The sequence below is a fragment of the Cucurbita moschata genome, unplaced genomic scaffold (assembly GCF_002738365.1).
Source record: "Cucurbita moschata cultivar Rifu unplaced genomic scaffold, Cmos_1.0 Cmo_Scf00073, whole genome shotgun sequence".
Taxonomy (NCBI): Eukaryota; Viridiplantae; Streptophyta; class Magnoliopsida; order Cucurbitales; family Cucurbitaceae; genus Cucurbita; species Cucurbita moschata.
In genome coordinates this window covers 90,605-162,693 of record NW_019268589.1, presented here as the reverse complement: position 1 = coordinate 162,693, position 72,089 = coordinate 90,605, and the positions used below count along the sequence as shown (strand labels likewise).

The following is a 72,089-nucleotide window of genomic DNA, read 5'->3' as shown; positions in this document are numbered from 1 at the left end:
TTTTAAATAAATGTTTCCATGCATATTAGACATGTCGTGCATGTAGTGGCAACCTTGTCTTTAATTAGAAAATAGGGTGTTACAAAGCCGCAATATTTTCTAACGACTCTAGCTCGGCTTCTAAGAATCTTTGCTACGATTTTCAATTCTTCTTTAGGCATTTTTGACACTTTGGGAGGGGTTCTAAGGTTAGTATAGCTACTTTTTAGCTTATTTAAATTGTTTGGAGCCAAGTTTAGATTATTTTATGCAAATTAGGATAGCCAATTTTTATGGTAGAATTTCTAAGTTATGATTGTGGGACTCCTTAGGTAGAATTAGATTTCGAGGAATAGCCTTGAGCTAGCATCAAGGAAGCATAGTGACTTTGGCTTAGACCGACCAAGTAAGTAGCTTCATTGTTGGCTTGGTTGGATGACTTGTTTGTTTTATGAACTATGTTAGTGAAAGAGAGATTGATTGAATGATTGATGAGATAATTGAATTTTGAAGAGCAAGAATGCTCTATATATACATATATATATATATACACAGAGAATAGAAAGAGATATCTAGAAAATCTACCTAGAAATCAGAAAATTTGGTAACAAACCAGTAAACAAATCAAAACAAAATCTAATCAAATCAAGAGTAAATCAAATAAAAAACAAATCGACTCCTAACCATCAGAAGATTTAATCAAATACAGGAATCTAAACACGTAGTCTTTAACACTCCTCCTGGTTTAAATGCTACAAACTCCAAGTTTTTTTTCTGAAATCTTCAAACTTGCTAAGTGGCAGAGGTTTGGTAAGGACATCTACAATTTGATCTTCAGATTTGCAATAGCAAAGAGTCACATCACCGCTCTTTTGAACTTCTCGAACAAAGAATAACTTGATGTTGAAATGCTTAGTCTTTCCATGAAAAACTGGATTATTGGAGATTGCAATAAATAATAGCTTGGTTATCAACTAGTATCTTAGTGCTGTGTTTTTGCTCCAAGTTTAGATCCACGAGAATTTTCCTTAACCAGAGAGCTTGATTTACTGTGGCTGTTGCAGCTATCAATTCTGCCTCAGCAGTGGATTGAGCTATAGTTTCTTGCTTTCTTGAGCACCAAGAGAACATGCCTGATCCGAGGCAAAAACAGTAACCAGATGTACTCTTCATGTCATCGATTGAGCCACCCCAATCACTGTCAGAGAAACCAATTAGCTTCATTTCCTTGTGCTTTAAGAACTTCACTCCATAATTCCAGGTCCCCTTGATGTATCTGATAACTCTCTTTGCAGCTTTCATGTGAGTCTCATTGGGACAATGCATAAATCTGGAGAGAATGCATTTACGATCAGGTCTGGTTGTTGTTAAGTACGTCAGGCACCCTATCAAGCTCCGGAACTCAGCTTCAATAACTTTGGCAGAACCATCATCTTTGACCAGCTTCTCCTTTTGATTCATAGGAGTATTCATTGCTTTGCAATCCTCCATATGAAATTTTTTTAGTATCTCCTTTACATACTTTCTTTGACGAATGAACACTTCATCTTGGGTTTGCTTGATCTCAATGCCAAGGAAATATGACATCAAACCAAGATCTGTCATTTCGAAGATCTTTTTCATTTCCAGTTTCAACTTGTTAATTTGCTTAGGATTGCTTCCTGTAATTAACAAGTCATCTACATAAAGAGAAATGACTAAAGTATTTGTACCTTCATGCTTGACATACAGTGTGAGTTCAGATTGACTTTTCTGAAAGCCAAGACCAACCAAATGATCATCAATTTTACTGTACCATGCTCGCGGAGCCTGTTTAAGACCGTATAAAGCCCTTCTCAGCAAGTAGACTTTATCTTCATTGCCTCTACTCACAAAACCTTCAGGTTGCTCGACAAAAATTTCTTCTTGCAAGACTCCATTTAAGAATGCAGATTTAAAATCTAACTGGAATACTTTCCAACTCTTTTGAGCAGCAAGAGCAAGCAACAATCTTACTGTATCAAGCCTGGCAACAGGTGCAAATGTTTCTGAATAGTCAACTCCAAAAACTTGTGCATATCCCTTCACAACAAGTCTTGCTTTGTATTTGTTAACTGAACCACAGGATTTAGTTTTGTTCTGAATACCCATCTTACTCCAATTATCTTTCTGTTTAGAGGTCGATCAACCAACTTCCATGTTTTATTTTTCTCGATCATCGAAAGCTCCTCCTGCATTGCAGCCATCCAATGTTGGCTGTTTTTTGCATCATGGAACCCTACAGGCTCACAAATAGCTACATTACACCTTTGATAAATATCAGACAGTAACCTTGTACCTCTCACAGGTGCATCATCAACTAAATCATCTTGTTGTTCATCTTCAGACTCTTCTTGTCGTTCATCTTCAGATTCTTCTAACATGTTACCAAAGGTTAAATTGTTTGGTGCATTAGAAATCTGATTCACCTTTGTCAGTTCTTCCCAATTCCATTGCTCATTTTCAGCAAAATGAACATCTCAGCTCATAATAACCCGACTAGTGTGCGGTTGAAAAACGCTGTAAGCTTTGGATATAGTGCTATACCCAACAAATATGCCAACTTCTGCCTTTTTGTCAAGCTTATCACGCTTGACCTGTGGAATGTAAGTGAAGCAAAGACACCCAAATACTTTAAGGAACTTTAAAGAAGGTTTGTAACCATACCAAGCTTCAAATGGTGTCAGGTCCTTCACAGCTCTTGTTGAAATTCAATTTTGCAAGTACACAGCAGTGTTTGCTACTTCTCCCTAAAAACGTTTTGGAAGATCCTTCTCATGAAGCATGCATCTCGTCATCTCCATTATGAATCTATTCCACCTTTCACTGACGCCATTCTGTTGAGGAGTGTATGGTGCTGTCAACTGATGTCCAATTCCAGCCTCTTCACAAAACCTGTTAAAAGTTTCTGAAATGTACTCCTTGCCATTATCTGATCTTATAGTCTGAATCAAGCATGCACTTTCATTCTCGACTCTGGCCTTGAATTTCCAAAATACACCTGCAATCTCTGACTTTTGCTTCATAAAGAAGATCCAACACATTCTTGTTAGATCATCAATAAAAATAATGTAATAAAGATTACCATTTAATGATGGTGTTCGCTGAGGACCACAAAGATCAGTATGAACCAGCTGCAGTTTTTTCGAGGCTCTCCATGCCTGTTTAGGAAAGGGTTGCCTATGTTGCTTCCCAAAATTACAAGCACGGCAAGGAGGCATGTCATCATTAATGTCAGCGAGTTCTTCTACCGGCTTCTTTGACTGCATCTGAAGCAAACCTCAATGATGAAAGTGCCCAAGTCTTTTGTGCCAAATCTCAGTGACACTAGCTTTGGATATAAAGGCCATCTGCTCTTTCATTTTGACATTGAACAAGTCTTTGCCACTAGCATCTTTGATCAAACACTGCTTATTCTCAAACAACACTTTATAGTCTTTATCAAGTAACTGACCAACACTTAAGAGATTTTGATCAATTTTAGGTACAAATAAAACATCTGAAATAAATTTTGTACCTCCATAACCTGTTATAGCTACTGTGCCTTTTCCTTTGACTTCCAAGTGTTCTCCGTTCCCAATCCTCACTCTCTTGACTTAAATGTCTCTTAATTCCTTAAAAAACTCCTTGACATATGTCATATGATTTGTGCACCCACTGTCAATCAACTAACTCTCACTTGATTCTTTGCCTGTGAAACAAGTAGCCACAAACAATTGATCTTCTTCTTCCTCTTTTTGATCAACTAACTGTGCATCTACTTCTTTCACTTGATCTTTGGCTTTGCAGATCACAGCTTCATGTCCAAGTTGATTGCATTTGGAGCAGAAGACATCAGGTCTTCTCCAACACTTGTATGGTGGATGACCTTTCTTCTCACAATGGCGGCAAGGTGGATAGGATTTTTTGAAACCTCCTCCTTTTTTCTTCTGATAATTTGCAGATGGATTTCCATATGTCGATTGATTTTTGAAAATTTTCTTGTTTTTATACCTGCTGTTGTCTTGATGCTTAACAAGTAAGGCATCTTCAATCACCCCTTCTTGCCTCATAGACCTCCTTTGCTCTTGTGCTTATAAAGCATTCAAGAGCTTTGTAAGAGAGATCTTTGACAAGTCTTTGGTGTTCTCCAGAGTAGTAATGGTGGCTTCAAACTTCTCTGGAACGGTGACTAGCAGCTTTTCAACGATCCTTGAATCATTTAAAACATAACCAAGCAATCTCACCTTGTTGGCAATGCTGAGAATTCTGTCAGAGTACTCTTTCACCGACTCCAACTCCTTCATCTTCTGCAACTCGAAATCCCTAATCAAATTTAGGGCTTTCATTCCACGAATCTTCTCATCTCCTTCATATTCGGCCTTGAGATAATCCCAAATTTTCTTTGCTGTTTTGAGGGACATTATCCGGATGAAGATCATTTGAGATACAGCGGCAAATAGGCAAGCTTTCGCCTTTGATTTCCTTGTCTTTTTTTCCTTCCGTAATTTGATTTGTGCTACAGTAGGATTTGCTGGGAGCGGAGGGACTTCGTAATCCTCTTCTATTGCTTCCCAAAGATCCAAGGCCTCCAAATAAGTTTCCGTACGAACTACCCACATTTGATAATTATCTCCATCGAAGATTGGTGGTGCAACAGCGGAAAAACTGGATTCTCCTTCCATCTTGATCTCACAGATCCCTTAAGAAGATAGCTCTGATACCAATTGTTAGTGAAAGAGGGATTGATTGAATGAGTGAAAGAGGGATTGATTGAATGATTGATGAGATAATTGAATTTTGAAGAGCAAGAATGCTCTATATATACACAGAGAATAGAAAGAGATATCTAGAAAATCTCCCTAGAAATCATAAAATCTAGTAACAAACCAGTAAACAAATCAAAACAAAATCTAGTCAAATCAGGAGTAAATCAAATAAAAAACAAATCAACTCCTAACTATGAGAAGATTTAATCAAATACAGGAATCTAAACACGTAATCTTTAACAAACTACATGTGCCTGTGGCCCCTACACATATTGTGTTTTATGATTGTATGATGCTATGTTATGTATATGTTATGAAATATGTTAGGTTGTGTACAAGTTATGTTATGAAATCAGATATTCAATGCTAGGAATATGATATGACATGGAACTATGTCATGTTATCGATGTTATTTGATGCATGAATCTCCATGTACTGCACCATGTAAACTATGCTAATATGTATGCCCTTTGCTTATGAGACATTATAAAATAATGTATTGCTAATTATAAATAATAGGACAAGAATCAAGAATGAATGTCTTATAGGAATGTCATGAATATATGTCATGTTTTAATGTTATAGGATCTCATACATTTTGTATGACATGTGCAACGGGATACTTCCCCGTTATATTTAATACGGACACATACCTTACGATATCTATGTTCATCATCATATTATGCGGGTCCTTTTCCTCTGTGGCATTCGACAATGTGAGTGTGTGCTAGCCTGGGAAGCAAGCCGAAGGAGGTACGTATACGAGCCCTTCTGGTGGATCTATGTGTGTGTATCGACCGTGTACAAGAAACCATTACACATTCAACCCTGCTCAGACTAGAAAGTAGAGCTCACGGCCATGCATTGATATTTTTTTTGAAAAGATAGGTCCTGACGTAATTGATTGTGTTTGCATTTTCTAACCCAACAATGAGACTACATACTGAGTATTTTCAAATACTCAAACCCTATGTTATTTATTTTTATGTAAGGGTAAGACACTCATGTATAGATGATGATGACGTTTATGTTAAGGCCAAAGAACTGAAACTACGTTAGTTGCATTTATGTTTAAATTGTAGTCTTTAAGTTATATCCAAGTTTTGTATTCTTTTATTTTAATTCATGTTATCGATTTTTTCTGCTATGTTGTTGATAACAATATTGTTTTAAATGAATTTATTAAGAACATTTAAGTTTATGACATCATTTATAAAATATTTTTTATATACCTTTCTGCACATAAGAGGCATGTCATGCATGTAGTGACGTTTCTATTTTATTAGAAAAAATAGGTTCATTACATAGTTGAACTTTAAACTAAAAGATTTGGTGAACGTGGAGGTTATTACACCTACAAAGACTCATGTCAATGACTACGTGTATGCTGAGGAGAGGTTTCAAGTAACTTTACCAAAATGTGGAGATAAATCTCCGAAGTAGCTTTTATATACTTACGAAAAACAATAAATGGATTAAAAAAAATGGGTCAGTCGGAAGTCGAAAATGTCGTGGGATTTTCAAATCAGAGACAAAAGTTCTAATTATGCTTAGATCAAAATAGCTTTAGTTCCAAAATATTAAGAATTATCGACGGGGTAGAAATATTATGGGCCAATTAAAGTCATTGAGAAAGCGGAAAAGATGTCATACAAGATACAAGTTCAATTGTTTTAATGGATGTAGACTAACTTTGTTGTCCATGTAAGTAACTTGAAACCCTACAATTTCGTTCACCAAGATACCAGGCATAATGAAGTGACATGACTTCCTACCACAATGAAAAATTCTATTGAGAAGAACGTAGAAGAGATCTTGGTTGAGAAGACATAGTGCATAGAAAACTTGAGAGAAAATGTACAAGAATTCCTTTTAAACTAGACTATATGATGTTGTGTTTTGTTAGAAATGCATCGAAATGCCTGAAGTCAGCTGCAATCCACGTTTATGTTTTTGTGCAATGTCGTTTGACTGTAACGTCAATAAATTAATAGGAAAATATGTCACGGTTATGATTATCTAGAATATGTTGCCTCTCGTTATATGCCTATTCCAAACCTTTTGACCATGCTATGTATCGTAGTAGATCACTCGTAAGTAGATCACTATTTGTAATGTCCAAGTTGGAAAAGAATTTAGGAAAAAATAAAAGATGATGATCAAGGAAAAGGAACTGAAATGATGACTTGCCGTTTCAAAGTTTTGAACAAACGAAAGGAGGCTTGCTTATGGTAGTATTGTGTGCTTACCAAGGTGGCAAAGATGAACTTATTGTGGTGTTACGAATCAGAGTCCATTTTGAGCATAAGCTCTCATAGCTTTACTTTTGGTTTCTCCAAAAGACCCCATACCAATAGAGATAGTATTCTTTCCTTATAAACCCATGATTAACCCTTTAATTAGCCGATTTAGGACTCCTCTCCCAAGAATTCTCAACAATCCTCCCCTTAAATAAAGTACACCAAAGAGACTTACTCCTCTCCCAAGAATTCTCAACAATCCTCCCCTTAAATAAAGTACACCAAAGAGACTTCCTTGAGGCCTATGCAGCCCTTGAATATCCTCCCCTTAATCGAGCCTCGATTCCTTCTGTGGAGCTCTTGAATAAAGTACACTCTTTGTTCGACACTTGAGTCACTTTTGACTACACCTGAGAGGTTCACAACTTCTTTGTTTTGACATTTGAGGATTCTATTGACATGGTTAAGTTAAGGGCATGATTCTAATACCATGTTAGGAATTACGAATCTCCATAATGGTATGATATTGTCCACTTTGAGCATAATCTCTCATGATTTTGCTTTTAGTTTTCCCAAAAGGCCTCGTACCAATGGAGATAGTATTTATTACTTATAAATTTATAATCAACCTCTTAATTAGCCAATGTGGGACTCTTCTCCCAACAATTCTCAGCTAATCTTTGAAAGATCTTTAGCGTTGGCTTCGAGAATAGATGAGAGGTCAACTAATGTTCCTTCAAAGAAAGGCAACCAGCAAGTTTACTGCAAATTGTTAGTTCTCCTTCAAAGCCAGAGTGACCTCTTAAGAGGAAACGGGAGGAGTTGCTTAGGAGAAGAAAAGAAAAGGGAAGTTTCTTAACCCAGAGTACTTGATTCCATGCCCAACTGCAGTCATGGATTTGCCATTCTCTACGCCATGCTATCCATAATGCTGCAAGGTACCATGAATGAGTTTCCACTATCCATAAAGCTGCAAGGTACCATGAATGAGTTTCGTTGATGGAAACGATCATGTTGAAGCTAACATCTAGTTCCACGTAAGGGATAAAACCTGTGAGATCCCACATCAGTTAACGAAGAGAACGAAACATTCTTTATAAGGGTGTGGAAACCTCTCCCTCTCAGACGCGTTTTAAAAACATTGAAGTGAAGCCCAAAAGAAAAAGTCCAAAGAAGACAAAATCTGCTAGCAGTGAACTTAAGCCGTTACAAATGGTATCAAAGCCATACACGGGGCGATGTGCCGACAAGGAGGCTGAGCCCCGAAGGGGAATGGACACGAGGTAGTATGCCAGTAAAGACGCTGGATCCCGACGGGGGTGGATGGTGTGAAATCACAACCTGGAAGAATGAGTACAAGGATCATGAGAAAATTTGAGAGTTTGTAGTGTAGAAGTAATATAAGTACGAATGTACGACCTTTGAGAGCTTTGATGTAAATTGGAGCTTATAGAAGCATGATTGACGAGGTTTTAAATATGTTTGAACAGGTAAGTAGTCACGTTGGGTTCTCTTTAAGTATTACTGATTAGAATCATCATCGATTACTCTAAAACTTCAAATATTCATTTTACGATAGAATTGAGCATGTTTTTTAGACAAGAATCATGTAAACAAGAACCCAAGAAGAATGATCGGCCCCATTAAGATAAAATCAACCTTGAGCATGTTTTATATATTATGGAATAGCTAGTTACTTCCATTTGGCACGTTATTTATGCATATGATATTATGTTATTGTGCATTATGTTCAACTTAAGCCTAACGAAGCATGAGTACAAACCCCTTAAAAGAAAATTAGGGCATGTTCATTTAAATGAACTCCTGTCTCCATGGATATAATTTTGCTAGCTTGTTAGCTCGTGATATGAAATTATGCTCAAATTAAGTACTTTACAAGATGTTCTCCATAGAATAATACTGTATAGCATGTGTTAGCCTCAGTTAAGACATGTTGAGGACCTCACGAATGTCGTACAAGTTAAGCTAACTACCACCCACTCCACGAGCACCTGTGAGTAGGCCAAAAATTCTTATGCCTTGTTAGTTCAGTGGTTAGAGACAATGCTCCTTTTCTATTTTTTCAGTTTTTTATGGGATCTATGGAGAGTTAGCCAATTAACCTTAGTAGTGAATTTATTTAGAAGGTAGACGTCTACATATATACTGATGGATAGACCTAAGTTAGTTTGGATAGGATTTTGCCTTGAGTTTAGAACTCAATGAATTTCGAGTGTGTCAATATCATATGTAGAATAAAATTGGGGCCTTCCAACAAGGTTTCTATTTCATACCAACCCTCGTGACGAGTTTAGAAACCACATAGGTATCTAGTAGATAGCTAACACGAGGATCAAACTCTCCTAGACCTTAGCATGACATTATGGTCCTACTTAAGATTTTCCATCTAATCATTTGTAAATGAAAATATGGTACGATCGACTTAAGAAACCGTAATGTCCCTTCATTCCTTCAATGTTGTTGGAACCAGGACGAGGTCATGTCTTGTCATGAACCACAACTTCAGTATAAGTATAAGAGCATGGCCAAGTTAGTATACCTTAGAATCCATCTTGAGACCGATGGTGCATATACCCTAGGAGATGAGTCACACCTTCGAATGGGATGCGTGTCGAAATCGATGTCATAATCAAATTGGAAAAGAAAATCTTTGATTGAAGCTTTCAGGGTGGTGTTTGGTTTCTGAGGTTTCTGTCAGCCCGGATGACTTATCTTGACTATTTTGAATTGTCTCAAAATCATTTCTAATAATTAACACAGCTTAAGACTTGTTTTAAGACCTTTAAGTTAGGTTGGCTTCATGAACAACTTTATGTCTGATATTTTTTTTTTTTTTGAACGATTGTAATGTCATGGATGAACCTAAATTTTAGTTGAGTTGACTTAAGAACAATCAACTAGGATGAGCTTAGGAGCACCATGTTGAATCTGAAACGGTAAGTGAACTTACTATTGGAGTGCCTACAAACTAGGTTGGACGATATTGTATGATGCATGAATACCTTATACCATGTGGCCTTATTTATATGTTATTATTTATGTCATGCTATTCAAATGAACAATGTGATGCATGTACTTTCTTTATGAAAGCATTATGTGCCTGTAAATCATGATTTTATTATGCAACCTCAGGCATGTCATATAATCATAGATTACTTTTTCAGTATGCTATGTATTACTTTTTCAGTATGTTATTTTCGAATGCGTACACCACAATATTATTCATGTTTCATGGCTTACAGTTGGTTTTCGACAGCATGAGTGAGCGCTAGTCCATAGTCAAACCTAAGGGTATGTTAACGAACCTACTAGTGGATTTGTATATAGCTTGTGGGTAGAGAAACAGTAATGCTTCCCACCCTACCCAAAATAGAAAGTAAATTCAATGAATAGTCATGAAAAATTAGGTCCCATTAATTTCCTAACCTCCACATGGGTCACTCATGAAGTATTTTTAAATACTCATCCTACGTTTAGCCATATGTAGAGGTAAAGTGACCCAAGTTCGGTTGACGATGTTTTCTGTGGAGACATTCATAAATAGTTATTTTGCATTTTAGTGCATTTTCATTCCTAGGTTTTGGCCTCTTGTTGCTAAATCTTATTTTTGAACATATGTTTGCATTATTTAGGAAGTATTATTTTTTTTTTTAAATGATATAAATTTGTTGTTTAATTGGGTTGAATTTTTTAAAATCCAAAAATTCGGTTGGATCTGCGGGTTCATATATATATATCCAATTGGTTGAGAATAATATAATGTTTGTAATTAATTAGAGTGATGCATTATGACTTGTAAATGTTTTATATTTGAATTCTACAAGATTTTAGTTATTAATACAACATGTATTATGTTGGATTAGATTATGAAATTTATTTGGGTTGATCTAAAAAAACGTTATTCAAGAATTTTTAAATAATTAAAAAATAATAACCTGACAATACAGTTCAATCTGAAAATAGAGAGTTGGGTCGAATTGTGAGGTTTATTCAAGTTATTCGAGTCATTAACCTTATTGAACGTGATATATATTGCTAACACGTGAACGTGATATATATTGCTAACACGTGGCCAATAATGATAGTTGAAAACCCACTAACATGTATGGCCCCAATTGTAAGTGGAAAAATAATGGAAAAAAAGTATCATTTATGGGCGATGCATCAAGTGTATCCTCACTTTAAATGTGACCATAAATAAATGAAAATTTTTAATCTTTTTAAAATAAATAGAGCTTATCAAATATATTTATAAATTATAAAAAAATAAAACAACATATATTTTTTATAGACTTAAAAACAAGAGGTTTTCACACCCTTATAAAGAATGTTTTGTTCCTTTCTCCAATAGATGTGGGATCTCAAAATCCACCCACCGTAGGGGCCAACGTTACTTTGTTCCCCTCTCCAACTGATGTGGGATCTCAAAATTTACCCCCTTCGAGGCCTAGTGTTCAGTCTGGCATTCGTTATCTCACAATCCACCTCCTTCAAGTCCCAACGTCCCTTGCTGACACACCGCTCGATGTCCACCCCATTCGGGGTTAAGCGTTCACGTTGGTATATCGTCCGGTGTCTGGCTCTGATACTATTTGTAACAGCCCAAACCCACCACTAGCAGATATTGTTCTCTTCGAGTTCTCTCTTTCGAACTTTCTCTCAATATTTTTAAAACGTGTGTGCTAGGGAGAAGTATCTACACCCATATAAACAATGTTTCGTTCTCCTCCCCAACTGATGTGGGAATTCACAATCCACTTCTCTTCGATCAAATTTCTATAGAAGATGTGAATTTAAGCAGCTATATTTGAGTGTCATCATTATTCAATCATTATTCAATCATTTTTCAAATTGGGTAACTTGAATAATGTGTATATATATAAAAAGACACTGAAAAAAATAAATAGGTTTTTGAGAAATTTAAAGAGTTGAATTCTTAAACGTCAGTATCTAATGGAATAAATGGAAGAAAATTAGTGTTGTTTGTCGTATTGAAATTTCCCATCAGATTCCGTGTGTCCATCAGCTTCCCCCATTTCTTTATATCCAAATTCTAAATCTTTCAATTTTCATTTTTATAAAATATATAAATTTTAGGTTTAAAATATTTTGAGTACTAAAATTAATTTTTAAATGTTATAATGATTTAGCTAGTGTAAAATAAAATAAAAATCTGCATAATTTAAAATTAATAAAGCTACCAAAATATAACACGTACAGTTTTCGTTCAAGTTTTATTGTGAACAGAAAATGGGTTTGGGGTACAAGTTCAAATAAGTGTAGAAAGACTTAAAATACACAAACAAGAGTAACATCCCAAGACAACTCACTCTATGATCGTGCTTGTAGGCTTTCATTGTATTCTTATCCTAGTTGATTACCACGAACTTTTCTTTTGGCTCTAGGAAATATGGGCCTAACTCATGGCTATCTGAGCATTTGCAGGTTGCTCAATCTTTTTGTACTTCGACATAGGTAGCTTGCTTTAACTAGGCAGTGAATGTCTTGCATCTAAGTTAAGGCACTAGGACAGTATGACATCTACTGCTACTGATATGTGTTGGATGATGGAAGTCCCACCTCGGCTAATTTAGGGAATGATAATGGGTTTATAAGTGAGAAATACTAACTCCATTGGTATGAGGTCTTTTGGGGAAGCCCAAAGCAAAGCCATGAGAGCTTATGCTCAAAGTGGACAATATCATACCATTGTGGAGAGTCGTGTTCGTCTAACATGGTATCAGAGCTATGCCCTAAACTTAGATTCTCAAATATCGAACAAAGAACTCTAAAAGAAAAGGAGCCAAGCCTCCTCGAAGGCATAAAAAATGACTAAGATTTCAAAAGAGTCGAGCCTCGATTAAGGGAGGCGCACTTTGTTCGAGGGGAGGTGTTGTTGGATGATGAAAGTCCCACATCGGCTAAATTAGGGAATGATCATGGATAGGAAAATGGGAGCAACCTCATGTGCCAGTCAATATGCATGATGTCTCATCTACAAGGATAGAACCTTTGGGAGGTTATTGGTGGAACGCCACAAGAAGAGGATTCTAATGGCACCCTGGATCATGAGACATGTTCTGACGTTTTTATCAAACAAGAACGATACGAGGCTATAACTTCTTGAGAATGAGATGTTATTAACCTCCCTATGCAACATGACGATTGCTAAAAGATTACTAAACTAGATTCGAATTCCGACATTAGAGAAGATTGGATGAGGAGGATACATTAGAGAAGATTGAATGAGGAGGATCCATGGATTACGACCAGAACATAGAATTGAATGAGGAGGATCCATGGATTACGACCAGAATATAGAAGTTTCATTATTGTTGTACAAGAAGGGTCTGCTCAACCAGAATATAGAATTGAATGAGGAGGATCCATGGATTACGACCAGAATATAGAAGTTTCATTATTGTTGTACAAGAAGGGTCTGCTCAACCAGAATATAGAAGTGAGGATCCATGGATTACGACCAGAATATAGAAGTGAGGATCCATGGATTACGACCAGAATATAGAATTGAATGAGGAGGATCCATGTATTACGACCATAATATAGAATATAGAAGTTTCATTATTGTTGTACAAGAAGGGTCTGCTCAACCATCACTTATAGAGTTCAAAAATTGAAGCACTCTACACAAATGAAAGTTGGAGTAACAACAAAAAATGTCATCAAAGGAAAAAGTCATCAAGGAACCGGATAATCTGGGATAAGTACTACAACAAAATGTCATCAAAGGAAAAAGTCATCAAGGAACCGGATAATCTGGGATAAGTACTACAACAAGAGTTCACAAGGGGAAGAGATTTGGAGGCATTTGCTACAATCATGGAAAGAAGGATCACATGTCCAAAGATTGTTCGTCCAAAAAAAAGTTTGTCAAAAGCAATGTGACAACTTCCTAAATGAGATAGAGGATGAACAAGATGTAAAGGTACTATATGCCTTGGAAGAACATGAGCTAGTGATCATGAGGATGATGGGAGAACACATTAATTATGAGAATGACCAAATCAATGATGCAAGATGCTCAAACCACATAAATGGCAATCAAAGTGGCACAGCAGAAGCATGGTGGTCCTCAAGGAAGAAAGTCTTACCAAACTCAAGCAACACTGAAGAAATTCTACAACAGAAGACGGGGAGCAAACTGCATACATTTGGTCAATTGTTGATGTGCCTAAAAAACTAAGTGGCACTAATGTTAGTGAGCACGAAGTGGTTCAACCAATCGAAGTCGATGAAAAGAAGATGACACCCTAAAAACTTAAACAGTTTGAAAGAATTCGAAAACCAAATCCAAGGATGTTAGTGTAGCTATTATAGAAGATGAAGCTAAAAATTCTGAGTCGTATGATGAAGCATCACAAAACTCATCTTGCAAAAAGGCGATGGAGGAAGAAATTATAGTCTTGGAGCAAAATCAAACCTAGGAGAACTAGTGCCAAGACGAGGAGATGTTAAACTCATATCTTGCAAGTAAGTTTACAAAATAAAGTGTCCCTTGGATGGGTCAATCGAGAGATACAAGGCTTGAATTGTAGTTTGAGGGATCTCTCAACAATATGGACTAGACTATGATGAAATACAGCGGTGAAGATCACTACCGTATGAGTTATGCTAGCACTTGTGGTAAGTAGAGATTCAAAATTAAGACAGATGGATGTGAAGAATGCTTTCTTGCATAGAGAGTTGGATTGGGAGATCTACTTAACCAACTAAAAGGATTGGAAAATGCGGCTAAATGGAACTTGAGGTATGTCAAAGTTACAATCGACTATGATACTTTGAACAAAAGAAACAAAGACTACAAGCTAGTTGGATATTGTTTTGCGAACTGTGTAGGAGACCACGATACTTGAAGATCAACCATTGAGTATTTGTTCAAGCTCGGTTCAAAAACAATTTCTTGGTGAAGCAAAAGATAACTAATATTATCATTATCAACTATAGAAGCAGAACACAAAGCAGCGGCTAAAGTAACTTTAAAAAGTACATGGCTAAACTCTTAGTGGAGGACTTGCACCAAAAAGTTGACTATTTGATACCACTTCAGTATAACAATCAACTTGTCATTCGCCTAGTAGAAAATTTGATGTTTCATGCTAAAACAAAGCAGGTGGAGTCCCACTAAAATTTTGTTAGAGAGAAAAGTCCGGAAGGAAAAAAAGGATGGCCAAGTGACAAATTTATTTACAAAATGCTTATATACAAGCAAATATGACGATTTTCGTTGTCAGCGCAATATGGTGCGATAAATGAAGACTAGTGTTGAGGATAAGTATTAAAAGATCATCACCAATCTAGTAGAGTCAAGTCCAATAATTATATAAATATGTTGTCTGGCGAAATCAAAGCTTGTTCAGGTACACACATTGTTTGTGCATGCATGTTCAATCGTTTGCGACTCTAATCAACTTGCCTCTATACTTGGCCAAAGTCATTCGAATTGACCTTGCCTCTACTTGGGGCCATGGTCTCTCATATGCAACATTGCATCTCAATATGTTATCTTGATTCCCAATTAACATGACCCACATGTCTTGATACTATCCCACGTCCCAGGATGCCATTGCTCATCATAGCTCATTCAGTCATGCTCATCAAGAACGGACACATGTGTCGTTCATATCATCGAGACATCTCAAACATCCATCTATCTAGGTTATATCAAGGCATTGGACCCTCCTATGTCCATGCTATCTAGCCCTCTCCAATTTTTGAGGTTATGGCCTTGTGACCTATTTGCCCCTCTCTGAACTTGACATCAATATTCATGTCGCCTCGTTCTCTCCAACATTGTCTATGCCTCAGCTTGGCTTTAATGCACACTGTTCTCGGTATGTTGGATGATGCATCGTCCTCCCCGGTCGCATCATAGCACTTGTCTTGTTTCGCTCCTCATGTGGTCGGATGGGCACCACTTGAGGGTCGCCACCTTGTCTGTCTGCGTTTGGGGGATCACAACTTACTATTTTCATAGTGAGGTTGTGACACTATTCTCCACTTAAACTAGTCATCGTCCTCAATAACTTACTTGGAGGTAGAATCACATTGTGGATTGTGACACTCTCTCCCACTTAATCTCGGCATCGTCCTGATGATGATCCGAACATTAGGCTAACTGCTAACTTTATCCACTGAACTTGATCGTGCAATAGAGTGAATATGGAAACTTACACACTACTTATGGCCACTAACAAACCTTCTCTCAGACTCCGAGACTCGTAGCATAAGCATAAGAAAACACAACTTACCTAATTGTTGTGGGCTATTCGACTAGGGAACTAACTCACCCACTTCTCGGACTCAACTCGGTTCTCACCAGAAAAACCATAGAAAAACTATCATTGGCATTCCTCACTTGAGCTAGGTGAAGCGCACTCCAAACATAGCCACTTTGGCCTCATCAATCGGATTCTCTAAGCTGCATAGAGATCTGTATCACGACATTCTCTTGTCATGGTCACATCACTTTACAACAGCAAAGTGGGCTTGTGTATCACGATATTTTTTCGTCATGGCCACAACCCTTATCGGAAGCAAGGTTTAGATGCTTATAACACAGTCTCGTGTTGGCACTACACTTTAGACATCTTCTCAACTAGGCCACCTTCATGTGGCAAATGTTGTAGTGACGCTTCTATGGTCTTGCCTCAACTACCTTCTTTGTGTTGCTCATGTTCATCTTGATGCTCTCTCTTGACGGAATACTAGTCTCCACAACTCTTGTGAAGTCACTCACTTTAGGCACGAGGTAATAGCTCGAAGAACATGTGTGCTCACTCTTGGGGCACTTCTTTAGAGTAAGCAACCCATTTTCTTGGGTGAGCTATCCCACTAACCAGTTACACACTTGTCTTAAATTACTTACACAAGTAAAACTATCTCCACAAACCAACACAATTTCTTTTAGCATACATTGTCCTCATTCACAACTTTCGTATGAAAATTAGTAAGAGGTCATCTAATATAAGATTAGAATATTATTTTGTAACTCCTAAACTCTAACATGTACAAAATTTTTCAACTTTTCTGTTAAATCCCAAACTTGCTGAGATAAGGTTGAAGAGAAAATGTTCAGAAAAATTTTCCGAACTCAAAATTTAAAAAGAAAATTACGAAAAAAATAGAAAAATTAGTCAAAATCAACCCCGAAAGGGTAAAATGGTCTTTTTTACCCCTCATTAATAAATGTTAGGACAAAGGAGAGTGTCCAAAATCTAATGAAAAACTATTGTGAGTGTAACTCGAGCTGATCAACTGGCCGACAAGATTGTGTTCAAAGATCATTTTCTTCCTTTTTTTTAATATAAATTATTGTTTTTGAATTCTTATGTATATTGCTCTTTCATCTGTCCTTTTGTTGCTTCGAGTCTCAATCTCTCTTTCTCTCTCCTCTCTCTCTCTCCTCTCTCTCTCTCCCTCTCTTCCAATATCTTTTGGCCAAACTTACCTAATCTTGAGGGAACATTAAAGCTAAAATATTCTTGACTTTCCCTTTTGACATTGACATTAAAATAAAAAATTGGGTGTAAAAAAAAAAAAAAGTCTTCCCCGAGCTCGATTGAGTTGGATAAATCTTTCGGATCATCCCAAACAACACAAATAGAGTTCACAATCCAACCCGATCCAGATTGGATTGGATGGTCAGGTTGTTCTCTCTTTTTTTAATTATTCAAAAAAAAAACTTACAAATAATCACAAATGTCAAGTATTCTTAATCTTCGTAATAATCACAAAAGTATGGAAAAGTAGGGTTGAGTTGTAACCCTATCTTTCAGGTTCGTCGGAAAAAAAAAACGTCAATCTGTGAACCAATTCGAACTTTTTTGAATTTAAAAAACTTTTAATACAATCTGAACCGAAAAAAATCTAATCCAATGCAACCTTTTGTTTGAATTGAATTGTTCAAATTGATCGGATTCTCAGATCATTTGAACATCGTTAGAATTGTCTAATTTGATTTTTATTTTTTTAAGATTTAAATGGATGATTTTGTAGGATTGATATTAATCTATGATTTGAACAAATGTCTCAATCCATTTAAAAGCTGTTCCACGCTAATATTTAAAGTAAGGTTGAAATAAATCCAATATTCTCATTTGGGTTTTAATATTTTATTTTATTTTTTATATTTTAGTCCTCACCCTTTTAAATTTGATTTATGCTGCAAATATTATTTGCTTTTAACCCAATCCAACATTTTGTTAACGGTTTGGGACTCTGTTCAAATAATTGGAGAATCCGATCAATCTGGACTATCCAATTCAAACAAAATGTTGGATTGGGTTAGATTTTTTTTTGTTCAGATTGTGATAAAAAAATTTAAAATTAAAAAAGGTTCGAATTAGTCCCCGGGAAGATAATGATGGGGTGGGGTCAGGGTTGGAAACGGGGATAGAGAATATAATCTTCGTCCCCAATCTCGCTTAGCTAACGAAGAGAAATATTTTCTTGGTTCCTCCCCCATTGCCCATTGAAATGAGAATTTTGCCGCCCCATTTAGGACAGGTCTCCATGGAGCCCTCGTTTTGCGGGTTAAATGGGCATCTCTAATCTAACCCACTACCCACTTACGGAATCTATATAGATTAGCTTCAAAACGCCTTCATGCTAGCATGCTTGTGTATTTTAGTTCAATAATTGCAACAGTGATCTATTTCTAAGATGGTAATTGATGTCTTATCTACTAAGATATACTAAAATTCGTTCATCCTAATAACGAATACACACGATTTCAAATCATATGTTCAATCTATTCAATCGAAAAAAGAAAAACAAACATTTTTTAAAAGTTCAAAATTCAAAATAAAATGAATCTAATGATCGTTCGAGGACCACAACAAGACTTACCCCTAAAGAAACAATACAATGAATAGCTTCTATCAACACAAACCTCAATTTTTTTCCCTTAGAAAGTCATACAAAACAAGTAGATAAGGAATAATAGACTAAACTTTGGGTAGTGAGGTGGGGGAGGTTTGGTAGAGTCCAAAGTCAAAGGTGATGGAATTAATTTGCCCATCAAATAAATAGGGTGGGTGTGTATGCATTTAATCTTAAACGATACCCTAAAATAACACATTGTTCAAAAAAACGATATCAAATGACGTTCGTTTAGTAACGTTTCTGTTCATTGATTCAAAAATTTCTTATTAAAAAAGTATTAATCACGTTTTTTCATTCATTAGTCTTTTAAATCATAAATAGTTTATGTCGACCATTTCATTATATTAATATAAACAGACATTTGTTTGAATAAAATATTATATTCGATCAACTGTGTTCATCATCATTGTCGTCCATCTTTGACCATTATTTAAACAAGATCACCTCGGTAGAATTTGGATTATTTTAGGAAGACTAAATTGCATCCATCTGATTTACACCTTGAAATTTATCGCTTATATAAAATTTTAAATATCATACACGGTAACAGTCGAAGTTCACTGCTAGTAGATATTGTCCAATATATCGTCGTTTGCCTCACGGTTTTAAAAACACGTCTATTAAGAAGAGGTTTCTTCACCCTAATAAGGGACGTTTTATTCTTCTCTCCCATCGATGTGGGATCTCACACATACTTTTTATAAGATTTTAGGTTAAATTTCAAACTCCGTCTCTACTTATTAAAAAAAAATTAAAATTAGATAGATAAAAATAATAATAATAAGGGGATAATTCACAAAAAAGGCAATTTACAGGGTGTTTCTATTTATTATTTATTAAAATACATTGACTTCCTTTTTCTAACACTTTACGTGAACAAATAAACTTTGGCTTCTTTGCTACAAAAAGGTTGTTCATGTGTGATGGAATGTCACGATGAAGAAAAAACTATGGATTCTAAGTGGATTACTTCAATGATTTTCCCCATTTAATATGCCTTCTAGACGGACCAAAAATAAATTATATCGAATTTTTGGAAAAATAAAAAAACTTGAGTCGGTTTACGGGTTGACATTTACTTGGTCTCGTAACCAATGTTAACGATATATTTTGGATAAGGGTAAGAGCTCAAACTCACCGCTAGCAAATATTGTCCTCTGTGGGCTTTCTGTTTCAAGTTTCCCCTTAAGGTTTTTAAAATGCGTATGTTACGGACAAGTTTCCACACCCTTATAAAGAATGTTTCGTTCTCCGTCCCAACCATATGAGATCTCACAATCCACCTCTTTAGGGCCCAGCGTCCCCGCTGACACTCATCTCACAATAAGTATGATTTTTTAAATAATTAAAGAAAAACAACTCGACAACCTAACCCAATATAAAAAAAAAAAAAAAAAAAGTTAGAGTTTTCATACTCAAAACTCCCTCTTTCTTATAGATCAAGAAAATTTCCGTGGGATCCCACATCAGTTAGAGAGGAGAACGAAACATTTTTTATAAGAGTGCATGAACCTCTCCCTAATAGACGCATTTTAAAATTAAGAGGCTAATGACGATACGTAACGGACCAAAACGAACAATATTTATTAGTAGTGGACTCGAGATACCTGTCAAAACTCTCTCCCTCTCATGGAATAAGAACATTTCTTGGTCAAATCTCTCTCTCTCTCTAGGCCACTTTTTCTTATTAAGAGGGTTGATTCAAACTTCAAAGGCAATAACTATTATTGATCCATGGTGGGTCAGTTTGACTGAATTCTATATCATAACACAGGAAATGGGGACCAATTTTTATTACACTTCTTCCTCATATCATTACTTGCAAGAACACTCATCGGATAGCCTCTCTTTCTGATCTCTGTCACTCTGCACACCACAATCTCTGATCAATATCAGTACTTCCCCATGAAAGAAGCAGCAGCTCATGAGACCATCCCTCACTTGTTTAGATGTCCAATAAGTCTGGATTTGTTCAAGGATCCTGTGACCCTTTGCACAGGACAGACCTATGAAAGATCCAGCATTCAGAAATGGCTGGCATCTGGGAACCTCACATGTCCTGTTACAATGCAGAAGCTTCATGATACTTCCTTTGTGCCTAATAATACTCTTCGCCATTTGATTAGCCAGTGGCTTCAAATGGGTGACCAAATAAGCCCTCACTGCGTTTCTGCTATTGATTCCATGGCTGCTTTGAGAACCAAACTTGAATCTCATGAGTTTTCTTATGAATACAAGCTTCAAGTTCTTCAAAGAGTTAGGATTTTATGTGAACAGTTTCCTTCTCGTAATTCTTGTTTCGTCCAATTTGGGTTCTTGTCAGTGCTTTTGGAGTTGGTTTTTGGAGAAGAAGAAGCTAAACTATCACAAGAGTATCAGGAATTTGTAGAGCAAGCGCTTAGTTTCGTGGTTTCTATGGTTTCTCTTGATCAGATACAGTCCCTAAATATGCTAATGGAGGAGCCTAAACTATCAAGGTTCATGGTTTTGTTTAGTCATGGCACTGCCACCATCAAGATCAGTTTATGTCAGCTGGTTGAGGCAATTTCATCTTCAGTTCAGACTAAAGATCTTGGTGTTTTACTCGGAAACGCTACCGAGCTTTTACGTGAAGTCGTGCAACTTCTACGCCATAACTCGGAGGTATCCGATGCTGCAACCAAAGCCATATGTTCACTAAGTAACATGGAACAACACATCAATAATTTGGTTGTGGAAGGTGCAGTTACAGGGCTTATTACGTACATTTCTAATGCTCAACAAAGAGAAAGAAGCTCTGCAAGAGTGGCAATGGCAGCAATTGAGAAACTTTTAGCCATGAGAAGTGCAAAAGTGGAAGTGGTAAATAATCCAAATGGTGTGAATGCTATTGTGAAGATGGTTTTTAGAGTATCAGATCTTGGAGGCAGTGAAAGTGCTGTTGGATCACTTATAATATTGTGTTATGATTCAGTGGAAGCAAGGGAAGAGGCCATTAGAGGTGGAGTGTTGAGTCAATTGCTTCTGCTATTGCAGAGTCAGTGCTGTGCAAAGACCAAAACAAAGGCGAGAATTCTGCTAAAGCTTCTTAGATCCAAGTGGGTTGAGGACAAAAGGAATATGTAAGGTGTGATAATAATATTCTATGCCCCTCAGCCTTTTTTTTTCCCTTTCAAATGTGAATCTATACATTATAGCCTGCAAATTTGATTGGCTATAGAAGAAATATCTAATAGGGTACATCATCAGGTATAGAAACATTCAGTCATTGGAGATTTATAGTCACATGCAAATGCATTTCAGTATCATTATGTGCATCTGAAAACACTTATAATATACCTGCCTTTCTCGTCAATCAACCGCCCAAGCTCACTGATAACCGATGTTGTTTTCTTTGGGTTTTTTCTTTCGGGCTTGCCCTCGATGTTTTTAAAACACATTTTCTAGGGAGAGGTTTCCACACCCTTGTAAAGAATGCTTCGTTCTTCTCTCCAACGATGCGGGATCTCACAATCCACCCTCTGTCTGGGCCTAGCATCCTCGTTGACACTCGTTCCCTTCTCCAATTGATATGGGACCCCTCCAATTCCCCCCACCCCGGCCAGCATACTGCCTCGTGTCCACTCCAAAGAGATGTGGGATCTCACAATCCACCCTCCGTCTGGGCCTAGCGTCCTCGTTAGCACTTGTTCCCTTCTCCAATTGATGTGGGACCCTCCAATTTCTCGGCCAGCATACTGCCTCGTGTCCACCCCCTTAGCCCCACCTCCGCACTAGCACATTGCCTGGTGTCTTGTTCTAATTCGAAAGGGGGTGGATTGGGGATCCTACATCAATTGGAGAAGGGAACGAGTGTCAGCTAGGATGCTGAGTCTTGAAGAATGGTGAATTGTGAGATCCCACATCAGTTGGAGTGGGGAACGAAGCATTATTTATAAGGGTGTGAAAACCTCTCCCTAGAAAACACGTCTTAAAAACCTCCAAAAAGATCCTGAAAGAGAAAGCCCAAAAAAAGACAATATCTGCTAGCGATGGGCATTAGCGGTTACATTCACAATCCAAAATTTGGTATAATTTGATTTGATACAAGAGAATCAATAAAGCAGATTAGATTAAGTGAACCTGAGGCAGAATCACAGCCATTGATGATGTGTGGATCAAGTCTGCCATGTCCAATAGGAGGTTCAGAATTGAAAGCCTGTAAATATCACGATACACCTTATTAATAAATCATGACAAGTGTCCAATACTTCCAACTTAATAATAGTATCAGCAACCGAAGAGATTTACATGTGGTTTAGAAAGGCAGAGGCAGGGCACATGCTTGAATGGCCCACTCAATTTGCTGGAAGCACTTCTTCCAGCTTGCCTGTCAACGATGGCATTTTTCCTGAATTCTGAACCCCTGCATCTTTCTGATGGGACTTTTCCTTCCCAAAAAGCACATCACAACTACAAATAATTGAACAATGAGAAAGAGAATGCAATATCTTCTGTGAACTTTCTTGAAGAAGTGAGAAGAAATTTGTTTGTGAAAGCATGTTATGAACACTAAAATGGCCGTAAAAGAGAGAGTTCTTTATTAATACGAGGACCCACAAGAGATCTTAAAGAACTCGAGGACAAAGCATTGTGGCCTAGTCATTTCAAAAGTTAATATCAAAGCATTAGCAAAGACTTTTCAGCGTGAAAGAAAAGCTTTCCTAAATGGTGACCTCCATTTTCTAGTAGGGGTCAATCAACCTTAAATAACTGACAGCAATTTTGCTATCTCCATTATCCATCTCTATCCACCTCAACTTTCCATTCAACTTCATGGATTAGGCCAATAACATGAAAAAAATTGAAGCCTTCCACTGTAATGTTCCTAATAGATTCAACAATTATGTTCCTAATAGATTCAACAATCATATAATAGTGGCTAGGAATCACGAACCTCCATAATGGTTTGATATTGTTCACTTTGAACATAAGCGCTCATGGCTTTGCTTTTGAGCTTCCCCACAAGACCTCATACCAATGGAAATAGTATTCCTCACTTATAAACTCATGATCATTCCCTAAATTAGCCGATGTGGGACTCCCTCCTCAACAATTCTCCCCTCGAACAAAGTACACCATAGAGACTTCCCTGAGACCTATGGGGCCCTCGAACAGCCTCTCCTTAATCGAGGCTCGACTCCTTCTCTGGAGTCCTCGAACAAAGTACACTCTTTGTTCGACACTAGAGTCACTTTTGACTACACCTTCGACATTCAATGGTAGATCCACAAGAAAGTAAACTGAATAGCTGACGAACAAACGTGAATGAGGATAAGCAATGGGCAAGATCAAATGAAAGAAAATCAATTCATATTACAATTTGAAGGGATAAGAGACGTAAAATAAACTATTTTTCTACTACTTGCATGGGTTTGTAGAGTTATCTATAGACTATGATACATTTTGTACACTTAGAAAACAAGGAATTGAGTTGTATGTATTATACATTATTACAAATGTCTAAGAAAGTGTTAAGAAATTCTTCAAAGAACTAATTAAACTAGGAGGCCAGTGCTTTGTTTCTTTCACATACGAGATATCCACATAATGAGGATCAAGCAAAGTTGCTATGGTGAATTGGTTTTCAGCCAGCAATGGAGCATGTTTATCCACGTATAAGGCTGCAGCCAGTGCCGCATGCACTTCTGCAAAATAATATACTGATACATCAATGCTAGTATTACAAGAGAAGAGACACCAAGGAATATTTCTCATCAAGTATTACTGTATGATTCTTTAAGTTCTAGATGGCTTACCATATAATTGGCCTCTCGAGAGCATTCCGAATTTCACTCGATATTTTGAGAGTGAAATACATCAAACTCGTTTTAAATATATGAATGAATGTATAAACTATTGATTTTTTTTATAATCGAGCTTTGAAGTTTTTCTCCCCTATACCCGGGGCTCCGGGGTGAGCCTCATGGCTCGGACCTGAGAGACATTATTTAAAAATGATATAAGAATGTAATACTAATAAACGTGATTGTTCCATGTCCACGCCCTTGATTTTCTAAGAACAACATTCATAGTCTCTGTGTCAGGTAAGTATCCATGTCTCATAATCGTACACCTCAATCATGACAACTAACTTTGAGATGTGTATCCTTTTTTTACCTCGAACTCTCAAATTCATCCTATTTGACCTTAAACTTAGTTGCAATTGTGGCCTCAAAATTTCATAAATTTGATGCAACTTTTGTGTGAAGAATCATTAAATAACATATTCTCATAATGTTCAATCACTTGTTCATTGTATGAGAAAGTTCATTTCTCTAGCTAAAACTGTTGTGGAAAATCTATTCAAGTTACCTGGATATCCCTTCAGTGATATGGAAACATCCTCCATCTCTGCAATTGCTTCTTCTCGGTCACCAATTTCATACAGGGCGAATGCTCGGCCTACTCGAGCATAGTCCGAGAAGGCAAAATCTTTATATTTATCAATTACCTGAAATTACACAAGAACAAAGACTAATTAACTCTCTCTCAACAAAACAAGGGATGTAGATTGAAAATGAGCTTCAAAACGAAAGAATTCTAAAGCCTTCTAGTAATAGCTCAAGCCCACCGCTAACAGATATCGTCCTCTTTGGACTTTTCCTTTCGGATTTTCCCTCAAAATTTTTAAAACACATCTATCGACGTGAGATCTCACAGTTCTATCTGGATAATCAAAAATCTCTGATGTTCAGTTAAGTCCTCGTTTCAAGTCATGAATGACTTGTTATACATAGTGGAAGCACAATCCATAGTTAGAAATTCTCAATTGCAATTAAGAGAGGAGTTTCAAAACAAGGCATATCGGTTCTTAGAGCGTAGAGGTGGGCAGGTTCTTCATTTCTCGTTTACAGCAAACCCGATCAAATTCTGATCATGCCCACTTGAATGCATGTTAAGTGTCACGGCCAAGATTGTCCAAGTCATGTTGCCCATGGCCACATACCGTGGCATGCCTAAACCTTTGTTTTTTTATCACTTTATTGTTTTACTTTACTGCTTTCATGATGTATAATTTCCTTATTCAATTTTCTAAATGTAGGACAGTTCGGTAGAATCATGTCTATGCTTGATAGACATAAAATGCCCCAAAATGTACTATAGGGGGACGCAACTAGTCGTCAGCTCCTCTCACCTAGATTTTGTACGACCGTTCGGCGAAATCACATCTAGGCCTACTAGACCTGAATCACCTTAAAATGTAATATAGGGGGATGCAACTAGTTGTCAAATTCTCCCTACCTGAAAAGTTATATGTTATTTAAGCCGTTGTGTTTCCTTTTGCTTGTAGTCATGTAACATTGTTTTCAATTTCTCTCAATATTGCTTTCAAACTCTCTTTCAAAATCTCTCTGTCTCGGTTTTCTAAAACCTTCTTCTCAAAATGGGGCCAAAGGCTTGAGCATATGTTACCTGGCCGTAGGCGACGCGATCTTAAGTTGACTTGACTCACTCAGTGTTGGGAGTGAGTGCGGCACAATCGTCAAATCCGTTGCCAAGAAAAGTGCGACTGTGACACTAAGCCTCAGCCCGAGCATATTAATTTTTCTTAATACTTAAATTTTTCACGATGTCTAAACTGCAGCTGAACAATGTTTATATAGGTTAGGCCAATCAAGACTTAACGGTTAGGAATCATATACCTCTACAGTGGTATGATATTATCCACTTTGAGCATAAATTTTCATGGTTTTGCTTCTAGTTTCCCCAAAACACCTCGTACCAATGGAGATAATATTCTACTTATAATAAACCCATGATCTTTCTCTTAATTAGCCAATGTGGGACTTCTCTTCCAAGAATCCTCAACAATCTTCTCCTCCTACGAAGTACACCATAGAGCCTCCCTAGAAGCCTATGGAGTCCTCGAACAGCCTTCCTTTAAACAAAGCTCAACTCCTTTTGGAGCCCTTGAACAAAGTACACCCTTTGTTCGACACTTGAGTCACTTTTGACTACACCTTCGAGGCTTACTTTTTTGTTCGACACTTGAGGATGCTATTGACATGGCTAAGTTAACGCATGACTCTCATACCGTGATAGGAATCACGACTCTCCAAAATGATATGATATTGTCCACTTTGAGCATAAGCTCCGTGACCTTATTTTTTTTGTTTCCCCAAACGGCCTCATGTAAGTGGAGATAGTATTCCTTACTTATAAACTCATTATCTTCCCAATTTGGGAATTCAAAGTCCTCAAACAGAGTAATGGAAACCGAATCAATGAGCACAACTATGAAAACACATTTGCACGAAAACTAAAATCATATGATAAAAGTCGCAAAAGTAGTGGAAACCTGAGTGAAGTAGAGAAGAGCTTGATTGAAATCACCAAGAGCTTGCAACTCCCTGCCTTTATCAAGAAGCTCCACAGCTTCAGATACTCTTCGGGAAATAGCGGCACTCGCTTCTCGCTCAGAACGGCTGACAGGGTCAAATCTTTCCAGAGCGTCGCAAGAACTGGGCTGAATTGGATTGCTCGGAATTGGGAGGAGAAGGGCAGTGGCGATGGGGAGGGAGAAGAGAAGCAAACGTCTGGTGGGTAATCGAGGAGATGAGATGGGTTTTGAAGGTTTGTTGGGGTTAGGGTTAGGGTTTGTGGAAGAAGAGGGAAAGAGGAGATGGGGAATCAGTGGCCTCGCAGTTGGAGACGCCATGGGCATGGCTGTTGATTTTGGTGGCAAAACTTCAGCCTTATTTTCATATTTTCAATATAGATTGCCTTAACCATTGAGATATCGTTTTAGAATCAAATTTCTAAATATCTCTCTATGAATTTTTAAGGAACAAAAAGGTGCGGAATTTTTATTAGAGATATTAACATATGTGATCGGGGTCCCGTGAGGACCCACTCCAAATGAAGTGGTGGTGAATTTTCGTATAAATACAAAATGAGAAAGGGAGTGAAGAGAGATTTCTTCTCGTTAGCTAAATGGAGACATAAAAAATGAGGGAGACAGTGGGGAGAAAAAATGAGGGAGACAGTGGGAAGATGAAGTGGTGGTGAATTTTCGTTTAAATAGAAAATGAGAGAGAGAGGGAGTGAAGAGAGATTTCTTCTCGTTAGCTAAATGGAGACATAAAAAATGAGGGAGACAGTGGGGAGAAAAAATGAGGGAGACAATGGAAAGAAATTTCTCCTTGTTAAATGGGGACAAAGATTATATACCCCATCTCCAACACTACTAAATTCCCACCTCGCTCTCTCTCTATACTATCTTCAACACTATATATATATATATATATATATATATTTTCTTATAAAACCCTTGATCTCCACGAAAATAAATGAAAATTTTTAGAATGATGAGATTTGAAATAGAAGCGAGGTTAGGAACGGGAAGGCTTCCCCATCCCACCTGATGAACATATCCAAATATCGTTGTTTCCAAAGCACAACAAAAAAATCTTTGATCTTATTACATTCCACCGTTAAATTCACTTTGTTCACCTTTTCAACATATTCAACAAAATCCCGTTTGAGAATGAACTCAAATGTTTCATAAATCAATGAGAATATTCAAATTCTGAAACTCTTTAACTTTAAGAATGGTTTATCTCTAATGATCTCACATGATCTCCACTATCGCACCTAAACCATGTCTAGATGGGATGGAGGAAAGGATTGATCAAGTAAAAATGAGTAAGATTTTGTATTAGTCTTCATCCATGTGTTTACTAATCTCCTACTACTTAACTACGTTTAAAGCAGCAGCTTTTACTTTAATCCCACCATTCACCAACTTCAAAAGTTGAACAAAAAGAGACCCGTCAAGAGATTTTCACACATATCTAGCAGCTACCTTCCAAGAACCTGTAAAAAAAAGCTCTAACTTACTAGACCTCTAAATTATATGATTATACAACCAAAAGTTCTTCCCTATCGCCCAAATCCTAACTCAACTTTCTTTTGATCTCACATCGGACTCGACCTTGGCCGATTTACTCTTCAATTGAATACCTGCCGTTGTGGCACATGTTTCCAACTGCCCAGCTCTAACATTAACAAGAACCATCTATCAGTCATAATGCATCTAAGACTCAATGAAAAGAACCATCTATCAGTCATAATGCATCTAAGACTCAATGAAAAGAAATGAACAAAAGTTCTGAGGATAACGTCTAAATTGAAACAAGGAAGACTGAATAATGTGTTAGGATCGCACAACAAAGCACACACTCAATCTAGATAAACACAAAGAACCGGAGAGAGAAAATGTAAAGAGGAATATTGGCTAAAGATCTGCATTGAATAACGCATAAAGTACATTTTCACACCACTCTCTACAAGGTATATATATGATTCAGTTTACTATATATAACTATCTACTATATATATATATATAAAAACAACAATTGAATAAGCTTTAAACAAGCAGGCTCTTAACCCAATATCATGTAATGTTATGTTTCCATTTCCAATTTTTCCCTGTACAAGAAAGCCAGCCCAGAAGACAAGAACAGATTTAATTTGTACCGTAATTTGTGAGATACAATAAAAGCTGTAACACCATACCTTTCTACTATAATTTTACAATAATTTAGAAAAAAATCAGCAAATGTAGTTAGAGACAATGAACCGATTTCAGCAACAACTGCTCGCGGCTGAATCAGGCTGTGGAGGCTTTTCCTTGAAGATGTTCTTTCTCACACCTTTAGAGCCTTCAGATAAAAGGCTGGGCGTCTCAAGAATCTGCACATAAGAATCATTATTATCACGTTTTTTCGTCCATGCAACATTCAGTAAGTTCGTAGGATAAAGAAGAGGAATAATCATTGTTAAAGCGCGACTTTTCGAGAGGTTTCAAAATTCTTCCACTGCCTAGCAACTCTCATAGATGTCTCAACCTATTTATGAATCTACCAGGAACGTGACAGCAATTTTCGTTCGAGAACTATCAAAGATGTGGTTGTTACAACAGGGGAAACACCTCGTTCCTGACAGTCACCAATCAATATGGATCTTTTGACCAAAAAATAAACTAGAAGTACTGAACTAATACTATTACCTTTAAAACAAGTTCTTCAAAGCACTGTTGTACATTAACTCGAGTTTTGGCACTGCATTCTGTAAAAAGACAACCACATTCCCTAGCCATGTCAATTCCCTCTTTCTTTGTTACTGTCCTAAAGCTTTCCTGAAGAAGAAAATACAGATCAAAAGCTTTCCTGAAGAAGAAAATACAGATAAAAACTAAGCTGGATACAGATATGAAGAACAATATCATAAGAGAATAGAGATCAAAAGAATTTCACTAAACCTCACTTCACATTTAGGGTATGTTGGACATGCCATTTTGTTCTTAGGTTCTTCCCAACGAACATTCGGTTTCTTGTTAAAAAAAATATATATGAGCCAATTAAAACATTTAGAAGTATTAATTTGAAATGTTCATCTAAATCTTCCTTACAGGGAAATGGGAAAATAATTCCGTCGAAAGGGTTTGACCTAATTAAAGTCATTGAAATGAATGGATAGTCAACATGAAGGCTGGGTTTGGAACTAATTTGAGTAAAAAAAAAATTCAAGCGAATTCATTCCCTAGGCTTTAATTGAGCTGATTTCTAAAGCCATAACAATGGTTTGAACGAAACCTTCAACACAAGGACTTCATATTGTATAAGAATCCATGATTTCTTTTTTGCTTTTTACGAGAAAAAATAACTTCAATCGTGGAATGAAATTACAGAAAAGAGTGGATGAAATCCAAGAACCCAAAGTTACAAAGATAAACTCTATGGTCTGAAGGGAGCATAAACTTTAAACCAAGAAAGACTAAAAAAAGAAGGTTAAGCCATTCATTTCAAGACATAAACACCAAACTGAGTCTCTAAACAGGTTAAGCCGTAGAATTGTTTTCTCCTTAGTAATTAAAAAATCAACTGAACTCCACCATCAGAAACTTAAACAAAATTAATTAAGAATGTTCAATATTGCACTTAATAAACTATTTTGGATTTATACCTGAACCTCACTTCATTAGAAAGACATTTAAGAAAACAAATAACCTATAACTACGTTTGTAATTAATGATATTATTAATGGATTTGGATTTGAAATCAGAAGGATCATGGTCTCTGTTTTACCAATTGATTTTTTTTTTTTTTTTCAATAAGATATAAAGAAACTAAGATGAAATATCTAATGGCTTCCTAAATCTTGCAAGGAAATATAATTTTTTGTTCCAAACCTTGGAATTCACTTGGGAGTGAATTTCCAATCTCGAGTTCATACATTCCAAAAAACTTTGTTAGGCCTCCAATAATATATGTCTATACTAGGAAGAGCAAAATGGACAAGGAGAATGTGAGATCCCACCTTGGTTGGGGAGGAGAAGAAACATTCCTTATAAGGTGTGGAAACCTCTCCCTAGTAGAAGCATTTTAAAAACCTTGAGGGGAAGCCCGAAAGAGAAAGCCCAAAGAAGACAATATCTGCTAGTAGTGAGCTTGGGTTGTTACAAAGAATGTATCTCTTATGACAGTTAGTTAAGAGTACGAGTTTGGTATAGTTTGCAGGAGGGACGTGAGTTTGAGAACATACATGTAATTTAGGAAAGGCTTTGGCCTTTGTGCTTGGAGATGAGTCAGCCTAGTGTCTAGATTTCATTATTAAGGTGTCTTGACACTCTTCAAAGTTTTTTCATAATAGTATATAACCGCTTGGATACCTAACACACCCTTATGGAAAAAGCATAGCTATTCATAACTCACTTAATCGGCTCTTAAATTATCAAATGGTTATTAGTAATTAACCTGAAAGTTCTTCGGAACACTAATTTCAGTTCACCGAACACGATCAATTAACCAGCATCTATACAAATGTTACAGGAACCAGCTTCAGGCTTATAGAAAATTTCAAATGAAAGTTGAAGATGCATACCTTATCGACTTTGTTCCCCACAAGCATCTTGATGCAATCTTGATTTGTTGAATATAGGTCTATTTCCTTCGCCCATACCTCAGAGAGGTTTGTAAAGGTCTCCCTCCGCGTTACATCATAAACTGAAACAGTTAACGTTTGATGTCATAATCAAGACAACAACACAGAAGGCAGTAGAATAATATTGGACAGCCAAACAAATGACCAACTTCGAATTTGAAAACATAATGAACACCTTTTAAACTAAACACATCTAGGATATTTAATATTTATACTTTGCCAAGAATTTTTATTTCCTTAAAACAATCACATAAAAAGGGGAATAGAACACACCCATGATGATCCCTTGAGCGCCTCTGTAGTATGAACTAGTCAATGTTCTGAATCTCTCCTGCCCAGCTGTATGATTTAAGATTGGATTAGATTCTATAGAATGCCTTGCTTGGAGATCTGGTAAACCAGATTTCTTTCATGCAGGTTCAGTACAAGAAATATAAATGTGAGATCCCACATCGGTTGGGGAGGAGAACGAATCATTGTTTATAAGGGTGTGGAAACCTCTCCTTAGTAGACACGTTTTAAAAGCCTTGAGGGGAAGCCCGAAAGGGAAAGCCTAAAGAGGACAATATCTGCTAGCGGTGGGCTTGGGCTGTTACAATATAGAAGTAATGCCCTAGTACCAACAAATAAGTCATGGAAAATCAACAAAGACAACCATATCATCTTTATAATTGACAGCACTAGAACCATCAAACAACAATTGAGAATTAGAACTGATACTTTGAGATTCCTTAGTCTGTTAAGTTAAGATTCAGATTTAATCAAAACATAATTTAGTATATTGTCCAGCTGCCTATTCTTCACGGTTATAGTTAAACAATTGACAATTAACTATGCAATATCTTCAGGTAAAGTAATCATATTACTGATCCGTACCGTGCTTCTCTGCAAGAACGTGTATCTTGCTTGTGTGAAAAAGAGAACAGACGCCCTCTCAGAAAGTAAAATGGAGGAAGAAGCAAGAATGGAAGAATGCTACAAAAATCATGTATGTGGAGAAGTTTAATTACCTGTATCCCAAATTGCAAGCTTCAGCCTTTTACCCCCAGCAGTAACATACTTTACCTTAAAATCCACACCTGCGCATGAAAATGACAAGCAATTAGAATAGATTTCTAGTTCTCTGATGCTTACCTGCCATCACAAGCCAAATAAGTAGAAGTTAGCAAGGTTTGTAGCGTTTTGCACTTCAATCAAGCAATCCAACACAATGAAACAAGCAAATGTAGGATTTATAATCAAAATATCATTTCAAATTCTCAATTTTGTTAATGCTAATTCAATTAAGAATGAGATAGAAAACATAATTTCAGTAGTGCATTTTAAAATTCAACCAAGTTTACAAAGGTAAAAGGAAAATCTTTTCAACTAACAACTCCCACAGTAAGAAACGCAAGTAAAAAAGGCCTTTCATAATGCTATAATGCAATTCCTGCAAATAACAACAGTACAAAGCAATAAAAATGAACCATACATTACTTGGAAATATTATTTTCCATTAGAAATTCTTCTCATTTTAGCTTTTCAGAAATGAATGTATGTAGCTAAGTTCCTTTAACTGTCCTAAAATGAAACTTGACCTGATTGTCTAAGAGCCTCTTTCTTTTCTTGATGAAATATTGTTGAAAGATTAATGGAATCTCATAATCTTATTCCTCATTTTCTCAACAATGGTCCTCTCAATTTTCCCTTTCATTTCATCTTTTGCCCTCTATCTCATCTCAATCCCATGCAGCAAATGAAAGTGAAAATTCAGCACTAGCATTTCATTATCTAACATCAATTTTCTTTAAAATGATAAACCAATGTACAGCAGCAAACAATACAAACGATTTTCCTATGCTCATATGTATATATATAGATCTGTATGACAGAACTAACCGATTGTTGGAGAGAGATCCTCGAAGCTGTCGGAAGTAAAACTTAAGAGCAGACTACTTTTTCCAACCCCCGAGTCCCCAATCAACAATAATTTGAACAAGTAATCAAACTCGGACGTCGAATCCATCAATCAACAATTTTAAAAAATAAGAATCCTCCCGGTTACGTACCTAATCAAAGAAAAGAAAAACCAAATCTCAGCGGATTCACAGAACGCAAAACAGCATGTGGCATTACCAAGGGAGATTAGGAAAAAAAAAACATAAATGAAATTGAAGATATCATCCCGTAAGAACAGATCAGACACAATACCCAAATACTCCAATCCAATGTAAAATCGATGGCGCGTCCAATGAAAAGGGGAAACGAAACAAAGAAATTGAAGAACTCCGTGATCTTGGTTAGGCTATAGAATTAGAAAAAGGAACGGCAAATGAAAATGGCGAATCCTTTATGGATCCCGCCCTTGAGTCAACTCAGGTGATCGATCGATTGGTAGCGGAAGCAAAGCAACCACGAAATAAAAATGGCAAGGTTGCGTGAGTTTCTATTAATTTCAAAAATCTTGGAAACTTAATTCATAAAATATTGGCTACCAATAAATTTTTAATAATGTTTATAATTAATATTATTCGACTCTAAATTTTCCTATTTAATCTAAGGTTATTACTATAATGCGGAATTATTTATATACGCTCTTATTATAAATGCAACATTAATTCATTCCTTATTTATTATCGCGAGAAAACAATGTCCAGTTAAATACTCTATACTAACATATAGTTTATTGATGCAATTACAATTCAACTTATACTAACTTATAGTAATAATGCAAATACAATTCAACCTACACTAATCTAAACAATTAAACTGGAAAACAAATCTATCTTAGACATGTGTCACGGTTACAAGGTTTGCGATGCTTCCGTTGGTCTCAAATGGGTGTCTTGCCTTTCTGAAATGGAGTAGCACGAGGCTTGAATATTTTAAGAATACTCAGTAAGCGAACCCCATATCGGGGTTTATGTAGCAAACGCATGCAAATGAGATGATGGGACCTATCCTTCAATCTATCTTCCTACGGTGCTATCCTAACGGGTAACTTGGATGTGTACCATATACTCTACATATACTCTACACAACGTGCAAGTATGGACTCACCAGTCAGTTCGCACCCCGCTAGGCCACTTTCCTTGTCGGGCAAGTATACTCTGGGAGCTTTTTAGGTTGGACACCCGTTAGAACTAGTAACTATCACGGCAGCGCTATGTAAAACATAACGATCGTTCTCCTGCTCTTGGGTGTACGTAATGGAATAGGGGTATCCCCCAATGCGGACACATAATCTCACATTCCATGCGTCTATTATAACATACCATGACATGCGATTCATGTAGAAAACATCTCAACTATCACATAAACATTCTTAAGCACAACACATCACGTCAAGTTATATCGCACACCAAGTCATTTCAAAAAACCATACATTCACATTGCATATTTTTACGTATTAAATCGTAAGAATCTAACATACAATTTATGACACGTGCGAGTCTAGGGGTCAGATTTGTTTGGCATCTATGCCTCTGACTCGACTATGACGGATTTCCTGCTTCGCTTTGGAGAAGCAATTAGGGGCAAACAATTCTTCATTGTTGGTACCAAAAAGAAAGCAGCGGATTCAGTAGCCTAGGCTATAACAAGTGTTCGGTGTCATTATGTTAATACAAAATGGTTCGGGGGGATGTTAACAAATTGGTCTACTACCGAAACGAAACTTCATAAGTTCAGGGACTTGAGAACGGAACAAAAGACGGGGGACTCAACCGTCTTCCGGAAAGGGATTAGCTAGGGGAAACTAACTGTCTAAGATAGTGGCCGTCCAAAAGAGGGAATAAAGAGTAGGAAAGGTCCGGGGATTCTTTCCTATATGTACTCTTCGATTCTCATTTCCTTCATCATCTTTTTGCACTTTCTTTGTGGTACCTTTTTGTTGTCCTTCATTTTGAGTAATCCCGATTTCCCTCTTTTTTTTCTACTTGCCTTTGTTTTTTCGATAAGATCCCTAAATTCAACAAATTCTGCTTCATCATTTTTTCCAATTAAGTGAAAATAGAGTCGATCTTTAAGAGCACGTGCCAAAATACAGCATACAATTGCGTAACCTACGACGGTAGAGCCACTTATTTGGTAGGCCTTAGTCGATGTACTCCCTAAAATATACGTAAGCTCCTAGCTCCTTGTATGCGTCCTACGCTTTCGTTGGTGATTGGTTCCTATTGGGTTGTTCTACACTTTTGTTAGTATTTCACAACATAATTAAATTCCAACTTGAAATTGTGAAATAGGGCCTTATATTGACCTATTTTACCTTAAACGAGCTTGAAATCGAGTCTGGGAGGGTCGAAACAGTGCCAAACAAGTTGGAAATAGGTTTCTGAGACGAATACACCACTCGAGCCGAGGGGGAGTTTGCACCAGACGCTGACACATAGCACAATCAGAAGCGGCCGCGTGTGCAAGTCGAAGTCGGGTTGAGGCACGGGTCATCAGGCAGTTCGAGTCTCGGTCACAGTTTCTGGGCTAGGTTCTATTATTGGGTTGCGGGAATTCTATCTGGGCCGAGGATTTGGGCTGCCGAAATCAGGTCGAGGTGTGGGTCGTTAGGCAGTTGATAGCTCTCCAAAAGTAGAGTTAGACAAAGTCTTTTTAGAGTTAAGTTTGCAATCATACTCACCATTTTCTCATTAATTGCATTAAATAGTCAATTGTGGTATAATATGAAAAGAAGATCAATTTGCATAAATCGAACTTAATTGTACACTTAATTGAGTTATTTTGTAAAATTCCAGAGCATTTTATGTTGAACCATGATGCTGTAGCAAATCTGGAAACAACACTGCTTGCAAATCTGGAAACAACACTGCTTGCAAATCTGAAAATAAATTGCTGACCCTGATGTTGAAGTAATCCATGTGGGTTATTGACTACCAAATTCGAAACATCGTAGGTGGAAAATTTTATCCTTTCTCTGCTCTAAATGAGAAGAAATAAACATTATAAAATGAAAATGATACCTAAAAAGGAGTGGAGCCACACTTTGGGAGAGGATTTTCGGATTAGACAGCAGAGCCTCTGCTGTGAAACCATAGAAGAAGAAAAACACTAAACCAGTAGCTATTGACAGCAGAAGAAAAGAAGACCAAGACAGATAAATTAGGGCAAACAGGTGGACGTGAGAGCTCAAAAGGAGGGAACTTCTATTGAAGAATAGCAACAAAGCTCGATAAATCTCTTATTCCTTACTCTCTCTTCTTATTCTATACCTTTTATATGATTGAGATGTGTGTTCCTCTGTTCAATTCAGTTTGTATGGAAAGCTAGACTTTAGAGGGGAGGCCAGAGAGTTTTATATAGTTTAAGTATGTTGACGGTATGATTTTAGTTTACTAAAGAGTTGCTATTAATGATTTATGTAACGACCCAAAATTTTCTACTTAATTTAAGGTTGCTACAAATGGTATCAGAGCCAGTCACCGGACGATGTGCCGGCCTTCTCGCTGTTTCCCGAAGGGGGGTAGACACGAGGCGGTGTGCCAGTAAGGATGCTGGGCCCCAAAGGGGGGTGGATTTGGGGGCGGTCCCACATCGATTGGATAAAGGAATGAGTGTCAGCGAGGACGCTGGGCCCCGAAGGGGGGTGGATTGTAATGTCCCACATTGGTTGGGGAGGATAACAAATCACCCTTTATAAGGGTGTGGAAACCTTCCCCTAGCAGATGCGTTTTAAAGCCTTGAGGGGAAGCCCAAAGGGAAAGCCCAAAGAGGACAATATCTGCTAGCGGTGGATCTGGGTCGTTACAGCATGGCCCACTTTGACCCTCGAAAGTGGGCTTGAGAGTCTATTAAAAGGAACTAAAATCTACCCCCTCGAATGTTACCCAGAACTCACGTAGAATTGATAATTTACTTATTACTTACTACTTATGATAGTGTATACTTGCACTTATTCTTGTGATTTTATTACTTACTACTTATGATAGTGTATACTTTAGTGTATACTTGCACTTATTCTTGTGATTTTGACATCATTTTATTATATACATCCACAAACGATTAGTAGTTCAGGTCTCGGTCATGGTTTCTGGGCTGGGTTCTATTATTGGGCTACGGAAATTCTGTTTGGGGCAAGGATTTGGGCTGCTGAAAATGGACTAGGTCATAGTCGGGTTTAAGGCTACAGGTTTATGGGTTGGTTTCGGTTGTGGTTTCGAGTCACGACTAATAGGTTAGGCCGAGGCGCGGATTGGGTTTTCTGGTTTGGGCTAAGATGTTTCGGTCGCGGGTATTGGACTCGACTGGGTTGGTTTCAGTTCGGGTCGCGGGTCGGGATTCGTCTTCTTCGCCTGGTTATAAAAAAAAATTTGGCAACTTTTCTCTCTCTTTAGTAACGTCGTTTTCAACGTTCTTTTTCCTCCTTTGTCTTTCATTTCTGAGTCACCTCTTCCTCCTATTCCCGTTGATGATGTTTGTTTGGCTCGTATAGGCCGAAAGCTTCCAAATCTAGAGAGATCCGAAAACCCGAGGTTTTGTCTTCCTTATCTGACGGTGTACAACGTGTATGAAACGTCAAAATCTATCTCTGGTGTGTGTACAGGTCTCTGTAATGATTTTCGTGGCATAAATCGGAGGTTTCGACGTCGGTTTCATATAGGTTCACTTTGCCAAAGCATTATCGGTTTCACTGTCTCTCTCATTTTCTCACCCTTTTCTTTTCTTACAGGTGGTTCAGAGGTGGCTAAAGTTTGAGGTTTGGTGTTGTGGTGATCAAGAAGTTAGGCGGGGGTCGTGAGTCGTGTGAGAACGAAAACTCCAGTATTCGTCGGAGTTTTCGGGTCTCGTCGGCGACCATAGATGCCTCTGACTTTTTTCTTTTTTTTTTTTTCGTCTGATCCGTTACAAGTATTATTCATCGTTAAGGTTATTAATATAATCTTGAATAGTATGTAATACAGAGAATCGTGTTAAAGTATTAATTTAAAGAGTCTATAATAATAGATAAGTTTGGATGTCTTGTCTTGGTAACACTATTGATCCCCTCATTTTATAATTGTTACAAATGATTATATCCAAATCATTTATGTGGAGACATGTAAGTGAAGTTATCTTATCCACGTAGGTTAAAACTCTGATATGACCTATGGAGCTCTGTCACGATGGAGGAGATTATTCCTCCGTCAAACCTCAAGATTTTGATTCTAATTTTCAAGCCAATTCTTGAGCTTTCAAAGTCCGTGGGAGCTTGGACTATAAATAAGGAATTTTGAGCAACAATTTGGTGAAAAAGTTGAGGTTTTGGAGTAGTTGACGTTGCAAGCTTTTCTTTTTTTGAGTATTAAAGCCTCAAATTTGACATGGGAGCTATATACTCGGTGAGACTCAAATTAATTCTCACACCTTCGTAAGAAGATTTCTAACAATTTTCATGAAGGATTTAAGGGTTTTGCTTCGACGAGAAGCTAGTTTCCAAGGGATCTTCCACGGTCTATAACTTCATCCACGGTGAGCCAAAATTCGTGAAATCAGTTCTTAGGTCTTCCTTGGCACTTTATCTACAAGATTGTAGAAGGAATAATATATATATATATATATATCTTACGAGACTTTAGAAGGTAAGTTTTTGAGGTATCAAGCCACGATCCATGCAAGGCCTCCTTTTGCCTGAGGTTGTAAATGACATTACTGGTTCAATTGAACCAGCCGACAATGAATCCTTTTTCATTTTAGCCCTTTTTCAGGTTGGTTATCCGTACAATTGACACCCTACATATCCTATAGAAGAAGTTGTGATAGATTTAAACATCTCAGGTGTAAGAACCAAGGTCTCGAACACAATCGAGTAAGTAAGTAGTCATTTTGATCTTTCTTAAAAAATATTGGTAGGAATTGCTTTGGATTGACCTAAAACCTTTAGTTAACTTAGAAATAACTAAAAATGGAAGGATTAGGTCAATAACCACGAGTTAAGGACTTATATCGAATGTTTTACTTGGGAATTATAAGTTAGGAAATTAACCCACTAAATGATATTCGTTGTGCACAAAATTTTAAAAGATGATCTAGTACTATATAGTAATAATGTATAAAATTTTTGACAGACATAGAAGTATGTGTAGGGCCTAAACCAAATATAAGGGTAAAATGACTAAAATATCCCTACGATCTCCTTACGATACTTCATGGTCCACATGAGCCATAAATAACTTGAAATTTTATATAAGGCATCATTGTAAGGTTGTGAATGACTATGCATCATTTAAAGACATTAGAATATGATTAGGCTACGATTGAGACAGAAAATGACTAGAATACCCTTATTATGTTTTTAGGATCTTTTCAAGGTTTAAATGGACTTAAGATGATATTAAATTTTGTGTGAATCTTTTTTGTGATATTGTGGATTAGTATAGATAATTTCAAAGGTATTGGAACATATTTAGGGCATAAACCAAGACTCGGGATGGAAAATGACGAAAATACACTTAATGTGTAACTCGTGGAGTTTGTGGTTTTCATGACCTCTAATTAACTTGAAACTTTGCATACCACTTATTTAAGGGATTATGAATCACGTACGTATGACTTTAAGGTCGTAGAAGCATAATTAGGGCATGAATCACGATAAAGTTATTATGAAAATACCCCTAATGACTATTTTATGAGAATTCATTGCTTCAATTACCATGAAACTTTTATTCATGATATTATGTAAGACATACAACTTAAGTTTAGGTTGTGCCTTAAGTTTTAAGGACCCTTACCGCTAAAACTTATGAACTTAAGATGATGTTGTTCTAAGGTCAATAACCAAGGCTTACTAGGTACCAATCTACCTAGATTAGTCTAACGACCTAAGTTTCTCCTTAGACATTCCGTAACGTGGTACATCATGATCTCATGTTTTCTTTACTAAGGTGGGATGCCCTTTTTTTATAGGATGTCAGGCTCAGGTCCTAAGGGACAAAAGGGATTGTCGGTGCCAACAAATACCGAATATGGATACCAAATCTTGATATGAACCTTGAGCATGGGACGTTAGGACCTTGCTACAGGGGGTGCCGAGGCAGTTAAGATTCTAAAAAGGGATCCCAAATCTTGATATGAACCTTGAGCATGGGATGTTAGGACCGTGTCGCGGGGGATGTTGAGGAAGTTATGAGTTAAATCTAGATTCTAAATTCCTGGCATGGACATAAGGATCGTATCGTAGAGAATGCAGAGAATTATGGGGGCCACCATGTGCCAAATTCAAATTCTAAATCTTGGTCAGATCCTAGAAAAAAGTCTCGATGTCCATGTTGTTTACCAACCATATGACCTAGCAGGTCTCCTAGGAGAGTGGTTTAGGGTTAGACTAGTGCAATGATTTGATACGGTTTACTTTGTAATTGTTATAATAATTTGATCCAAATCATTCCTGTGGAGACATGTGAGTGGGGATATCCTATACAATGAGTTTGCATAAGACTATACCACAAAATATTTAATCACTCTTTATAAATATGTTAATTGAGAAGATTAATATTTCATAAGTTTATCATATGTGACTTGATCATAAACTTCTGCCTGTGAGAGTTTGTCCTTTGATTTACATAGATGAGAATGACATTTGTAGTCGATTCAACAATGGAAACGTAATCCTAATGTTGTTCATTAAGTGTTTATTTTGGGACTTCAACAATGGAGCTCCACCCTTTTATTCGCCCAAACAAATTGTTCATTATAGAATCAATGGTATTTAAGGTGCAAGATATAATTATAGGGTAAAATAAACTTTTAACCCAACTGTAATTACAATACCTCGTGAGAGATCGACTTGATATAATGGTTATATCAATAGACACAACTTGCCCTACCGTGCATAAGAGTTCAACTATAAATTTATAGTGGAATGACTTATAGTTAATGAGTGAAAATTGATTAATCAAAGAGTTTAATTAATGAATTTTATATCATTAGATTTTTATTCAAATTAATATACTAATATAAAAGAAAAAAGACCGTCATTGAAGTCACTATTCCCATTTTTTATTTTTCATATCAATGAATATATTTCTTTATTTATATGACTTAGATGTCTCGTATTTTTTGAAAAAGCAATTCAATTGATGAGATTGAGATTGATATTTCAATCACTATTAAACAAAGATTAATTAACCATTTAGTCTTGGATGCACGTCCTTAAGAATAATTTTTCAAAGCCTTCCATGAGAAAACGAATATATATTATAAGTGAGTTTTGCCGTACTTATAAACGTATTTCGGGATGAGATCGAGTACATGCGGCGGTTCGGAAGATGTTAGATTATATGCCCTCGGACCCAAGTATTTTGAGTTTGCTTTTGATTTCTTCCCAGGACTTCATACTAATGGAGATAATATATTTTACTTATATAGACATCTGCTTTTGACTTTTGATTCGAGTACCGACATCTTGTATTGAATGTGAATTTATAAACTTGGCCTAGCAGAATAAGTTACTAGACAGTAACTTTATAGAATTGTTAATAGACTTAGTATAAAATAATCTTAGAAGAATTGTTAGTAGACTTAATAGAATAAGTTAGTGAATGGGAGTGTTAACAAATTGTAGATAAGCTTTGTGCTTTAATTAGAAAAATGATTAGTGGTTATCAGAGGAGAAAGTTTAGGCAAGTCCGTGCTTTCTACATTCCAAATACTCATCGGATATATGTTTTTTTTTACAACAAAATGATGAGAATTGAAAAACTATGTGCTTAAGTTTCTTTGTTCTAAAAGATTTTTTCCTTCAAACGGTTCTTTTTGCTCTTTTTATTTGTTTTGACATATTTCGATCATAGGTCATTTCCAACCTTGAAGACTATTACATGGAGAGCGGAGATGATCTAGTTGGAGTGAAGCGTGGGTGAGATCAATATGGAATCAACTTTGCACGCTCAAGCTAGAACATCATCATAAGGTGAGTTTCTGGCACCACTCCAACATGTTCTAGTGTTGGAATAGGAAGCGAGATGTCAGGTGGAATATCAAACATTACGATCGAGGATTTAAACGTTTGAGATTCGGCAACTAGAATCCAGATCAAGTCGGACAAAGGTAGAGAAGGATACATCACAAAGGCTCCTCTTCATTAGCAATGTCGTGAGCTTAAATTCGACAAAGGCTCCTCTTCTTGACGACATCGGGGGTGCGTCGTTTGACGGTGTATGCATGAAGAATATCACCATTTTGGGTCTTGCTCCCTCGGTAAAACGGCATTGTAATTTTATCTCGGGTCTTAGCATTATACTTGAAAAAATCACCTAGACTTAGGTTATATTTAATTAGCCGGAATATGCCTAAGTAATAAGTATACCCAACCGTCTAAAATACTTAGTGGGAGGTAAAAGGTATATGAGATACATCGTTTTCTTTTTACACTCTCTGGAAAATTCACACCGTGAGATTCATGCTCGGCCTTGTGTCGCCCTGGGGGCGGCCTCCATTCGGAAGGTATTTGCATGAGTCAATAACAAGGTGAACAGAGAAAGTATTTATAGTAAGTGGGAGAAGGAAGTATATCAACACATCCTATGGTCTCCACAACTAGGTTGCACCGTGAGATTCCCATGTTTCACCTACATGTTGCCCTAGAGCAACTACCCATTCGAAGGGTCGTAATATGGGAGTCAGAACAACGGAAACTCCAGAAATGGATAGGATTTCTTAGGTCCATTCCCAACTTTGGTTTTTTCATTCAATAGCATTGTTGGGGCCGATCTCTAAGGTCTGAAAATGGCGGGTCATACTTACGAAGAAGAGTTAGTATATTCTTGACCAAAGTAGCGATAACTAGGACTATAGGAATAAGAGTTATTCTGGGATTAGTATTTAAGTCAAGAATGTCTTGGTTTAGTGAATGAGTGATTGACTGCCCCTCGGTAGTTATTGCTCTAACTCACTAAAGTATCGTTGCAAATTAATAATTTTTTGGTACATTATTACATTTGCTAAATCTGATTGGATTAAGAAAAGGATTAAGTCAATCCACTTATAGAATTTGTTTTAAATCGCATCATGTCAAGCTCAATAGTACAATTACTCGCTTCTAAGAAATTAAACGGCGACAATTACGCAACAAGGAAATCAAACCTAAACACAATACTTGCAAATGATGATTTGAGATTTGTTTTAACTTAGGAATATCCCCTAAACCCCGGCTCAAATGCAAACCGAACAATTTGGGATGCAGATGACAAAAAGGGTAAGGGGAAAGATAAGATCCCTACTGACCCCAAATGCAAGGTTCAAAATACAAATAATGGAAAATGTTTCCATTGCAATGAAAACGGGCACTGGAAAAGTGACTGCCCAAGATACCTTGTAGAGAAGAAAGCTGAAAAGGCACAACAAGGTAAATATGATTTACTAGTTGTAGAAATATGTTTAGTAGAGTATGATCACTCAACCTAGATATTGGATTCAGGGGCCACTAATCATATTTGTTTTTTTTTTTTTTTTTTTTTAGGAAACTAGTTCTTGGAGAATGATTGCGGAAGGCGAGATAACACTCAAGGCTGGAATAGGAGAAGTTATCTCAGCAAGATCAGTAGAAAATTTTAAGTTGTTGTTTTGGAGATAGATTCATTATATTAGATAATGTACTTTTTGTTCCTTGAATAAAAAGAAATCTAATATCTATCTCTTGTTTATTAGAACAATTGTATAAAGTATCTTTTGAAATCAATGAAATGTTCATTTGCAAGAGAGGTATTCATATTTGTTCTGCAAAACTAGAAAACAACTTATATATGTTAAAATAGAGCGAAACAACAGCTATTTAAAATACCGTGATGTTTAAAACAGCTGAAACTCAAAATAAACGACAAAAGATTTCTCCTAATGCCTATTTTTGGCACTTAAGACTAGGCCACATTAATCTCAATAGGATTGGGAGATTGGTTAAAAGAGGACTTCTAAATCAGTTAGAAGACAACTCTTTACCTCCATGTAAGTCCTGTCTTGAGGGTAAAATGATTAAACGACCTTTTTCCAAAAAAGGTTATAGAGCCAAAGAAACCTTAGAACTCGTGCATACAGATCTCTGTGGTCCAATGAATGTCAAAGCACGAGGAGCGTATGAATATTTTATCAGTTTTATTGATGATTATTCAAGGTATGGCTATATTTACCTAATGCATTACAAGTCTGAAGCTCTTGAAAAGCTTAGAGAGTATAAGACTGGGGTTGAGAATTTATTAGGAAAAACTATTAAAACACTTCGATCAAATCGAGGTGGAGAGTATATGGACTTAAGATTCCAGGACTATATGATAGAACATATAATAGTGGAAGACCACGTAAGAAATCATCAACCTCGCAGAAAACAGAATGTTTGTATCAACAAACGCTACATTCTTATAGGAAGACCATGTAAGAAATCATCATCCTCGCAGTAAACTAGTATTGAGTGAGATTTCTAAAGAAGCTACGGATAAAACAGAAAGAGTTGTTGATCAGGATGATTAGAACAAGAGTTGTTGATGAATCTGGCACTTCTAGTCAATCACATCATTCTCAAGAGTTGAGAATGCCTCGACATAGTGGGAGGCTTATAACTCAACCTGATCGTTACTTGGGTTTGGCAGAAACACAGGTCATCATACCTGATGATGGCGTTGAGGATTCATTAACCTATAAACAGGCAATGAGTAATGAAGATAGAGATCAATGAATCAAAGTCATGAATCTTGAAATGGAGTCAATGTACTTCAATTCAATCTGGGGACTTGTAGATCAACCAGATGGGGTAAAACCTATTGGTTGCAAATGGATCTACAAGAGGAAACGAGACCAAGCCAGTAAGGTACAAACCTTTAAAGCTCGACTTGTAGCGAAGAGTTATACCCAAAGAGAGGGGGTGGACTATGAAGAAACCATCTCTCCTGTTGCTATGCTTGAATCGATTAGAATACTCTTGTCCATTGTCACATTTTATGATTATGAAATTTTGCAAAATGGATGTCAAGACAGCCTTTCTAAACGGAAATCTTGAGGAGAGTATCTATATGGCTCAACCAGAGGGGTTCATTGAACAGAATCACGAGCAAAAGGTTTGCAAGCCTAAAAGATCCATTTATGGGTTGAAGCAAGCATCTCGATCTTGGAATATAAGATTTGATACTGTGATCAAATCTTATGGAAATCTTATAGCTTTAAACAAAATGTTGACGAACCTTGTGTTCACAAGAAGATAGTCAATTCTACAGTAGTTTTCCTAGTGTTGTACGTTGACGATATCCTACTCATTTGAAATGATGTGGGATTTCTAACTGACATTAAGCATTGGCTAGCGACACAACTCCAAATGAAAGATTTGAGATAGGCTCAGTTTGTTCTTGGAATCCAAATTGTTCGAAATCGCAAGAACAAAACACTAGCATTGTCTCAGGCATCGTACATCGACAAAATGTTGGTTCGATATAAGATGCAGGACTCCAAGAAAGAATTATTACCTTTCAAGCATGGAGTTCATTTGTCGAAGGAATAAAGTCCTAGGACACCTCAAGAAATTGAGTATATGAGACATATTCCCTATGCATCAGCAGTCGGTAGTCTAATGTATGCCATGTTGTGTACCCGACCCAACATATGATATGTTGTGGGAATTGTTAGCAGATATCAGTCCAATCCGGGACATGTTCATTTGACTGATTTTAAAAATATCCTCAAGTATCTTAGGAGAACGAGGGACTATATGTTGATGTACAGCGCTAAGGATATGATCCTTACAGGGTACACTGACTCAAATTTTAAGACCGATATCAATTCAAGAAAATCGACATCGGGATCTGTTTTCACTCTGAATGAAGGAGCAATAATATGGAGAAGCATAAAGCAAGGTTGCATTGCTGATTCCACCATGGAGGCTGAGTATGTTGCTGCTTGTGAAGCAGCGAAAGAATCTGTATGGCTTAGGAATTTCTTAACTGATTTGGAAGTTGTTCCAAATATGCATCTGTCTATCGCTCTTTATTGTGATAATAGTGGAGTAGTTGCAAATTCTAAAGAACCAAGAAGCCATAAGCGAGGAAAACATATTGAGTGCAAATATCATCTCATAAGGGAGATTGTACAACGAGGAGATGTGGTCGTCACACAGATAGCCTCAGAGCACCACATTGCTAATCCATTTACAAAGTCCCTCACGACTAAAGTGTTCGAAGGTCACCTAGTGAGTCTAGGACTATGAGTTATGTACTTTATGGCAAATGGGTGAAATTGCATGAGTATGTGATGCCCTAGTTTATTGTATTTATGTCTTTCTCTCTACTCAACATTATAAAACTCACTAGAGTTTTAGTCCAAGTGGGAGTTTGTTGGGTTTTATGTCCTAAACCTCATAGTTTGTAAACAAAAACATATTTTATTTTCAATAAAGTTATTATTGATGTTTATTCAGTAAAGATTGTTATTGAATAAAGTGAATTTTACGATCATTAATTTAAATCACATAAGAGTAGATCAAGTTTAAGTATATAGTCAAAATGATCTATAGTACAGAGATAAGGTTGAGTACCTTATCTTGGGGACACTATGGATGCGGCCCACTTTTGTACATGATATAAACAATATGATCACTAAATTGTACATGTGGAGACATGTGAGTGGGGGTGTCCTATGCAATGAGTATTGCATAAGATCGGACCATGAAGAAAATCACTCTCACTTTTTAATGTCGGTTACTGTTGAGACTGATTTTTTCACTTGATGACCTAGGTAACTCGACCTTAATCCTAAGCTAACTATGAACTCCTGTTTATTCAAAATTATCTTTAGATTTGCATGGGTGAGAGTGGTCTGAGTTCACCGACTCAATAAGCCTCACATTTCAAGGGTAAGACTGGGTGAATAGCTGGGGACATAGGGTGCAAGATAGAATTCACTCCTACCCGCTTTTAGGGATAATAGAGAGGTTGTTCCCTTGTACTAACTCTAGGTCTTGAACAAGAGACCCCACCCTCTCATTGGCCAGAGGGATTCGATTTGGTGGTTGGACCACAAACCAATTATTCATTAGAGGATCAGTGGGACTTAAGGAACAAGAAGTAACTTTAGGGGTAAAACGGTAAATTGACCCAGCTCTAGTTACGAACAACCTGTGAAGGATCGACTTACTAATCATGGTTATATCAAATGGACAAAAATATATCTATAGTGAGGGGAGTGCAACTACTAGGCTAGAGTGGAGTGTCCTAGTAGTTAATGAATGTTGGTCAACAAGGTTAATTAGTTTAGCCGGTTAATCTCGAATCGTTGAAGCCCATGATCTATAGGTCCATTAGGTCCCCCTGCTAACTCATATCGGACTAAATCTTAGAACAGTGTGACGAGTGAGTTCGAAGTGTTCGAATTCAAATCAGGAAAAATACACTACATATATATGATATATTTAACCGCATTTTGTTTTAATTACGAATTAAACAAAAAGAGAGAATTAGAGATATTCAAATAAGATTTAAATATTTTAATTATGAATAAGGATTCATAATCAATATGTGCCGGAATTGGTTGGAATTGGCATTTGAATTAATGTTAAATATTAATTAAATTGTTTAATTAATCATTTAATATTGTTTTAATTTGAAATTAATTATTTAAATTAAAACGGAGAAAGTCAAAATGTTGGCTCCACCTAATAGAAAAATTCATGTTTGAGTTAGTGGAATATTGAGTGTTAATATATGGTTTAACCAAACTTGCATGTTTGTCACGTAATCCCACAAATTTGAGTTGAATTTCGAGTGTCAAAATTTGTTTTTACCAAACTTGCATGTTTGCCAAATAAACTCCACAAATTTCAGTTGAATCTTGAGTGTCAAAATTTGGTAATCTCAAATTTGCATGAACATGCAAATATGACTATAAATAGAGTGATCAAAGTACATGGAAATTTTTCTGTAAAAACTTTGAGAAAGTCTCTCAAAACTCTCTTTACATATACTAAAGTCCTATAAAGTTTAGTCACTCACCGGATTCCACAATTCCGTTCTAAGGCCGGAGTATAGTAGGGAAGACACTAGTGGTGGTTCGAAATCAGTTCGTGAGGAAAAATGGATTTGAACTACAAAAGGTTAGTATTCAAACTCATTGAGTTTTAATGCTTTTGAACATGCTAGCTAATTTATTGTAATTGATGTACTTAGGGTGCCTAAGATCGAAATTGCTTCCGCACGTGTTATAGTAACACCATCACATCCTATGTGGACTACTTATTCATGTTCAGCCTTAAAGGGGAACCCATGCTCAATATAAAAGGAAAAAGAAGACCAAGAAGTGAGACACACTTTGAGAGAGAAAAATCGGATTAGACAGTAATGCCTCTGCTGCTGTGAATTGCTGTGAAACCAGAGAAGAAGAAGAAAAACCCTAATCCAGCCGCTGCTGACAGCAGAAGGAAGAGAAGACCAGGACAACGAGGTGGACGTGAGAGCTCAAGGGAAGGGAACTTCCATTGAAGAACGACAACAAAGCTAGATAACTCTCTATTTCCTTACTCTTTTTTCTTACTTTATCAATTTTATATAATTAAGATGTGGGTTACTCTGTTTAATTCAGTTTCTATGAAGAGCTAAACTTTATAGGGGAGGCGAGAGAGTTTTATATAGTTTAAGTATGTTGACAGTATGATTTTAATTTATTAAAGAGTTGTTGTTAATGATTTACCTGTGTGTTTAATTAGCTACTTTCCATACATAGTTGTCCTCTTATTTGGGAGACAGAGGGAGCAATGAAGGGTAATAGAAGGGTTAGAATAATTCTTCTTCTAGAGCATTGTTAATAGAAATTACAACCATTATAGAAATAATCACCATTCATGACCCTCGGAAGTGGGCTTGAGAATCTATTAAAACGAACTAAAATCTATCACAAAACTCAACAACTTATCTATTTATTCTCTCTTAGCCGAACCTTCCTCATTATAGTTGATTTTCTCATTCTATTCTGGCAGTGACACTTTGTTTTAGTTAAACCACCAACACCCATTTGAATGTTATCCAAAAACTCACTTAATGTCCAGCAATAAAATTAAGGAAAAAGATAGATTCCCTGTGGAATCGATAATTTACTTATTACTTGCTACTTGGGATAGTGTATACTTGCACTTATTCTTATGAATTTTACATCATTTTATTATATACATTCACAAGCGATCATATATATATATATATATATATTTAATTACTTAGTATAAAACGAACCTCTATACCTGTGAATCAATTTTTCTTTTTAAAACCCTAAATTGTGAACCATTAGAAAAATTGGGTCAAAGTGAACTGGATGGATAAAATGGTTATTTTGACTCCTTACTTAATTAAGAGTCTAGTTGAACCCAAATCATAAGGTTAACAAACAGGGAAAATGAAGGTTCTTGCACATTCCCTTTTGGTGACTCAACTATAAGAACTCCAAGTTTAATCCTGCTTTGTTTATAGCAATTTAATATTGAGTAACTTCTTGATAATTTTTCCTTAAATGTATGTGAGAAAGAACAAATCATGCTGAAAAACTCGAGTTGGTTTGTGAGAATAGTATTCAGCTAGGATTAGTAATGTACTATGTTGCCGATGATGCACAGAAATGTTGGGGTCATCAGATGCCGAATTTGGACAATCAGGCGTGAATCTATGTATTCCTACTCGAGAGATTCAAAGTTTAAAATTTTATCTCGAATGTATGTTATACAAGAAAACCCGTTTTGAAAATAATTTTTCGAAGAAATAAACGTAACTTAGACATAATTTAGATATCTACGTTAATCTCTCTCCCGTTCTAAGTTCAAATCGAGAAAAATAAATAAAATATATATATTTATATATTTGATAGGTAAAAACGTTAATGGACAATCTCTTATAATATAGTTGGCAATCCATAATTACTCTTACATTTGACAACCAAGATGAAACTCATACATCCTAAGAAAATTAAAAATTTGGCTAAACTAAGAGCTTCCCATACCAAGAAAGTCTATGAATGGAACCCTCCTCTTTTGCTCCTCCCTCTCGTCGGAACCCGACACCACCGCCGCTGTCGGAGCCAACATTCCACCGCCATGTCGAAGCACGGTGGTGGCCATGAGAGGTGTCCATTTGACGGCGGTTTTTTGTTGCGAGCTTTGTAGGACCTTTGAAAACGGCAATAAGCTATGACGGGTTCGTAGAATATTGTTGTTGTTGTGATTAGTGAAGATTGTGAAACGTTCTCTTCTTCTTCTGGCCATTATTACATGGTAGTGATTCTTGACGGCATTGTCTGTTCTTCCTTTGAAATGTCTCGCGATTAATGCCCATTTGTTCCCATGAAGCTGTTGAAACATTAGAAGTCTCTCTTCTTCTTCTTCGGTGAACGGGTTCTTGTTTATATTTGGATCGAGTTGATTGTACCATCTCAATCTACAGCTTTTTCCTATCGAAAAAAAAAAATCAAACAACGTTCATTTTAGTCTCTATACTTTCATTTCATCTCACGAACGAAGAAACATACTGAAATTTGAAACCTAATATTACCGGATCTGCCCTCGAAGTGTTCAGCAATGTAATTCCAGTTTTGAGGGCCAAACTGTTCAACGAGTTGCCGGAGTTTATTGTCCTCAGCCGGCCGCCAGTGGCCTCGGTAGCAGCTGACCGAGCTGTTTCCGCAGCCACCACCCCCGACACCGCCGCTGCTGCCGCCACTGCTGCTGCTTCTTGATCTCATCATTGAAGAAGAATAAGAAGAAGAAGAGTTCTTTAAAAAAAAAAATTTAATTTTGTTTGTAAGAACAAAGAACACATCCCATTATAAGGCATTTAGTGATCTAATTAGGTAAATGGGTTGGCTTAGTAATAGTACCTTATTTGGGATAATCCCTTCACTACAATTAATTCTTCTTTTTATTCTTTTTTTTATTTGTTATATATTAGGGAAACCTCATTAATATCAGTTGGAAGAAGTTGGTATCTCTCTAATTCACTTTCATAACTAAAATTCTACTTTCATCGTTCATACGATACATACATTCTTCGGTGTACTACTCGATCTTTTATCATTCAATTCAATAGTCTGTTTCAAAAGCTAATAAAACTTGAGTGTGTGTGGCTCGAGATTCGAATCTTCCTGTCTCCCAAAGGTCATGTAAAATTCAAGACACGTGAGACTAGAGTGAAGATTCAAACTTTTGATTTCTTAATCGATGATATATAATCAATTCAAGAAATGTATTGTCATTAGGGTTGTTCTTATTTGGACATGATTTTCGGTTCATTCATGTGTTCTGTATATATATATATATTGTAACAGCTCAAGCTCACTGCTAATAGATATTGTTTGCTTTGACCCGTTACGTATCATTGTAAGGCTTATAATTGTGGGATCTCACAATCCACCATTTGGAGGCCAGTGTCTTCGTTGGCACACCACTAAGTGTCTTGATTGATCAATGATATAATAATCAATTCAACAAATGTGTTGTTCTCAGAATTGTTCTTATTTGGACATGATTTTCAGTTCATTCATGTGTTTCGTATATATATATATATATTGTAACAGCTCAAGCTCGCTGCTAATAGATATTGTTTTCTTTGACTCGTTACGTATCATTGTCAGCCTCACAATTGTGGGTTCTCGCAATCCACCCCCTTGGGAGCCAACGTCTTTGTTGGCACACCACTCGGTGTCTAGCTCTAATACCGTTTCTAACAGTCAAGTTCACTATTAACAGATATTGTCCGTTTTGACCCATTAAGTATTGCCATCAAGACTCAAAATTTTAAAACGCGTCTGTTAGGGATAGGTTTTCACACTTTTGCAAAGAATATTGTATTCCCCTCCAACAGACATGAGATCTCATCTTTAACAGCCCAAGTCCACTATTAATAAATATTGTCCATTTTGACCCGTTACTTGTTGTGGTCAGACTCAAAATTTAGATCTCATACCACTAAAGACTAAATACAAATTATATAAAATAATCATATATAACATTTATTTTGAACTTAATCATATTAAAATGGTTTATTTTTAATTTAGTTATTTAAACTATAAAGAATATTACTATTTTAAAATTAAAAAAATTATATAATACAATAAGAAAATGTACAAAAATAGACAAAATAACAAACACGGACTTCATAGCTCTCGATTAAACAACATAAGACTTCGACTACAAACTTTCTTAACCTACGACTAAACAACACAGCATCCCGAACACAAATTACTTAATAACTTCGAGGTTAATAACGCCGTTATCGCCTCGAACGTTGGGGGTATAATAGACAAATTAACGTAAAAGTTAATAAATAAATAAATAAATATAGAGAGTGTTTTTGGATAAGCAACAATATTTTTCTTCTTACGTTGTTTGCTTATTTTTTCCCTTTTGCAGTTAGCCAAATCTCAGTAAACAGATTCTGATGACGTCACGATGTCCCAAAAGTGGGTCCCCTTGGACTCAGAATTCAAACACAAATGGTCAAACTCAAAAACAGTTTAATTATATATATATATAAATATATATTATTTTCTATATTAAATTATAACTTCAATTATTAAATTTGTAATTTTGGGTCTTTAAACTTTTAAAAATATATATATATTTAATAATAATTATTAACAAATTTTTGAAAATTTATTATTATTTTTAAATAAAATAATCTATTCGACGTAGAATTGAATTTTTATAATCGAATAGAATATTAAACTTTCAATTTTATGTAAAAATAGTGTGAGATTTCACATTGGTTGTAAAGGAGAATGATGAGGTTGATGGCGATACATAACAGGCTAAAGTGGACAATATCTGCTAGCGATGGGCTTGGACAGTTACAAATGGATTAGAGGAAGATATCGGGTTGTGTGCTAGCGAGGACGATGGGTCCCCGAAGGGAGGTGGATTGTGAGATTCCACCTCGGTTGGAGAGGGGAACGAAATATTCTTTGTAAGGGTGTAGAAACATCTAACTAGTATACATGTTTTAAAAATCGTGAGGCTGATGGAATACATTTTAAGAATTGTGAGGTTCCACATTGGTTGTAAAGGAGAACGAAACGTTTTTATAAGGACGTGAAAATCCCTCTCTAGTAGACGCATTTTAAAAATTGTGAGGCTGATAATGATACGTAACACGCTAAAGTGGACAATATCTGCTAGCTGGGCTTGGGTAGTTACAAATGGTATCAGAGCAAGACATCAGGATGTGTGATAGCGAGGACGATAGGCCCCTCCAAGGGAGGTGGATTGTGAGATTTCACCTCGATTGGAGAGGGGAACGAAACGTTCCTTGTAAAGGTGTAGAAACATCTAACTAGTAGACGTATTTTAAAATTTGTGAGGCGAACGGGATACACGTAACAGCTCAAAACGGACAATATCTACTAGCTTAGCAGTGAGCTTGGATGGTTACAAATAGTTTTCCTAATTTTTTTTAAAAAACATGGAATGGTCTCACTTATTAAGTAAAATTGAAAGTTTAGAAACTTATTAGACATAAAATATAAAATTTAAACACTTTCGTTATTACATTTTTAAAAACTATAATTTAATACTATTTTCTAGGCTAAACTATACATATATACGATCAGGTACGTATGTTTCTCGATTTGATGCCCGAGAGACCTCAGGATCAAGTTGATCTGATTCCAAATCCATATTTTCGAGTTCAGTGAAATTTTATATAACAACACCATTATGGTTCCTCCGTTTCCACGGTCAAAACTTTAAGGTCTTGCTGATTTCTTCCCTCTCTAATTTAGGTATCAGTGAGTGGTAAACAGTATACCGGTGTACAGTTCCTTCTTCTTTTGAAGAGCGTATGAAGTGATATCTCAATTAAATGTTTTGACTTTTAAAAGTTAGAAAACTATAATAATATTTACACCGAGGATTTAGACCAAAGAGTTAAAAATGGTAACGAACTAAAATTTAACCTTCAAAATATATATTTTCTTACCCAAAAAAAAAAAAAAGAATTTCTTCTTTGTTCCAATTAAAAAAGGCCAAGAAAAATAGTTAATAATATCCATTATTTATGGCAAGTTTTACATCACCTTATTTTTCTACGTAATTAAGTCAAATTTATTGACTCTAACAATGTGAAAGTAATATTGGTGGATAGTTCATGTTTAGAAACATGTGCCCATCAACGGAATAAAATTGCAACGATTGATGCTCGGGGTTTGAGTTAAGACTTAAAATTTAGATTTGACATCTAATTGATCCGACCAACCTGAGTTATGTCTCTTTATTCATACATGTATTGAATTTAGATCAAGATTTAAAATTTGGATTCGGTATCTGATGGGTCTGACCAACATGAGTCATTTCCCTTTATTAATTCATGCCCATGGTTTGGATCAAGATTTAAGATTCGGAGGCTCTGACTAACATGAGTCATTTCCCTTTATGCCCATTGTTTGGATCAAGATTTAATATTCGGAGGCTCTAACCAACATGAGTAGGCTCTGACCAACATTCCCTTTATTAATTCATGCCCATTGTTTGGATCAAGATTTAAGACTCGGATTTGGTATCCGATGGCTCTAGCCAACATGGGTCATTTTCCTTTATTCATTCATGCCCGGAATTTAGATCAAGATTTAAAATTTAGATTCGATATCTAATGGCTATTACCAAAATGAGTCATTTTTCTTTGTCATTCATGTCCAGAATTTGGATCGAGATTTAAATTTCAAATTTCGTACCCGATGGCTCTAACCATGAGCTGGTACGTAATGATTCTGACCCACATGAGTCATTTTCCTTTATTCCTTCATACCCATAATTTGATTTGGTATCTGATGGCTTTGACCAATGTGAGTGATCGAGATTTAAAATTCGAAGGGTAAAATGGTAATTTAATATATTTTAAAAACCAGGGTGCCTCCCACAATATTTTAAAATAAGTATAGTAATTTTTATTTTAGGTAAAACCATTATTCAAACGGACAATTTTACTAAAAGACAATAAATTTTAAGGGAAAAAAAAAAGTAGACTAAAATCATTGATTGGACAAAATGAACATGATTTTGTTGTTATAAATAGAATCATCTGATGAATACACCATTTTAACACACTCCACCTTTATTAATACTTTTGTTTGACATTTGTTTTAACATTATTTAATATTTATATTTAATACATCCCATCTAATATATTAAATTCCTAAAACTTAAAAATGATTTATACTTAAGAATAGAAAAACAAGAAAGTATACAAAACCCGAAACCCACCAAGATTAAAGATGTAACAATCCAAGGCCACCGCTAGCATATGTTATCCTCTTTCAAATTTTCCCTCAAAGTTTTTAAAATGCGTCTGTTAAGGAGAAGTTTCCACACCTTTATTACAGAATGCTTCATCCCTCTCTCCAATCGACATGAGATCTAACAAAAAAAGTATAAAGAAATCCATAAAGTTTTCTGCCAGAATATTTCACATCACAGAAAAGAAACAAGAAAATACACAAAACCCGAAACCCGTTGTATCTGAAAAATAAGATACCCAACAATGAAAGGCCAGAAAATTCCACACAAAAGAAACAAGAAAGTACACAAAACCCACCGAAATTAGAGCGGACAAAGAGAAGAAAGTTGGAGAAAGTGTTAATTGTGGACAGTTAAAAGCTTTTGTATTTTGTTATTGAGATCTCACCAACAACCTATGAAGGGAGGGAAACCCAATTCATTTGGTTGGTTGCATTACAGATTTTGAGAAACATTCCAAATTCCTCATAATACATTTCTGGCTGTGCGGTTACATTAGGTTGTCATAACCCATCATTACCATTTCTTTTTTGTTTCTTGGTTTTCTTTTATGTTCTAATCCTATCATTTTCTAACAACTCCCACGTTCACGTCACCACGGACGTTCCTAACATAACGAGCCCATCAAATCCTAAAAGTAGTTCCTGACTGACTCATTAGTGGGAGTGAGTATCGCACAATCGCTCAACAAAATTTCGAGAAAGTGCGATTGTAACATATAACAAAACACCTGAAATGGAAGAGGGTCGGACAAAGGACACCTCTTAACAAAATCACTGAGAATCAAAATCACTTATTAAGAGAAGTTGGTTTTGTACGGAGCTGATTCACCGATGGCTATTTGTTGCTCACATTCATAAAAAGCACATTTCCATATCCAATAACTTATTCCACAAGAGAAAAGATTCAGAGATGAACCAAATACGTCCAAATCATGTTATTTATCATCAATGTTGAGCACTTTTTCCTAAATCCAGCGATGGGTATTAACTTTTGAAGTAGGCAAAACCCTGAGTGCCAACTGTTAGTATCCATTTATACCAAATATGATTCAAATTAGAATATGCTATGTGGGAAACGTCTAACTCTATTCTACATATATGCTAAAACCTGACCTATTACTCCAATGAAAGCTTTTCCAATAATTAAGTTGTTTCATCCAAGAAAAATACATTTCAAAATGTAACCAATTTGCAAAACACAAAAGTGGATTCAGAGGAAATTCTTCACTTTCAAACCCGACCCAACCCGACCCGTCTAACCCGACTTGCAACCCCTATGTGCTGCTAAAGTTGAAAAGCCAGATTGAAGAGGAGGATAATAGTAATAAAGAAAACCTAACCAAACAAACACCATTCAAGAAGCAGATCCCCCACCAACCACCCTACCCATCTTTCACTATTTCTAGCAAGTCTTTTGGTTCTCTCATATGTCTATTTTAGTGAATGGGTTTCCCATTTGGAGTATTGATAACTCCACCAAACATCAAGAGGTTAGCATTTCTACTAACCAAAGTTTATTAAGTGAATCACAGCATAATCTGATACAGGCAATAATCCAAAACTAGCATTTGAAAACAAACTGGTTTCAATGCTATCTGATACGGTGAATCAACTGTGAGCCATATGTCTCAAACTGGGAATACGACAGTAACCTAATGAAATTTAATAATCACATCATAGAAGTACATGATCGTACCTTTTTTTGGCGCTCGTTGATGCATTCTACATAGTCCCTTAAGAACTTTAACAAAATTCATAACATCAGATGTTATCCACCTGAAAAATGAATGTTCTCAAGTAGGGAACCAGAAAACAGAGCACAGCTTATAGTATTGAAAGTGGGAGAAAAGGGAAGCAAAGGAGAATTTCAGATAACCAGTTTAGAATTCAATCCACAGAACTCTGTCGATGCAGCTGCAGGGAGAACCGTTTCAAAACGTGTGCATTTGACTATTAACCAGCATCAGCATGGCAATAAAATTACAAGCGTTCTTTAAACCATGGGTTTGTTTAACCTGATATTTTTCATTTCAATGATGTTTGATATGAGATCCCTTCTATGTTTATGTTTGACACTTGAAGCACAGAGAAGTGAAACCAAAAGCTTCAACTTTGATATTTCAAGAAAAGAATGACAGTAGAGAGTTACACATCTTAAAATATACAAGAACAAGGTCGAAGTTGGTTGCTGAAGGAATGGAACCAGACTAGCTCCAACCTGTTAATCCTAATTTGTCAGCAAGGTTGTACATCACTAGTTTATCCCAAACAGGTCCAAAGAGGCGTTCACCTCCAATGGCAAATGTCAAGGCCCAAGACGAGATAATGGCCATGAAAACAGCAAAACCAATAGCTGAGCCAACAATATCTAAAGGAAGAGCAATTTCAAATCGTTAGATAACTTTATCAAGTACCAAACCGAGATAATGGGAAAGATAATAAAAGTAAATTTCTATTAAGATTATAAAAAAAAAAGAAAAAAGAAAAAAAAAAAAAGAATACGCTACCATAATGTGGTTCTAGGAGTAACTAAAAATATACCTTGTTAAAATTCATAACGAAAACTCGTAATAGCCGAAGTAAGGAAAATTTTGACGAAAGATGTAAGATAAAAAAATAAAAGCTCAGCTGTGTATATTTAGAAAAGATGAGAATTAATTGTAAATATCATTATGCAAGGAACACCATCTAGAAAGCTAGTGAAACTGCAAAGTCCTCAATTTCACTCCTAGGCTTAGTTATACCCTCAATAGTTCCTAGGAACTCTAACAAGAGATCCAAAATTTATGACTGAAACTATGTTAACCAAATTCCTTTTGAAGTCGTGACCTATTCTTAGAATTTGAATGAGGGAATCCTGAGTGCTGGCCGCAAAGCACCACTATAGGTTGAAAAGATCCAGAATACTGTGCCATATCCTCATGCTAAAGTTAAGTGGATTGTCATATGGCTTTGATCCTATCCTAACCATTTCAAATACCTAGAGAGACGATACAAAATTATAAACATTATCAAGAATGTCATACTTTTCATAGTAAACAAACCAAAATAAGAACTCAGCTTTCTTAGACATGTTCAACTTCTACAATTTAGTGCAAAAAAATATGGACTTCAATCTATCTTACCGATGATATAAACAGTCTTGCAAAAGAATTTTTATCTTGCAAACTCCAGTATCAGAGTGACTTAATGAAGAAGCCTTCCAGTATAGAGAGCATTGATCTCAAATAGATTCATTATTGTATTACAATTATACTATCATTGTTGCAGTACAACTATAAATTCCACTATGAAACAATTTTCCTTCCTAAGTTGAAATTAGTTGAGGCGTGTGTAAGCTAGCATGGACATACAAATATGAATATACAAATTAAAATTGAATTAGATAATTTAGACTACAGTTAAGAACAAGTACATTATCGCTTTTAAGGCTTTAATCACTGAGGCTCGTGCCTTGAATCATAAGTGTAATGAAATAGAAGGAAAAGGAAAACAATGAAATCAAGTTCTTCTTTGGGGGGCAGGGTTTGGGTGGTTCTTGTATCATATTCACGACCCACTCCACTAATCCCAAAGAATCCAGGTGTTATAGGTCGTTAAGTTTTCGAGCTTGAGTGTTGAACCCAAAGCCTCGGAGAGTATCTCAAGTGGGTTGAACCCAGGCCTAGGAGAGTATTTCAAAAAAGAACCTACCCCAATTATACACGGACAAAAAACCAACTTTGCAACACGCACACAAAACCAACCTTGTTCCCATAGTTAGTTTATTTATTCATACAAATATACGCCTACACTCCAAGGTAGACCACCCTTATCACATACACACACACTCACACAAAAAGGCACCCTTATTACCTTAATTATGAACCAAGGGCCTTGGAGAGTATCACCAAACAATCTTACCATCAAGGAGATACGTGAAAAGGCAGAATAAACCACCATAAATTGGCCCCTTTTGAAGGGTTTCTCATCCACACGAGTGCAGATACACAAAAACCACCCTTCTTAATGATTCGAAACCGAGAAAACCATCAAAAGAATCCACACTAATTTTCCTTGCTGGTTTATGATTAAACTCGTACATACCCTAGGTAAACCAGTGTACACATGCCCCTAGGTAGACCAGATGGATGCGTAATGAAGTTCATACACAGTTTTTCTCAAAAAAAGAAAAAAAGATGTGCCAAATGAGGAGATATGAACGGCGACCATGACAAATAATCTGAGACCAAAACATTAAATTGCTGTACACTTGGAAGCAAGAACCAAAATCTTGACTACATTTTTTAATTAAAGAAAGAAAAAAGATATGCATAATGAAGCTCAAATGAATTGCAACTTTGACAAGCAATCAAAGGCTTATTTATGAATGTTGTATACTTGGAGCGCAAGAGCCAAGCATTTTTAGTTTCCTTCAAAAGTGTTTGTACTCTGTAGGACATTATTTGCTAATTATAAGCATCAAGAATGCAAATCGTTGTCACTTCAATCGAAGGCTGACATTAGGAAACCAGAGAGTATCTCCAAATTAATTAAGGCTCAATTCAGTGAACTAGAACACGATTACTAATATTTCTTATCCACTTTTTTCCAGTAAATTATGAAGAGTATCAATGTATCATTGCTTAAAGTATTATTGCAAAGGCTATAAACTCCAGACAATAATGTATAACATGAATCACCATGTCCCAATATGATGAAGCAAACTACAAAGAGAAAGAAGGGGAATTATCAAAATGGTCAGGGTATTGGCACAAATAAACAGCTTAGAACTCCTTGTATCCACTGACCAAGCCTATGAAAAAGAACAACACATGGACAAGGATAAATCGAAGGGCACTCAGTTTTGTAATACAAATATCTACATCACAATGGCATCATGTATTTCTCCACAAAATAGTTTGATTCTTGGGCTTCCAAACATTGAAACATAACTAGTGAAACAGAAACGCGTTAAAATATAACTAAAAAACCAGAACAACAACCAATAACCCGTAATGCTACCATCATTAGAATATTGAGGTAAAATACCAACAATAGGGTCTTATTCATGTTCTCCTTCCAGGGTAATCCCTTTGCACCATTGTGTTTACTTACAGGTAAGGGAAAAATGTTAGAAGTGAATCACGTTCGAGTGCTTCTATCTTCGAGCCAATAACCTTTCTAGACAAGGGATAAAGGATAAAAGAAAGTCTCTGTTATTCATAGTAGTCCAATGTCCCTTTTCAAGCGGCTAGTTTCTTACCGTTCATATAGATCAATAGTTGGTTCTAAGGCTAGACAGCAAATAAGCTAGTTTAGTTCCCTCACTGATTGTAGGAATCACGAATCTCCACAATAGTATGATATTGTCCACTTTCAGCATAAGCTCTCATGGCTTTGCTTTGGGCTTCCCCAAAAGGCCTTGTACCAGTGGAGATGTATTCCTTACTCATAAACTCATGATCATTCCCTAAACTAGCCAATTTACGACTCTCTCCCAACAATCCTCAACCACAGATTCTGAGGATTATTTCAAGTTCATTTTTTATATTCATATTGACATGGGACAATCTTTCAAGTCCTATCTTACAGGACATGATATCCAGCACTAACTTTCTTTGTTTAAGGCTACAAAATACATCTGAATTCGAAGAATGAATGCTCTTACTATGAAGATCTCCGGTTAAGTGTAAATTAAGAAAATAATTGAAAGTAGAGACGCGTGCATCGAAGTTAAACAGAGAGAGGCAAACTCACAGGGACGAATGCGAGGAAATGAGTGAGAGCGAAGAACAGGCCAGAAGTAGAAGCAATTAACCGCCCAAAGAAATGGAAGCAATGCAAATCCAAATTTATAGAATCTGCGGGCATAGCTCACCGATTCTTCCTCCGACAGCCCCAATGAGCCATCAATTGTCGGCCATAACACAGCAATCGGCGACGATACAAGATTCTGGATGCGAATCGGATTAGGGTTTGGATTGCTGTTTGAATTCTGCGAGTTCTCCATTGCAATCAAATTTCAATGACTCTGAACACAAAGACCAACCGAAGTTTTAGGCAAAATGTTCATCGTCGCTTTTTCTTTTTCTTTTTCAATTTTTAATTGATATTTCTTAAAAAAAAAAATACAAAAATATAATTATTTCACAAAGAATATTTAAAATAAAAAAATTAATCAAGTTTAAAATTGGTGTTATTAATATTAATGTGATATTTTATTATTATTTTTATTGTATTTTATCGAATAAAAAATTTAAATTCTTGACTCCAAGGACGTCTAAAAATGCAATCACATGCAACATAATTTCATGGTATGACCTACTTTTCGTGATTCTTTCTCGAGCTTTCTTTTCTTTTTTTCAGGTAGAGTTGGATGCATAGTACTTCTCTATACAAGATTCGCGAACACACACAAGAACCCACTAAGCGAGCTCATTTAGGTACCCTTAGGCTTGATTACGAGCTAGCGCATGCTCACACTACGAAAATCAATGAAAAAAAAGGGGTGTGTATCATAACATGGTGTATGTACCCGCATAAAACATATTGCTCGTGACGTACAACATACATAAGGTCCCACGTTTTCAAATCATGGTATTATATTTTCATATGCAATCAATCTATTCCAGATCTTCAAGATCCCAATCGTTTTGAAAGCTATATAAACAAATAGCATCGATTCATTCAAAAATGAGAAATGGATACGGAATTTGTTATGTTTCCAGGTCGATCAGAGGTTCGGCTTGCTTCTCCCCCACCACTCAATTGGAATCCTTTTCATTTTGCTTATCTTGAATCATTGATGAGAAGGAAGGCTGGAATGCCGGCCGGCATAGATCTCACTTAACCCGCCCACTATTTTCTCCTTCACTCAATCACTTGTCCCTGAGTTCAATCTGTCTGATGAATAAGGAGTCTTTGATCCCTGTCTTGTTTATCCAATTAGCTTTTTCCCGTGGATAGGAAATATCGTCAAAGGCTCAGTCGAATTAAAGGAGAAGAGAATCTGTCTGGAATCTGTTGGTCTCATTGCCTCGCTCGGTGTAGAGGAGCGGGCAGGAGTAGATCTATTTCATGACATAACCTTCTTATGAGATATATATATGGATAGGTCATATCATTCATCTTTACATACGTGATTCATCAAGTGTCTCGTACGCCATAACATAAACATGGTATCATAAAATACAAGGATTGACATCATATAAGTAATAACACGTAGATAAGTCATAGAGTGCGTGTTATTCATACAATATATAATTCATTCAACCTAGTCCGAATGCGTTCCAACAGTAAAACTACTTACTTATAAGTTTGATGCGAAGTCGATAATTTTCCTACTTTGGTGTTCGTTGGATCCTGCTTGTCAACATCTGAGAATATCTATGACATTCCATGATATCATAATTAGAACATTTATAAGGATCGCAGTCGGGATACGGGCATGGGTTGCTTGACCATTGGCCTATTGGGTTGACCGAGGTGGGCATTGGGTTGGGCCATTGTCAAACGGTATGTGATTGACATATAGTAGGATCATGTTTAAGTAATAACTAAAGGGTGTTGTCCCGATAATAATATTGTTGCATCCCTTTTGTAAATGTTACAAATGATATATATGTGGAGACATGTGAGTGGGAATATTCTATACAATGAGTTTGTATAAAATTGGAACATGAAATATTTAATCTCTCTTTGTAAATCCATTAATTGAAAAGATTAATACTTCACAAGATAATCAAATGCTATTTGATCTTAATCCTGTCTGAGTTATGTTTGCTTGTGAGGGCTTGTTCGTTCTATTTGCATGGTAAGAACCAGTTTTGTAACTGATTTAACATGTCTACTATTTTGGGTACTTACCAAATAAGGAGTTTGAGAATATAATTTTACTAGATGTTTGGGGTGTACATGGTCCGGCGGGGTTGGGAGATTTTTTTAACCCAACCCAACCCAAAACTTTTCAAAACCCAACTCAACCCTCTATTTTTTTGTTGGGTTCGGGTTGGGTCTGGGTTGGATTTGTTGGATGATGGAAATCCCACATGGGCTAATTTAGGGAATGATCATGGGTTTATAAGTGAGGAATACTAACTCCATTGGTTTGAGGCCTGTTGGGGAAGCCCAAAGCAAAGCCATGAGAGCTTATGCTCAAAGTGGACAATATGTCTAACACGATTGTCAATTATTTTTAAGTTTTATTTATCCACAATTTATAATTATTTGGATACTATCTTAAATAAAATATATTAAACGTTCACAAACACACACAAATCACACAAATCAATCTATAATTATTAAGAATTGGTGGATAATAATAATAAAGACATGCTTTAAAATTATTTAGTTCATATGAAATGTATGCATAAGTCATAAATAATAAATTTTGTATTTTATATATATATATATAATTTAACAATTAATAATGAACTTGTTTCAAATTAAATGTATGTATAAGTCATAATTAATAAATTTTGTATTATATAATAAAATGTGTGAATTGTTATTCAAAAATAGCATAAAATGTATTAATAGTTATATGTTAAAAATAATAAAATAACAAAATAATATAAAAAAATAAAAATAATATAAAATAAAATAACAAGAATTAACATGTATATGTTATACGCTAAAAATAATAAAATAATAAGAATTAACATGTATATATTATACGCTAAAAATAATAAAATAACAAAATAATATAAAAGAAATCAAAATAATATAAACGAAATTAAACGAAATAATAAAAAGAAACAGGTATATACTTAGATTGGATTAGACCAATGAATTTGGGTAAGTTCATTCATATAAAAGAATTCTTAATATATTATATATATTTTTATTTGACTCGGGGCGACTCGAAGGTTTTGCTCATGAATTCAAAACCGAACCGATTTAGTTTGAGTTTAGAAAAATGAATCCAACCTTACCTGAAATGCTAATCCAACCCAATCCAACTCTTATAGTTCAGGTTGGGTTGGTCCGGGTTGTCGGGTTGAATGTACGCCTCTACTAGATGCAGTACTCCTCTCCATATATGGTGAGTAGATGAGTAGCTTCCTTGAGATGCTGGGACTTTAACAATCGGGACACACCCTCTCATTAGCTCGAAATGGAATTAGTTTAACAACGGTACTGAAGGTGTGGATGTATTTATAGGATTTTTCCTTTCGAGCTTCCCCTCAAGGAAACACTCTTATAAAAAATACTTCGTTCCACTCCTCAATTGAAGTGAGATCCCAACACTTTCTTAGTTTCTAAGAGCTCATACAAATTAGGCTAATCACGTGCATGTTCTTTCTCAAGTGGGACCCACCCAATGCCAGGTGTCTCGTTGCAACCACATTCTCTCACCGACACCCCCGAGGAGGACAACAGATTTAGCTAGGGGTGACGAAGACAGACAGAGGAGAAGCCACGTGGCCGACAGGTTAATCCTTACCCAGCCACGTGGCAGACATGATTCCCCCATGAAACAGAGCCACATGGCAAGCTGCCACGCTCCATGAACTCCATCTCCATGGCTTACAAAAGGGGTGCTTCATTCCCTTCCTTCTTCTCCTCCTCGTTCCTCCATTTGCATGGATAAGATAAGGTTGATTGAAGCCATAATGGGAAGAATGGACAGGAAATCATCCATTGAAACAGAGCCCGAACCAAATCCAATTTGCAAGAGTAAGTATGAAAGGCTTAATATTGTGTGTGCGTGCGTGTTTTTGGTTTGAGTAAGGCTTTCAGATGAGCAATGGTTTTGTGATGAACTGCAGGAAGCAGCGCTGTACGTGATGAACACAACTAGCATGGAAGAAGCAATCAAGATCTTCACAGAGGTAATATCATACACAAATTCCGCTATCAATCACTATCTGATTCCATATTGATTACATATTGGTTGGAGCGGGTAACGAAACATTCCTTATATGGGTATGAAGATCACTCCTTTAAAATTGTGAGGTTGATGATGTTACGTAATAGGCCAAAGCGGACATGTCTATTAGTAGTGGGGTTGGGCTATTACAAATAGTATCAGAGTCAGTACAGTGTACCAGTGAGAGCTTTGGCCCTTAAGAGGGTGGATGGGCAGTGTACCAATGAGGGCTTTGGACCCTAAGAGGGTGGATTGTGAGATCCCATGTTGGTTGGAAAGGGGAACAAGCATTTCTGGTAAGGGTGTGGAAATCTCTCCCTAAGTTGGTGGCGGTACGTAATGGGCCAAAGCGGACATATCTACTAGTGGTGGGTTTGGGCTATTACAAATGGTTTCAAAGCCAGACAACAGACAGTGTGCCAACGAGGACGTTCACCCTCTAGAGGGGTGGATTGTGAGATCTCATATTCGTTGTAGAGGGAGAACGAAGCATTCCTTACAAGAGAGTGGAAACCTCTTCCTAATAGACGCATTTTGAAACTGTGAGGCTAACGATGATACGTAACGGGCCAAAGTGGACAATATCTAGTAACAATAGGTTTGAACTATTACTAATAGTATCAGAACCAGACACTGAACGGTGTGCCAGCGAGGATACTGACCCTCAAAGGGGTGGATTGTGAGATCGCACATTAGTTAGAGAGGGGAATGAAACATTTTTTATAAGCGTGTGGAAACCTCTCCCTAATAGACGCGTTTTAAAGTTGTGAGGGTTACAACGATTGTAATAGCGGTTGGTTTATTTGTAACCCGATGTAATAGCGCTATTACAATCACTATAAGGAAAAGGATTATATGATGATGAAGTATGGAAAATGCAGGGATTAGAAGCAGTGGAATGCAAAGCAATTCGAGATGAAGATGAATCCATAATGGAGAATTGGTTCCATGAACAAGATGCTGATGAGCTTCCACCTCTTTATCAGCTTAGAGACATTGTCACTGCCCCTTTTTAGTCAGCTAAATATCATCACTTTCCTTTGTAATCAAAATTTTGATTTACCTCTTGTCTCGATATCATCTCGATGTCGAATTCATATTAGACGTAGAAATATCGATGAAAATAGCGACATGTCTAATACTCTAAGTCTAATATCTAATTTTAAGCATGTCCATGTCGATATCGATGTTTACTTTTTTGATGAAATCTTGTACTATATGATGTTTAGCTTTAATTCGAAAGCTTGATCTTAAAAATCGTAGTGGCGTAACTATTTCGTTAAGTTTTATGTTTTTGAATATTGTGATTATAAGTTGATTTTTCAAGCGTGGAATTCGGTTACTTACCTAAATCATCATTGAATGAGTTTGTATGAGTCACGATGAACATATTGCAACTTGATTTTAATTTTAAGTGAGTACTGAACTCCTTGCTTTGAGCGTTTGTCCTTTAATCTGTATATGTGAAAATGACTTTTGTAGTCGACTTAACATGTTTAATCTTTTAAAAATTTGACGATATATGGAACGAAAAATATAATTTCACGAGATAAGCAGAGGAGAAGTTCTCTCTTCCGTACAAATTCATAAACAAATTGTTCATTAAAGACTCAAGTTAAGGCATAATATGTAGTTAGGTAAAATAGACTTTTGACCTAGTTGTAATTCCATACCACTCATGGTCATCGAGCTATGTGCTATTCTTATATTTTAGGTAATGGCAAGACACCCTTATATGAATGACAGCGACGTCATGTTGACAACCATGAAACTTGTATTAAGACAGTTGTATTTTATTTATTTTTTAGTTCTTACGTTAAATCGCAGCATCGTTTTAATATTTATTTATTTATATTTTACATTGATTATTTTTCATTGCTTTGTTTTAAAATTTTTGCAAACGTTTACGTCCATGATATCGTTCTATGAATTATTTTTAATAGATGTTTCTGCATAAAAAGGTCACGTCATGCATATGATAGCGGCTCTATTTCAGTAGAAAATTAGGGTCGTTACAATGAAAAAGGATAATGTTGAAAAGACTAAGTGAACCGACCAATCAAACCTAATTCGTCTTGTTTAGACTAGGTTATCAACTTATTTGAGTCGGGTTCTATTGAGTGGGTCTATAAATTTTTTTAGAATTAATTTCCGTTAATGAACCACTTGAAATTTTGTTAATTTTAAAAATATAAGTCTTTAGAATAAATTTTTTTAAAATACATTGAAATATTTGAAAATAAATAAATATTTTACCCGTAGAATAAAAAATTTGAATAAATAACCCAAAACGTTGTAACTGTGTTTAGATATGTCCATTTTATACACGAGAATGTGCCCTGTGGGAACCAGCTTTCAATGGCAAGGGGATTCCTGTCTTATGTCAAAATTTAGTGCAACTTATTGTTAGTTTGAATTAGATCGAAATGACAAGATGAGATGCGACGTTGCATTGAGAGACCTTGGCTCGAGTAGAGGCAAGGTCAAGCCGAATGACTTGACCTAGTGTAGAGGCAAGTCGGATGTGTCGCAGACGATCGAACATGCACGCGCAGGCGGCGTGTGTGGTTGAAAAAACTTGGATTACGCACAAGCGATGTTCGATTGGCGAAGACAAACCTCGCCTAAGGTCCGACAAAACCACAAAGTCGGGGCGAAAAATATATATGGAGCTTAATTCCCCTTAAGGCTAGTCATGAACGTGTCAAGATCACGACACTGGAAAAAAATGTAGGATCGTGACAAGATATTCGTAATTAGTTAATATTTGGAGAATATATTAGTTACAGAATATATCTAATATCTTTTCATCAATAGTATATTTTATTTTATTTTCAAGATTTAGTTAGTTTATATTTTCCCGTAGGTATTAGTTGGTAGCTTGTATTCTATCTAAACACTGTGAATATCAATGAAAGATGAACGTTGGATCCGAATTCTATTTCTCATTCTTTAACGCAGTATTGTTTACTTGAGTAATAATATTTTTCAGATCTATTCATACTTGTAAGTGGTAGATATTGTGTCAGTCTTAGTCTTAGACGGGAACGAGGGAGGGAGTGAAGAACATCTTTTTCTTCTTTACATAAATAATGTCATGAACGGGATTATATTCACCGTGCCTGTTCAATTTCTCATCCCGTTTAATTTTTTTTTTTAATTTCTTTAAACCCATGAGATTTATTTTTTATTTTTATTTTTTTTTCATTTGAATGGAATTAATGGCTGCATGAGAAGATTTCTCTACGTGTCACCAAAAGAGGGCCCACCTTTTTCTTTTCAACGCGGTACAGCCTTCCTTTCTTAATCCTCGGGCGTCAAAACAAGGGGCAATTTAAAGCGTCCATTAACGTAAACACGTCGAGACAGGAACAAAGAATATAATCTACATTTCCGTCTTCACTCCATTTCTAGTTTAAAACAACAATTTTTCGTTTGATTTCAATCAATATCTCTAATTAAAACTAACTTTTACGAGATTCGATGATTCATATCCAAATTTTGAAAAGAGTATAAAACTCACCAGCTATGCACTTTTTTATACCTTTTACAATAATGATCATACCAAAAAAAATAAAACCATATTGGCTATGGACACTTTAATTCCAATGGATTCTATGAACCCTAAATCCAGGCAAGACATTACATAAAATTGTAACTGTTGCATGGGCGTATGAACACTTTTGATTACATTTTTAATGAAGAATCCTATAGTTTGTACATATTTGGGTTTTGGAAATAGTTCTCCTCATAACATTACAACTATTTGTTGGTGGGTGTTTTTTTCCTCAATTGGGTTATGGTTAAGTAGATTCATCGAATCATCTTGATAAACGTATACAATTTCGAAGATGTAATAAACACACGTTTACTGTTAGTAGATATTGTTCGTTTTGATCCGTTATGGATCGCTATCAGTCTCATGGTTTTAAAATGTGTTTGCTAGAGAGAGGTTTTCATACTCTTATAAGGAATGTTTTGTTTTTCTCTCCAACTGATGTGGGATCTCACAAAACTGACCCCGACCCTATTCTGAGTCGCTTGCCTTCTAACGTTGGCTTAACTCAACTTGGCTCAACGGAGTATTGTGATGTTCCATATTGGTTGGGGAGGAGAACAAACCACCATTTATAAGGGTGTGGAAATCTTCTCTTAGTAGACGTGTTTTAAAGCCTTGAGGGGAAGCCCGAAAGGGAAAGCCCAAAGAGGACAATATCTGCTAGCGGTGGATTTAGGCCGTTACATGATTCTAATGTTTTGGACCATTTGGTGACTAATTTTGACATTTTGAGGAGTAATTGAGGGTATGACCTCATTCTAGTCAATTTAAGTTATTATTAATCTAAGTTGAATCAGTTGACACCGTTGGATGAATTAAGTGTATCGTGCTCTAACTCAGTGACGACGTAGGTTATGTAGGTTAAATTGGACTTTTATGAGCAGTTCAAACCAACTTTAGGACTATTTATTGACTCCCACTCATGCCAACCCGCTAAATTGCTCTACTGTTGGTTTGATTGGATGAATTGTATTATGTATGATAACACATGCCCCGTGGCCCCTGCACGTGTCATATGTACAAATAATATACTATGATATGCTATGCCTTGTATATAAGATACGCTATAATGTGACTCCCGCTCATGTTGCGTAAAATTGTTATGAAATCAATAATATATGATGCATAAACCTCTGTAGACCATGTCATGAAAGTTATGTAAACATAATTCATCTAAATTATGCCAGGAATGACAAGGGAATCTCATCTATGTTTGTGTGTCAACGGTCCGGACTCTATACTTCCTTGTTTTTGTGTTGTTTTAAAATTTCTCCATGAACGTTAAAGTCCATGATTGAATATTTCTACACTTACGAGTCATGTCACGTGGTAGCAATTTTATTACCGTAAAAAAATTAAGGTCGTTACATTCTAAGTTGTTGTAAATAACCCGTTGACTTACCTTCTAAAACCCAAATTCGTACCCGATCGTTGCAAATATACTCTTAAATTCATTAAACGTTCGAAATTAAAAGCTAAACCGAAGCTTATAAGAGTCAAGAAACACTTCATCTTTATCTTTTAGGGAAAAAAAAGGCTTTTAATGAAAGCAAACGCCACAAAGACAATTACCATAAACTTCCTTTGGCAGCTAGCTTCTCCCTTTCACTATAAAAACATAAATGAAATTAAAAAATAAATCACTGAAAAAAATAAAAATAAAAAGTTCATATTATTGTGAAATGGAAGAAGTGAAAGTGGTGATTGTGGGTGCTGGCCCTTCTGGCTTGGCTACCTCTGCTTGCTTAAATTACCTTTCCATTCCAAACATTGTCTTGGAGAAAGAAGATTGTTATGCTTCTCTTTGGAAGAAGAGAGCTTATGATCGCTTATGCCTTCACTTAGCCAAAGATTTTTGCTCTCTTCCCTTGATGTCTCACTCTGCTTCCACTCCGACGTTCATGCCACGAGCCACCTTTCTCGAGTACGTCGACAATTACGTCGCCAAGTTCAACATAAAGCCTCGGTTTCACAGGTAAAAGTTAATAGCGGTATTGATACAGATGTCAAAGTCTACTAGCTCCCACATCCGTTGTGGAAACCTCTCCCTAATAGACGTGTTTTAAAAATTTTAAGGGAAACCCTGAAACACTATCTACTAGTAGCGGTATTGATATAGATGTCAAAGTCTACTAGATCCCACATCAGTTGTGGAAATCTCTCCCTAGTAGACACGTTTTAAAAATCTTAAAGGAAAACCCTGAAACAATATCTATTAGTAGTGGACTTAGGCTGTTATAATATTGATATCTAACGAAGTATTGACATGTCAGGAACGTGGAGAAAGCATGGTTGAAGGAGGAAGGGGAGAATATGTGGAGGGTGGAAGTGAGGAATATCGAGACGGGGGAGATGGAGGTTTATGCGTCGGAGTTTTTGGTCGTTGCAAGCGGAGAGAATAGCGTCGCGAACATGCCGGAGATGAACGGGTTAAAAACGTTCCGCGGAGGGATCGTTCATTCTAGTCTATATAAGAATGGACGAGATTATGAAGGGAAAGATGTTTTGGTGGTTGGGTGTGGGAATTCCGGCATGGAAATTTCTTTTGATCTCTCAAACTATGGAGCTCGCCCTTCAATCGTTATTAGAAGTCCAGT

General features: G+C 36.3%; 7 protein-coding genes and 1 long non-coding RNA gene across 8 annotated transcripts in view; 3 read left to right on the top strand and 5 right to left on the bottom strand.

Annotated features, from left to right (window-relative positions):
• Positions 1–4,070: 4,070 nt before the first annotated feature.
• LOC111438318 lies at positions 4,071–4,661 on the bottom strand. Its single transcript, XM_023076217.1, has one exon. It carries the CDS (start codon positions 4,659–4,661, stop codon positions 4,071–4,073), a length of 591 nt encoding a protein of 196 aa, XP_022931985.1.
• Positions 4,662–20,657: 15,996 nt separating this feature from the next.
• LOC111438339 (U-box domain-containing protein 26-like) lies at positions 20,658–22,196 on the top strand. The gene has a single exon (XM_023076241.1). It carries the CDS (start codon positions 20,816–20,818, stop codon positions 22,013–22,015), a length of 1,200 nt encoding a protein of 399 aa, XP_022932009.1. The 5' UTR covers positions 20,658–20,815; the 3' UTR covers positions 22,016–22,196.
• A 2,064-nt stretch (positions 22,197–24,260) lies between these two features.
• LOC111438340 lies at positions 24,261–27,664 on the bottom strand. The gene is made up of 3 exons (XM_023076242.1): positions 27,231–27,664; positions 25,244–25,382; positions 24,261–24,576 (listed from the first exon to the last, which is right to left on the bottom strand). The coding sequence occupies exons 1-3, from the start codon at positions 27,594–27,596 to the stop codon at positions 24,392–24,394; spliced, it is 690 nt and encodes a 229-aa protein (XP_022932010.1). The 5' UTR covers positions 27,597–27,664; the 3' UTR covers positions 24,261–24,391.
• A 1,652-nt stretch (positions 27,665–29,316) lies between these two features.
• On the bottom strand, positions 29,317–34,276 carry LOC111438341 (ras-related protein RABC1-like). The gene is made up of 7 exons (XM_023076243.1): positions 34,070–34,276; positions 33,758–33,927; positions 32,887–32,955; positions 32,150–32,215; positions 31,817–31,938; positions 29,943–30,071; positions 29,317–29,626 (listed from the first exon to the last, which is right to left on the bottom strand). The coding sequence occupies exons 2-7, from the start codon at positions 33,882–33,884 to the stop codon at positions 29,519–29,521; spliced, it is 621 nt and encodes a 206-aa protein (XP_022932011.1). The 5' UTR covers positions 33,885–33,927; positions 34,070–34,276; the 3' UTR covers positions 29,317–29,518.
• A 16,390-nt stretch (positions 34,277–50,666) lies between these two features.
• On the bottom strand, positions 50,667–51,631 carry LOC111438332 (transcription factor CSA-like). Its single transcript, XM_023076236.1, has 2 exons — positions 51,346–51,631; positions 50,667–51,244 (listed from the first exon to the last, which is right to left on the bottom strand). Exons 1-2 carry the CDS (start codon positions 51,536–51,538, stop codon positions 50,781–50,783), a joined length of 657 nt encoding a protein of 218 aa, XP_022932004.1. The 5' UTR covers positions 51,539–51,631; the 3' UTR covers positions 50,667–50,780.
• Positions 51,632–58,009: 6,378 nt separating this feature from the next.
• Positions 58,010–62,149, bottom strand: LOC111438306 (probable gamma-secretase subunit PEN-2). The gene is made up of 2 exons (XM_023076205.1): positions 61,820–62,149; positions 58,010–58,448 (listed from the first exon to the last, which is right to left on the bottom strand). Exons 1-2 carry the CDS (start codon positions 62,070–62,072, stop codon positions 58,288–58,290), a joined length of 414 nt encoding a protein of 137 aa, XP_022931973.1. The 5' UTR covers positions 62,073–62,149; the 3' UTR covers positions 58,010–58,287.
• A 3,516-nt stretch (positions 62,150–65,665) lies between these two features.
• Positions 65,666–67,123, top strand: LOC111438307. The gene is made up of 3 exons (XR_002709641.1): positions 65,666–65,740; positions 65,833–65,895; positions 66,815–67,123. It is a non-coding gene; the product is annotated as an uncharacterized LOC111438307 (long non-coding RNA).
• Positions 67,124–71,152: 4,029 nt separating this feature from the next.
• The window catches only part of LOC111438331 (probable indole-3-pyruvate monooxygenase YUCCA10), a 3,865-nt gene continuing 2,928 nt past the window's right edge, over positions 71,153–72,089 (top strand). Inside the window, exons 1-2 of the mRNA XM_023076235.1 lie at positions 71,153–71,467; positions 71,766–72,087. Of these exons, the coding sequence (XP_022932003.1) occupies positions 71,175–71,467; positions 71,766–72,087 (615 nt within the window). The 5' untranslated portion in view covers positions 71,153–71,174. The remainder of the gene's footprint in view (positions 71,468–71,765; positions 72,088–72,089) is intronic.

Coding starts and splice junctions, on each gene's coding strand:
- LOC111438318 (XM_023076217.1), bottom strand. CDS start 4,661: ATGGAAGGAGAATCCAGTTTTTCCGCTGTTGCACCACCAATCTTCGAT.
- LOC111438339 (XM_023076241.1), top strand. CDS start 20,816: ATGAAAGAAGCAGCAGCTCATGAGACCATCCCTCACTTGTTTAGATGT.
- LOC111438340 (XM_023076242.1), bottom strand. CDS start 27,596: ATGCCCATGGCGTCTCCAACTGCGAGGCCACTGATTCCCCATCTCCTC. Junction 25,383..27,230: donor CTCTTCTCTACTTCACTCAG/GTTTCCACTACT, acceptor GTGTAATTTCAG/GTAATTGATAAATATAAAGA. Junction 24,577..25,243: donor ATCACTGAAGGGATATCCAG/GTAACTTGAATA, acceptor ATTATTTTGCAG/AAGTGCATGCGGCACTGGCT.
- LOC111438341 (XM_023076243.1), bottom strand. CDS start 33,884: ATGGATTCGACGTCCGAGTTTGATTACTTGTTCAAATTATTGTTGATT. Junction 32,956..33,757: donor GGATCTCTCTCCAACAATCG/GTTAGTTCTGTC, acceptor TTTCATGCGCAG/GTGTGGATTTTAAGGTAAAG. Junction 30,072..31,816: donor TGGGGAACAAAGTCGATAAG/GTATGCATCTTC, acceptor TTTCTTCTTCAG/GAAAGCTTTAGGACAGTAAC.
- LOC111438332 (XM_023076236.1), bottom strand. CDS start 51,538: ATGATGAGATCAAGAAGCAGCAGCAGTGGCGGCAGCAGCGGCGGTGTC. Junction 51,245..51,345: donor ACACTTCGAGGGCAGATCCG/GTAATATTAGGT, acceptor TTTTTTCGATAG/GAAAAAGCTGTAGATTGAGA.
- LOC111438306 (XM_023076205.1), bottom strand. CDS start 62,072: ATGGAGAACTCGCAGAATTCAAACAGCAATCCAAACCCTAATCCGATT. Junction 58,449..61,819: donor ATTTCCTCGCATTCGTCCCT/GTGAGTTTGCCT, acceptor CTCTTCCTTTAG/ATATTGTTGGCTCAGCTATT.